Below are 60,948 nucleotides of genomic sequence, written 5' to 3' on the forward strand. Positions count from 1 at the left end.
CTGGCGTCCTGTTGGCGAGCGCCGTCCTGCTGGCGAGTGGCTTCGGCGAAGGTGCGAGCATTCCGGTTCGGCTCCGTAGTGGCTACGGCAGCCAGTCGAGCTGCGACGCGCACAGCTGCAGGAATGTCACTGGCAGAGTTCGCACCGTGCGCCGCGAACGCGCGAAGGCCTTCTGCTTCACGCTAGCAGTGTCTCTCGCCGGAGCAAAGCGAGGTTCGCCCGGCGACGTCGTTGCCTTTCTGCGCCTTTTAGCAGCAGCAGTTGTCTTAGGTGGTGCCATCGCAAGCGAAGCAGTAGGCGATGCACTGCTGCAGCACGTTGAAGCCGCACTCCGCAGTTGACGAGGCGCCACAGGCTAATCCGACGCTAACTTCTCACACGAGGCCGCAGAACCACATGGATTTGTCTGATCTTCGTGCTTGTGGATTTAGACGTTCTTGTGGCTTCGTTTATTGCGCTTCATGTGCCTTCATTGTCGTAAATTTCCGAGAAATGTATATTTTTCGAAGTGCAGAAGACGCTGCGAACACGCACACTCGCTACTAATTACAACGGTTCAGCTTGGCGAGGTGGCCAAATCGAAACGCGCCAAGTGTCTCAATGCACTGGCTTGCCCGTGATAAATTCATAAAGGCGTTTTATGACGCGTGTCGAGGCGTTCGTCCGTGGCGTATCAATGCAGAAAAAGAAAGTTCGTCCGTGGTGTAATGGTTTCAACATCGGGCTTCTCTGCCGGAGTTCCTGTGTTCGAATCCTGCCGTCGGACAACAACAACAACAACAATAATAATAATGTATTTTTATTGTATGATTGTTTATTGTATAATTATTGTATGCACGAGTCGATACTTGGTTGTTTATTCTATGGCTACACCGCGTTGGACCCTCCGCTGTGCTGTGACTACCGAGGCGCTCCCTGTCGGTGCTCGTTAGTGCCACAATGCAGTGCTTCACTTCCACGCTCCTAAAGGGTGACTATCACATCCGTTACACCCGTTGCCGGTAATCATTCGTGAAACCTGGGATAAAACACTTTCGTGTTAAAAAAACTGTGCTTGAGTTGTGATGAAGCGCACGACAATTATCAAAGTCTGACACTCGGCCCACATGTCCTCAAGAAGCACAACAACGCGTTCGACGCCTTGTCTGCTGAGAACGTTCTGGGCCAGTGTCTGAGTATTCTCTCTTCCATCAAAGGCCGACTGTCCGGGGAGTCTGTCTAATGTGGTTGGGAGTTCATTTCTTGGCGCACTGTATTGAGGACATTCGCAAGATACAGATGTCAAATCCTCTCCTCGCGTCCACAGTTGTTTCAATGCGTTCGTGCTTCATGCGTACAGGTCATTTATTAATACGGCGCCGCTTTCTTCTGGAATAGGCATGCTATAGGCGATCCTTCCAGGCAAACCTTTCAACCTTTCACTAACTTTTGTGTACCTTCTTGCATTCTTTTGTACGCTCGGTGGCTCGTATCCCCTTAACATTGGGTGCGCAAAATGTAAAACTCTCTGTGAACTACTTGTATGCTTATTACGAATCCTTCCTCTCTCGGTGTTTCAGTTCACAGCAAACACAGAGAGACACCAAAGCTCGTTTCATGGTTGTTTCATTTATCCTCTAGATATCAACGTGCACTACGGCGAAACATGCGGCAGATCTTAACTGTTACAAAGTTTGCGCCTGACCATCAGTTAATCGTTTCCCCACTCTTTTTGTGTCAAGAACGCAAGAATTGCGACACTGGCGGCAACATTTAGCCTGAGTGACGCGCCGTTAACAGCGAAGCTTTTGAAGCACACAACGGTATAAGAAGGAACGCTCCACATTTCAGATACCGGCGTTTAGGCGTAAACGATACGAAAGGCAAGAGGTGCACGCACCTGGCAAACGCCTCAGAAGACGGGCGCATGCTCATCAGTGAAACAGAAGCGCTGAGAGCTGTCAAACTATATATACGGATCCGCGGGATGCCACGAGTGAAGATGGTGTATGGAAGCGATGACAAGCCACTGCGGTCTGTGAGTTTCTTTTGCGCACTGACAGGCCAGCTTACGTGGAAACGATAAAGAAAAGCAACAGTTCCAACAGTAACAGAGCGGACAACAGAGACTAAGCCAAAGCGAAAGCCCAGAAGGAAAGTCTGAAGACAAGCGCCACGAGACAAGTATACGAACGACAACGCAGCCGAAGGAGACGACAGCTCAAGTTTTCGCCTTCCGGGCAGAACAAATGCGCGCGCCGATTGAGGCCAGCCGAAGGCCCTTTCTCGCTCGCTGTCTTTTTTTTCACTTTGGAGCTTTCTGCGCGAGCGTTCGATGCTTTCTCCGCTGTTGACGCGCGCGCGCGAGACTGCGGAAAAACGGCGCCATGCCATCGCCGGCGCGGTGACAGTTTTCCGTTCCGGCGCGCTGTCTTTCCATTTCCAGTGGAACAATGCCTCGACCGCCTATATGCTATACAGCATCGCGCTAAGTGTTAGCTCGCGTCGCTTCTTTCTTTTATACTTGCGGTGAGCCTCAGAGCGATGCGTCGCGATGGGTCTTCTATACCCAACGTGTATAGACCGACCCCGCGAGAAACACGCGGGAATCGATGCGTTCTCTTTGGTTCGCGAGGAAAAAATAAACTTGCCCCCCCCCCCCTACACGCGTTGCCGCAGGCACTTTTTCGTGGTCGTCTGGAACGCGCTAGGCACGCACGTATAAAGCGCAACGAGCACAACGCGAGGGCGTGTATGCGCGTGACAGGACGGGTGGCGTGATATTTCGGCACCGAGGAACCCGACTATGCTCGTCGGTTGTCCCACGACAACGCGGAACAAGCTCTCAAAAATAGATCGCTTCGTTGCTCGTGCGAAGAAAACCAGAGGATGTTGTTGTTGCTTTTTACGAGGATCTTGAGCACGACCAACAAGATAGTATATGCGACTGGAAACTTTAATTAGAGAGTAAACGAACGAATAGCAGCAGCAGGTGTCGTTTCGCTTATGAAGGCATCCTGTTGCAGAACGCAGTGTCCGGAGTCTGATTTTCCAGGTTGTGGCGGTCGCTTTTGGTTAACAAGATGCAAGAACGTTACTCTGGCCTAGACGCACGGTTAGAACCCTACTATCCTATACAGGACTGTTCCGCTCGATGCCCAAACATGCTCGGGATACCAAACTCCAAGTATACCTCAACTTGATATAGACCCGATTATGTGGAACTTCAGGACACTGAACTCTGTAGGCCTCAATGAAACGTAAGGCAGATTTTACATTGAGCCGAATATTTTACATCTTAGAATAGGGCTGACCCAACATAGAGCGCAGTTCAGTTTATGTGTGCTTTCAGAGCTTCAAGGTTCTCAACTAAGTTTCACTTGCAATGGCCAGAATGGGGAGCCTGCTTTTGAAAGCTGGAATATGAGACTGTTGCTGTTGACGGGCATTGAATAAAACTAATATTTATACTGATTCACCCATGATATTTCATCACACTCCTTAGAAGAATAGCCGGCAGTTCAATTTCGTTCAGAAATATATGCAGAGGTGAGCGTAAAACAGAACAAAAAACATTCTTAGGCCATCTATTCCTGTTTGTCGCAAAGCCGGCATCATTATTATTATATCAGGACCCGCTGCTGCATTCCATGTATTCATGTTTTTTTATAAACAGAGCGCTGACTTCAGACAAGCTTTCACTTTTTTACAACATCTCCCTTAAAATATCATTGTCGCGGGTAGCGTATAAGACTCTCGGGGAACAGCCAGGCAGACAGGCCTGTTCGTCAGTAACTGAAATAAATGACACGTTCTTCAACAGCTGTGCAGAGGTGGGTGTGTAATATTTGGCGCTGTACGCCGCATGCATCAAGGCTCGTGAATTATGGCCTTGCCGGCAGAGCGGCCATTTTCTGGGTTTAAAATTCCATTTTACCCGGCGCCCACCGCCTCATCTCTCACATTTACATGCGGGCTATGCCAGTGGGCCGTCGAGCCCGGCTGCGTGAGTTCGTTGACTGCAACGCTGAAAAACAAAGCATTATATTAAAAGAAAGTCAGACGGTGCTGCCAGCGTTAAGTACATAGGCGAGGCCTTCTTTAAGAAGCGGAGCTTGCTTCAGAAACGCTTTATTGCGATGATGAAGTCTGGCCTGCCTGGAACACGCCTTCGCGATGGCGTCAGCTGAAACTGTGAAAAGCGTAGTTTCTCCTTTATTATAATTATTTATTTTGCTTCGGGTTTCTCATATATAAAATATTTGCTGTTTTTTGCTGATGGTGCACGCTATATTGCTTCCGCAACTATGGCGCAGATATAGCGGTTCTCTTGTTTAAAATGTGCGTCAGGTGTACAGTATGAGGTAATACTGTAGACTGATCAACAAAAGATCAGCTAGATGGAAAAATTAGGAGCTGTGTGCAAATGCCGTGGATACGAGAGATGTCAAAGTCTTAAATTTGAGTGAGACACATCTGCCTCTCCTCTCATTGTCGCGTGGTCGCTTTGCTGCAAGACTGTGCGAAGAAATCGCCTTTTCCGAGTTTATACACTTGCACGCCGATTCGGAGATTGTGCTCGAGAACGAACGGCGGCACTTTTTGTTGAACTAGTTAGTGCATGGTACTGAAGTACTAAAGCGCCAGACGACACAAGAAGAGCCACGTACGAAGCGCTCGTCCGTGTCTCTTCTTGTGTCGTCTGTTTGGCGCTTTAGCACTTCAGTAACGAACAGGCGGCTATATCCAATTTGCAGTCTCCACTTTCCAGTCGCGAAGCCGGCTTCAGCGGCAGGATGAGCGTGGTATTTATTTATTTATTTATTTATTTATTTATTTATTTATTTATTTATTTATTTATTTATTTATTTATTTATTTATTTATTTATTTATTTATTTATTTATTTATTTATTTACTTACTTAGTATTCTTGCTACTAACCCTCACCTCCCTTCTTAGGTCACTGAGCCATTCCTGTGATGAAAGTTTGTTCTTCATTTCTTATTCCCTTTCGCCCGTCGCTCCTCGCTTTCCCTTTACTGCCAAGTGTACGCATGTTTTCAAATCAAATAATCGCCCTTCATCAATGGCTCGCGTGAAGCTATCTCAGGGACCGGCCATTGTGCTGAACGGACGGATGATAAGATGAACATCGGAGGAATTATAATCCTGGCAAAATACGGGTATGTGCTTTTAAAGACGCCGCGTTGCAGGACACTGGTTTAATTTTGACTATCTGTCGTTCCTCATACCGTGCGCCGCATTCCATTCTACCACTCGCGTTTCTTCCATTGCGCTCCATTGCACACGCGTCTCCTTGTACGCGCGTATCGTTTTTTTTTTCTTTCTGTTTCCTTTTCTCCTGTAGCCCTCGTGCACCGTTATGCGGATACCGCGGCCGGCAGTTCGAACCCGAGACCTCGCACGCAGGAGGCAGAGCGAGCGCCGTAACTTCCGAGCCGCGAAGCGGCGGGCGTACTGCAGCCGTTCTACATAGCGGTACTTTACAAAGACAGACCGCGTCTCTCTGTACGCTGCGTCACTGCCCGCGGTCTTCCTCTCCTCTCGCTCTTCTTTCTCGCTAAGGCCCGACAGTTGTCCTCCTTGAAGTGCGCCGGCGACGTCGATGGGAGTGCCTGATACGCGGTTAAATACGGCCTGCCCCCCTCCCACCTCCCTCGAGCGCAGTTTTCGCGGTTGCCCGCGGCGAATGAACCCTCGTGTACAGCGCGGGAGTTCGCGTATAGAGGGCGCTGGTTGTCGCGTAGCGCTAGGGAGCCTACAGGCAAAATGCTGTAGACTCCCTACCCGTAGCGCGACGCGCTCTTTCGGCTTGGAGTCGCGCGTCCGTGAAGCTACCGGCGGTCGGTCGACGCGACGCCGGCGCGGTATCTCTTGCTCGCTTGCTGTCTAGGCAGCGGGTAAACTGTCTCGGAGACGAGTTTTTGGGCATTGGGTTGCGGGATATGCCGTAGGAACCATTAAGGAACAACGGCGAGTCCTTGTGTGAGAGCGCACGTGGAATGCCGTCGTCGCCGGCGTGTATGTACGTGGGATTTTGGCGAGCAAAACAAAGAATATGACCGGGCCTTACGAAAGGGCTATATAGCAGCGGGGCGCCCCGTGCAGATGAGGTTCAAAATTACCCTCTCGTGTCATTACACGCTCCGCCTGGCGGTGGTTTCGTACCGCATTAGTCCGACGTTTTCAATTGAGCCAGGAGTGGCAGTGCCGCTTATTTCTATGCGTACACGTGCAAGAGCGCTGTTTCGCGCATATACGAGTAGATAGGGTACAAGGGGTAATATTGTCGACGAAAGCATAAGAAGAAAATACAAGCTCCACTTGCAAAAAAGCAGTGCGCCTTCCCTTCACCAGTGAAAGGGAGCTGAGCCAGTTGTTGGAGTCCGCTCAGAGCGTAAGTGATATAGCTCTGCTAATGCAAGAGCTAGGCTAATTGTAAAATAAAAGCTCGTTGTTTCAAGCTATAATATTACACTTGGCTGAGCGCTGAAATCACGATCTCTCATAAAACTTGTCGTAACATTCACGTTTCATCCTAAAGCCAGGGACCCAAAGATAGATCTGTACGAACAAATCAGCCGTCCTAAACATGCGGCGCTTGATGTCGTGGAAATGAACGAACCTAATTGGCTGGCGTGTCTACACAATTAAATGCGTAAACATTTCTATGCCTACCAACAACGAGAAACCTGCCCATCCGTCACGTAAGACGAATGAAATGGCTCATACCCCCGTAAGGCTGAGGCTACAAGAGCTCAGCAAAGTGAAGTGAACAGTGCGTACGTTCATTGTAATCACCCATACAACATACAGAATAGCATACGTTTCAATAAAGAACAAGCTCAAAACAAGCATCCGAACCATCAATAAAACATTTCATACCCCCCGGCTCGACAGTTGTAGTGGTGGTTTTGCAACAGCTTCGCTGGACATCCACTATCGCAGGTTGATAATGACCGATAAGGGTTGATAAGGATCGGATCGAGTCCTGTAAGGGTGATAACAACAGATAAGGCTTGATAAGGGTCGGATGTAGTCCGATAAGGTCGATAACGACCGATAAAGCTTGGTAAGTGTTTATGCTGGTCGGATCAAGTTTGATGAGATTAGTAATGACACCGCGCTGCGTGGAGATGAGCAATTGGCACGATGCCCATCATACTTAGACAACTCCAGTGTAGTTTCTGCGTGTATTTTTTTTTTTTTAGTTGGACAGTGGTACATACGGCCTTTTTTTTTAGGTTGTCACCGACTTTAATGCTAGTAAACATAATAATAAACATGATTGAGGGTTGCAATAACAACAAAGCACACCCTGGGCAACGTCGGTTTTCAACGTAATCAATAGACCCATAATCCAATCACCGATATTTACGTACTCATTCTGTTTTCACACGACTCAGGAAAGCTCTTCTTCCCTCAGCGCACTATCGCAGGTCATAGGTGTCTACGAAGGTCGATCTCTCTTCCTTAGTTGAATAAATTTACTTTCTCCTTTCTAACAGCATAAAGCGTACTGCACATTGCGAATCGCTTTATAAATCGAAGCATCTATTTCTTGCGTAAGTCTTTCAAAAGCTATCAAAGCTGCTCGAATTAGGCAGAGGACTATTACCTAATTGTTGTCGGGCCTATGGACGAAATTCAAACAAGACAAAAATTCACAGGAAGATAGAGACTTCAAGCGATTAAAAGTGGTCGAACAAGAACCACTGTTTATCACTGTGGATGATGACATATCACCGGATTTCCGCTAGCGGCGGTTCACATCAGAAGGGAATAACAAACAAACAAAGCAGGAGTCTTCTGTTTTCATAAGATACAGCTGCGGGCAGCTCATGGTTTACATGCTGAACGGCGTAAAGGTCATACATAATGTAATAAAAATAATTAATTTCTGCGGTTGTACGTGCCATAACTGCGATCTGATTGCTGGCACGCCATGGTATCTGGATTAATTTTGACCACCCAAGGTTTCTTGAGTTGCAGCTCAATCTAAGTGAACGTTTTAACACGAAAGTGTTTTATGCCGGGGTCCACCAAGACTTCACTGACGTATTTCCGTCACGGAAATACGTCATAGAATATAATACAAAGAAAGAAACCAGAAGAAAAAGTTCCACAAACATGCAAAATTTGGAAATCGAACCCACGACCTCTCGGTCCGCGACGATAGATCGCCGAGCGTTTAACCCATTGCGCCACAAACGCATTTGCAGAGAGCTACACAGACGCGCCTTATATATCTAACACTCCTCCGTGTACCCGCGCTCTTGCTCGGGGCGGTGCCGCCGCCTACGAGCAGAAAAGAGAAGTACTGCATTATGACACTAACGCGCACCGACAGTGAACGCTTCGGTGGTCTCAGCACTACGACGCCTCGATGCCAGCATTCGAAGGGACGCTGGCATCAAGAAGCACTACAAACGCCACCTAGGTGGCGTTCACCGTACTCAGCACAGCGGAGCGTGGCCTCCGCAATTAGCTCTGAAAATGTTTCTGAAGTTGATCGCGGAGGCTGCAATTACGACGCGCTGTACGCGCTGATTTGACTCGGTGACGATTCAGTTACGTGCTTTGTCTTGCGCGTTGTATTAGTGTGTCAGTTACGTGCTTCGTCTTTCGCGTTGTGCTAGCGTGTGCAGCGTAGTGCAGCTTCCATATGCACGACGGTTGCTCATGGTCATCGACGTTGGTAGTCGTGATGGAGGAGACGTGCCACCAGGCGTCAGCGTGGGTGCATCAACGCCTAAGGGCGCTTTAGCCACAAAACACCAATAGACATTATATATCAATGTGCAATAAACATTACACTACTTCTGTGAAGACACGTTTCACTTTCGTGTTCTATACCGATTCCTATATAAGAGGGATCAACCACATTTTTTGCATTCCGCCTCCATCGGGATGCAGCCGCCGCGGAAGGAACCGAACCCGGCCGCGGCCTCGGGCTCAGCAGCGAAATGGCATAGCCACTCATTCACTGCGGCGGCTCATATCCGACCGCACTTTTCCTCATCCGGGACTCTAGGGCACCTTGGGGAGCCTCGGTGATTGCTCTCTGCCTGACCTTCGCCCTCGTATTATGGCACTGCCGAGCAGCGACTCAGCTTTGCACCAAACGCGCGCATTCATCTAAAACCACTACGCCACTGCACTTATGCGGCTTGCGGAGAAGCAAATGATGTCCTTCTTTCTGGGGCACTATTAGCTGACACGTTTTCACTGCCTAATTGTGCCGTCATCAGGCTTGCCACTTAGCCACAATGTTCTCCCGAATCCCGTAATTTTCCTATCTAGCCATGATCATTTGCAAGATTAAGATTCTTTAAACTTAATACAGATGATGCTAAATCGGGAGATATGCTATAGCTTGGAGTAAGATTGTACAAATAATCATTCCTGACAAAGAAACTTAACGGGCTAAATGGAGAGCAAGGAAAAAATAACAAAGGAGAAAAGAAACGTTATATACGCCAAAACAATGCACAAATATGCGAACAGTCTTCCATTCACTGCGGACGCCAGCAGTGAAAGCAGCGGCAGTAGCAGTAGTAATACTTTCGTAGTGTGATAATGGAATATACCATCCGGGGGGATTGGCCAAGAATCAGGGTGCACAAATGCAATATATTAGAGTATGTTTAAATTTGAAACAAATGAAACACAAGTTGAGTATAAGTCGGTTCATATCCAAATAAAAAATAATAAAAAAAGTACGAGGGCATAAGGCCTTCTTATGAGTTGCGAATGCGAAAGCATTCACAACTCCAATTGAACGGCGTTGTTCCGTCGTTCGAGTTTTGCGCTGCGAGTAATGTACCATTGCGGTACGTGCTGCCCCAGCCAGCAAGCAGCAGCAGCAGCAGCCTGCGGTGCCAACGCCGCATGCCACCGACGCAGCTATGTCCTCTCCCCTCACGCAACACCGTGAGCGCTAGCAAAGCAGCAGGTGTTACCTTTCGACCGCTCTGCGAGGCGTTGGCTCTGCTCCGTCGAGGAGCAGTCGTGCATATATAGTGAGAACAATTGTGTCGTGGCGTCCCGGCGATGCCCTCTTTCCTCACGCCACACCTGGCGCGCTATCAGTACAGCCGGTGTACCCTTTCACCCGCTCTGCTTCGTCGAGGTGCAGCTCGTGACGTGGCGTCGCAGCCTATGACAATACGAGTTTTAAGTGCCATTTCCCTGCTACAGATGACAGACGCCGGCTTTCTCGCTCAATGGGCCATTTGAGGCTCTCGCATAGCAGCAGCAGCAACAACAACAACAACAACAACAACAACAACAACAACAACAACAACAACAACAACAACAACAACAACAACAACAACAACAACAACAACAACAACAACAACAACAACAAACCTTGTTGATTAAGTACGTAGAAAACAGTCACTGCAGGTTAATGCGCGCATTAAACTAAAGACAGAACACGTTTAAACTGCTGCTACGCCGTTCAGTGAGTGATAGCGCTGTCACTTTACCGTACCTGTTCACGCGCGCATATCACTATTTATTTGCCTGTGCTGACTACATACGTAGTTACTCGTTTATCTCTCGTTGTGATATGTTTTATTTAGCCGCGTTATATTATCGGCTCCTTTCTACTTTTCTTGGTTCTCCCCAAGAAAAGTAGAAAACTACCTATCGAGAAAGGGGTCAGGCAAGTCGACACAATCTCTCCAATGCTATTCACTGCATGCTTAGAAGTATTCAAGCTCTTAGACTGGCAAGGCTTAGGAGTGAGGATCAAAGGCCAGTATCTCAGCAACCTTCAATTTGCAGATGACATTGTCCTATTCAGCAACAACGGAGACGAATTACAGCAAATGATTGAGGACCTTAATCGAGAGAGTGTAAGAATTGGGTTGAAGATGAATATGCAGAAGACAAAGATAATGTTCAATAGCCTGGCAAGGGAACAAGAATTCAGCATCGCCAGTCAGCCTCTAGAGTCTGTAAAGGAGTACGTTTATCTAGGTCAATTACTCACAGGGGACCCTGATCGTGAGAAAGAAATTTACAGAAGAATAAAATTGGGTTGGCATGCATACGGCAGGCATTGCCAAATCCTGACTGGGAGCTTACCACTGTCGTTGAAAAGAAAAGCGTACAATCATTGCATTCTACCGGTGCTTAACATTAGGGCAGAAACTTGGAGGTTAACAAAGAAGCTCGAGAACAAGTCAAGGACCGCACAAAGTGCGATGGAACAAAAAATGTTCGGCCTATCGTTAAATCGAGACAGGAAGAGAGCGGTGTGGATCAGAGAACAAACGGGGATAGCCGATATTATAGTTGACATTGAGAGGAAAAAATGGAGCTGGGCAGGCCATGTAATGCGTAGGATGGATAACCGGTGTACCTTTAGAGTTACAGAATGGCTACCAAGAGAAGGGAAGCGCAGTCGAGGACGGCAGAAAACTAGGTGGGGTGATGAAGTTAGGAAATTTGCAGGCGTATGTTGGAATCAGCTGGCGTAAGACAGGGATAATTGGTGATCGCAGGGAGAGGCCTTCGTCCTGCAGGGGACATAAATATAGGCTGATGATGATGATGATGATGGTGGTGATGATGATTATATTTGCTGTACATAAAGATTGACCGGTGCCCTGTTCTTAAGGATAGCGCTTGTGTACGAACAGCTTTCGCAATACGGACTCTAAGTTAGGCGCATGAATGGCCCTCAAGTATAGCTTTGGCCTCAAAGTTGGAATCAGCTAGCGCAAGACAGGGGCATTTGAAGATCGCAGGGAGAAGCCTTCGTCCTGCAAAGGACATAAAAGAAATAGGCTGATGATGATGATATTATCGGCTCACGCGCTTCATGAGCACAGACAGATTGAATTAATTTCTGTCTTTTTCTTTTTTTTAAAGGAAATTATACAGTGGCCTTCTTATGGCACGAGGACAATGACTAGGGCGTCGGAGTTGCAGTCGACTAGGAGAAGGCGAAGATAATATGAAATATATTTCCCTTCGCGAGGTAGCCGATACATAAAACACCTCACTATCACCGTTGTCATCACTGTCAGGTGTGGTAGTTCTGCCTTTGTGTTCGTGCTGCAGACACTGTCAGGTGTGGTAGTTTGCCTTTGTGTTCGTGCTGCAGACAAGCATGGAACATTTGATAGTTTTCTGTTAGTTTGTCGCAGACTTTCCAATTTAAGAGGGATGATATTTAAAATACCGCCAAGTCCATGTGGTAATTGCATGAATGCACCCTTCTTGCCTTGCTCTTGTGCCTCGGTCTTGTCTTGATCACCGTAAAAGGAATATTTACAGCGAGATAAAACTTTTATTGTATAGATTGTATTGTATACATTGTATGCGTTTAATACATAAAGTATACTTTTGTTCCGTTCAGCTAGTTGCTTGCTCTATTTTATCCCGTCTTTTTCTGTCTCTGTCATTCTGCTCATACCAGTCTGACCTTCTCCAAAATAGTTTGCTTTATTAGTGGGTATGCGCCACAGTTTCTAAGCTCGTCATTATCGCCACGTGCAGGGCGTGATATCCCAAGCTCCGCGCGACCGCGCCGGATCTCCGCGTGGTATCGCTAGCCGTTCAGCTCTTCGCGATTATTCCTTCTGACGGCTCTGATCCGCGCTAAGAACCCGCAGCCTGCAAGCTACTGAGACTTCTTTCTCTTGACTCTGCGCATTCGGCTCCTTGTCTGAACAGGATGGACAAGATGAGCAGGTGGGTTTGCTTTGTATTTTCTCTCCCCCGCGACTTTGGGTGCCAACGTCTGCCTCTGTCTGCTGTTGGACGGCTAGAAACTTGCTTTCTACGGGATCTACTAAGGACCGCAGTGTACTGAAATGAGGCGGTCCGCTGAAGGAAATTTGATTGCTTCTCTTTTGTTTATGCGGTGGTCGTTTATTATAAGGCGCGAGGTTGAAAACCAGAACACGTTTGACTTGCACGTTTGTCTAGCTTCACAGCGTTGCACCTCTACAAGAAATATAAAATTCCTGTAGAGCCCAACTCACGGTGAATGTCGAACGTAATTGCGATTAGCGTTAAAGCATTGTAGCGACACGCCGTATATTGCCACCGCCGAAACGCGTCATACACGAGGCGTGTTGCAGCCGAGCTCCTTTCTCGCGCATCTCTTTGGACACGCTGCGACATCTAGTGGCACCTCCGCGAAGTCCACTCGTGGCGGGTGTCTGAATATATATTTTATTTTAATTTAATTTTATTTTATTTCTTTGTTTTACATTAACCTCAAGACCAAAGGGAAGTGGGTGAAGAACAAACACAGAGACAACAAAATAAAGCAGCAAGAGGTAATGATTAAGGTCAAGTGAAGCCGGGAGCGATGATCAATCAATGAATCAATCAATCAATCAAAGTTTATTTCACCAGAAAATTCTGGATGGGCTTCAGGGCTAAAAGCGGCTCTAGGCAGCTTCACTGAGTCCCTGAAGACCCTTACATCGGCAGCATACAACGTTCACAGCACATATATGCACATAGGATCACAATTGTAACATACCTACAAACGTACAGTATACAAAGTTTACGTAAGGATCACTTGAAGTTAACATACACAGTTAAAGTAGGATTTCCATCAAATGTTTCATACAGGATAAACATAATCGCATAAGAACTTTTGACTGCAAAAAAATCAAAATAAAATCCTTTTCATTTAACAGGTTTCACACAAAAAAATAGCACTGATAACCGACATCGCGCAACGATCACAAGACCAAAAACAAAAATGCAATAAGTACAGGATAGGCAAAAAACCACGCAAACAAGACACATGCACGCCATTCCAAAGATTAATATGTGACAGCTGTTTACAACATTGATGCGAAGAACTGACATAGCTGCCGGTGTGTAGCAGTAGTTAGTTCAGGAAATTCATTTAAAATGGATGGTAAATTGAAGTGGAGTGCCTGTAAGTTGTAGGTTGTCCGGTAACGAGGATGTCGGGTATGGCCATACAAAATTTTAAGTTGTGATCAATTGCAATAACCGCGCTGGGAAGTTGGTTCCATTCTTGAGAAGTCTTGGGATTAAAAAAACATCATGACATGCTCTGTGTGGCACTACAAAACTCCAACCTTATGGAGGTGAATTCCAACCTTATGGAGGTGAATTCCAACCTTATGGAGTAAGAATTGTCGAGGTATAACTTGTGAAACAGAGCAAGGTGAAAGCACTGACAGAGGGCAGAAAGAAAAGTAAGTTGCAAGAAGTTTTTCATAGAAGAGCCGCTTGGCCACTGCACGACTATAATTACTAAAAAAAATAAAAGGCGCGGCATTATTTTAGATTCGTTCAAGGAACTTGAACGAGACGGAATAGGGGTTTCAGAATGCTGATCCCAGATGGTTGAAAACGTATTACAGTTTACTTCTAGTTGACGTGTTGTATAAAATTAACTTTAAGGTTGAAGGAGCAGAAGGAGCAAGCTATGGCATATACCAGGTGTAGTTTCGGCGAACACTTTCAAATTAGAAAAAAAAATGCCTGTGGCAGATAGCACATCTCTTTTCCATAAGCTAGTCTACTCGAAGAGACAGACATTACTTGCGCGAAAAAATTGAAATTTACGATCGACTAATTCACTAATTAAGTTTTAACTAACTACCTTATGGCTCATATTGCAGTTCATAATTTCTAGCCGGGTAGTTCGCAAGGCGGATCACGACCGTCTTTTCATTTCGCCCCCATCGAAATACGGCCGCCGCGGCCGGGGTCGAAACCGCGGTCACGAGTTCGGCAGTGTGACGCTGTGGGTTACCACGGCGTGTTGCACATTTCGCAATGATTACGCATGTGTACAGAGGCTAACTGACTCTGGTATATTACAAAACCATCCATACAGAAAGATTAAACACTTGAATTAACGTCACAAGAACGGTTGAAGCTACAAGCACGAAGGTTGTAGGCAAATGCATACACTAACCATCATTCCCATCGTCGCTGAACAATCGTAGCACCAGAATTCTTTCTAGTAATTTTTGTAGAAAACCCTATGCCCGCGCGCAACGTTCTCTCGCACCGACAGAAAAGTGCGCCCCCTAGCCTTCAACGCTTGCGAATGACGTCACGTGCAGGCTCGTGTTTCCGGCGTGCGCGCTGTGCTGCCTGGTGTTCGCCGTGACGAGATGCGAAGCTCAGAGCATCGACTTCAAGCGCGAGGCTGCCGGCCGGCTGCTTTCCATCACAAACCACACGGTGGAGCTGATCGGGCCGTGGATCTACATCGCCCGCTACCTCATCTACCTCATGGCCAAAGAGCCCGTCAGACCGGGTAACAACCGCCTCTACGGCTAGATCTATGGCTTAAAGCTGCAACCACTTTGAACACGTTTACGACGTATTTTTTGTTGCGTACATTTCGCACATCGCGTGAATCATTGCATTGACATGAAAAATCGCATGCTACGGGACATCCACCTCTTATGGTAACTACAGGGTAGGTATGTAAGCCGGAATCACATCGTGGAGTTTGGACAGCATAACATGCGTCCGCACAAGCGGAAACAACACGCGCGGCGTGCCAACGTGAATATATACCGGCGCCTATTAGATGTGTTTTTTTTTTACACTGCGGCAGTCATGTAACACCTTCGATGTTTGTGCGTTTTCAACACTGCTATCAATGCGAAAGCCAGGATGAGTTAAACTAGGCAATACTTCCGCGGGGGGCATCACCACGTGACAAATTACGTAGCGTCTCATTAGTTTCTGCGATGGTTTCGCGGTGCGAAGCCAGGTTGCCAGAGCTCGCACTATGCTATGTATAACGAAATATTCTACATATACTAAAAAAAATGCATGTCTGGTGACAGGATGGCCTGGTTATAGGAAAAGATCGTCTTGAAACCCTGTCCGAAGGCAAGTTATGGGGCGAATAGATTTACATTGTAATGCCCAATATATCACACATGCTAGGCTAAGTTCGATACCTCAAAATGTCGGTTTAAACATGGGAAACAACGTAATGCCCATAGTTGCAGTTTTCATATGCTCGAGTCAGGTTTCAGCTGTGAATACTTCAACAAACCAATTGTTAATAAAGTACTACACTAGTTATGTTTTGACTCAAATCGCATTTCATTTTTTAAAAGAAATGTAACTTCTATGATCAGAAATAAAGATGAACAATTCGTTCCAATTTTGCTTGATGTGATATCTTGTTCGATCATTAAAGGGTTGCTCTGATGGGCGAGCTAAAGCGAGAGTGTCCTACTCATGTGATTGACGCACGAACTTGTCACATTTGTGGGAGAAAATGCTTTTACACCTACTCTTTGATTACAGGTCTGACTAAAAATAAGATGTTTGCAACTCTTCGTCATCCATTTCTCTTACTGACCATGTAGCTGTTCTGAAACCAACGGTTCAATGCTCATGATTTCCACGTGACCTGCGCTAAAACAAAAAGCGACCTTCATTCATCCGAACACGATTTCGTTGTCACATTTATTTATCGGGACTGCGTGTATTGCGACAGACCTGAAACATTTCGATTTGATGCAGTGCAGAAAGAACTTCAGATTGCTCTTATTTCAAGAGAATCAAACAAGGTGAAGCGGCGAGAGATTTTCTTAAGCGATTCTATTGGCTGTTGCTGCCAATAACGCGCACAAATGGTTCCAGAGACTTATTAGCGCTGTGAAGACCATGTGTAAGGTAACGGTACACGTGACCCGTGTTCCAGAAGGCATTGACGTTTACCCGGTTACGTCAAGGGCAGCGAAGCTGTTTGGCATGCAGTGCATATCGGCATTTCAAATTAAACGATATTCAGTGAGCGTTTTGTATTAAAAATACATGAAAGCGATAGCACTGAACAGCATTCTGGTTTCTATATTCCTTGACAGATTTCTTCTATGACTTCCTGGAACAAAGAACTGAACCTACATTTAAGAACCTGATCAACCAGGTGAGATTTATTAGCTCGCGCTCATGTCACGTTAAGTACGGCCATTTTTAGAAAGTGGAAGACAAGGTTATAGCAATCATGTCTTCCATAGCGCTAAATGTGGAAGATTTTTATTGAACGCACATGGATCCATGACAGCCGGACTACGCCTTCCGGGTAATTGCCGTGTTTTACTTTGCCCTCCAAAACCATATTTAATAAAATACGTATAAGAATATAGGCCTGCATTCGTACGGCTGTTGCACAGAACATCCATTACGCGCAAGTAAATGTAACAATGTTCAAAACGTTCTGTGCAGGGGGCCGTATTTCTAAAAAACGAAACACTGAACGCTCCCCCATATTGTCTCCTCTCGAAGCTTTGGCGCATTAAGACTGATCAACAGGAAAACACGGTGGCAGCTGAAATAACAGTCGTATTGATTATGCTGTAAATGTTTTGAAATCACCGTCACTAATTCGCTAAGTGTCATTGACATCGCTGCGTAGATACTTCGAAGGATGACACTTTCATAAGCATTATAAGCCTTCTGTTCAGTAAGCACCAGTACAAGAAATGGTTTTCTAGCAATAATGTTGCTGCATCTGTCCAGCCCTTGGTGGCTGCCGACGATTTATTATTGCGATAGCAATTATATGGACACTCCAAAGCGGATTTCTGCCGTTGCCGTCGCCGTCGCTGTGAGGTTCCGTATGACGTCAACGGCGATGAAATCGTCGCCGCGCTCCGGACACTGTATGTGCGAGTGAAAGGGGGCGAGGGACGCGTGCTTTCACAGGGATCGAACGCACGGCGGAGAACAAACGTGCGTTCTGCGCCGTGCTCCCTGAAGGGCTGCAGAATTAAGCGTCTCTTTCCTCCTTTACAATCACCATATATATATATATATATATATATATATATATATATATATATAGAGAGAGAGAGAGAGAGAGAGAGAGCAAACGCGACTTCTTCCGTCGCGCGAAAGGCCGTGGGGGGACGGGAGGCGAGGGGAGGCAACGTTTAGCTGCGGCACCAAATGCGTATTTATATAAAAACGTTGCGAGGTGAGAAGGTGGGTAAGATTTCCGACGCTGCTCGACGAGTGTCCTATACTGATCTCGTCGAAAACCTCCGAGCCGCCTCTAGAGGCACCGGCAACAGTCACCAACGCCGCGCGCGTTCGGTGCGAACGCGGGCAAAACGCCGACGGCGTCGACAACAGTTCTGCGCGTTGTTGGTGCTGCTGCATGTCCAAGTTTATACAGTTGATAAAACTACTATCCTTACTCCGCATAGCTCTGTACTAATTTTCTATCGCAATAGATGGTTCGCCTTTCGGGTGAAACTGCGACAAGGCATAAGGAGCATAGCACCTCGGGCGTTGGAACAAGCACTGGCTAGCGCTCGCCGCGTGAGCCACGCTCGTGCCCAAGCACCAGTTGAACTAGCGCGTGTACTTCATCGTTGGCATCTTCGGGGACGACACATTAGAAGTTTGAGCGCTTCGAGTTCTCAGTCAATTCGCCCTCGTGACGCCGTTACCTAGGCTCCTGGTTAGTTGAGTTGGCAAGGCGACAGCACAAGATGTGCGATGGTCCCAAATTTAATCCACCGAAGAAGACACATTTTTTTCTTTAACAACGATGCTCGTTTTCTGAGGAACGACTTGGTTACCCTAGAAATTCTTATAGGCTCTTCGAAACTCCCCATGAAGGAAACCACACACAAAAATATCTCTTGTTGGAGAAATGCCTCTATAGCTTCGAGCTTTATAGAGGCGACGATGCACAATTCTGTTATATTTTTCCAAAGGTAATGGCGATGAAACCAACGTTTAATAGTACAGACCGAATAAAATATCATCAGTAGTATACAGGTATAGGTTGGCAATGCAATCCTTTAAGCTGAAGTTACAAATATGGGTGTAGGACTGTAGCGTAGAGTATATATGTATTTTACGATTTAATTTCACCAGAAATACGGTTTTAAATAACGAGTTTTGCTATATGTGCCAATGGGCCACCGCCCATTCTCAAATGGGAATCACCATCATCACGTCCTGCCAAAGGGCATCCAACAATCGCCTTTGTGAGCTTTGTTGCACTATCAACCGCCTTATAAAAGCATGACCCACCTCTCCTGCATTGACGTTCATGTTTATTTTTGCTATCAACACTGGCTAGTCGAGTTCCTCTAGGCAATGACACCGCGAAGCGTTCGCTATGGTGAGCTGGCAGCGGCGGCGGCGGCAGCAGCAGCAGCAGCGTTAGTAATAGCTACTACTACAACCACAATAATTCCAACTACTTCTACTACTACAACTCCAACAACAACAACAACAACAACAACAACAACAACAACAACAACAACAACAACAACAACAACAACAACAACAACAACAACAACAACAACAACAACAACACAACAACAACTAACTACTACTACTACTACTACTACTACTACTACTACTACTACTACTACTACTACTACTACTACTACTTCCACTACTACTACTGCTGCTACTACTACTACTACTGCTACTACTACTACTACTACTACTACTACTAGCTGAAGTTGCAGTCGTAGTAGTAGTTGTAGTGGTTGGAGTAGTAGTTGTAGCTGTTATAAGATGAAGTAGTTGTAGTAGTTGTTAGTTGTTGTTGTAGTAGTTGTGGAAGTCGTAGCAGGCTGTTGGTCGCTGATTGCAGGTGCGCATCCACCAGCCGCACATCTACCAGTTGTTCCAGGTGATCCTGGTTTTGACCAATATCACCGCGGTCGTGGCATTCACGACATTCGCGCTCCGTTCCGCCGGCACCTGCGGTGCGTCCACCAGCCAGGACGTCACCATCAACTACCGCCTGCTCTTCCACACGTACACGGCGTCGGCCCTGATCATCTGCGGATCCGTGATGTATTACACGACGGCTCAACCTCCCTACTCGTTGCTGGACCAGCTGGTTCATACTCCGTACGGTGCAAGATACGCGAAACAAGGGACAGGACAAGAAATAGCGTCTGTGGAGGAACAACCGCACACAAAAGAGCGTGTTCCTTTTTTTTTCTTTTTTCTGTGGAGATGATTTCGTAGAATTGGCCACGAAGAACAGAAAGAGGGACCCACCGTAAGATAAATAGAAGAAAAATAGAAGAATAGATAAAAACGCTCTTTCTTGTCCGATCGTTTCATCGCATGGTATTGCGTCTTTTTCACCACAAGACGGCTTCTCCCTTGGGGCGTTCGCAGACCCCGTTTTTCGAGAGTTGTGACTACATTACATAAAGAAGAAGCTTTAGCGCGGCTGCTCTCATCTAAATACACGGGAAAAGCGAACTCATTTTTTTCTCTGCAACCACTGAACCAAATTTTATGACGTTTGTTGCATTTAAAAGAACAAGTTAAAAACTAGTGACCGTTTGGAGGCAATTTTTTATTTAGGCCGTCGATTTTTTAATGAAAATTGTTGAAAATCGCGAATTTTCCGAAAACGAATTCATCACGTTCTGTAACTCGGCAATTAAAAGCGATGTCACAATTTTGGAAAGTGCATCCAACAGTACATCTAAAGTGGACAAAATTGACTTAATGGTACGCCAGTACAGCACTAATATGTGAGTAGGACTTCTGCAATGACCTTGTAAGCATTGTAAGTAATTCATTTACGCTGCAAAAATGTCATTGTCCGCTTCGGATGTACCAACGAATGCAATTTACAGAACTGCGATATCTGTTCCTGGTGCCGAGTTACGTATTTGTAATCTTTCTGCTTTCTACTTTTTTCATACTTACCGATTTTTGTAAATTAGTAAGTTCTTGTTAAAAAAAGTTCAGGTTCTAAACAAAAATCTGCTTCCAACAGTCGCTATATAATCTACCTTTCTCACTTAAAGTGCAACACATTTCATTCAAATCGTTTCAGAGGTTGCCTTGATCATAAGAGCATTTCTGTGTTTTACATGTAATTGAATAAGTGGCATCGGACTTGGGCCCGATTCGCGGGATCGAATCCCGGCCGCGGCGGCCGCATTTCGATGGAGGCGAAATGCAAAAACGCCCGTGTGCTTGCGTTGTAGTGCACGTTGAAGAAATCCCAGGTGGTCAAAATTAATCCGGAGCCCTCCTTTAGGCGTGCCTCATAATAAGAACTGGTTTCGGCTTTGCATTACTTAGGACTAACATAAATAAGCGTAAACTGGTAGTTTACTCCGTTTGAACAGTTTCCCCGTTACCTTATCAATCATGTTTATTTCCTGTTTGTACCAAAACTTAAACGAAAAAAAAAGAAATTGACATTATTGTATAAATTCAAGGGCAACCACTGTTTTATTGATTTTTTTTTACCCGAGCCGCGGCACCGATGATGCTGCTGTGACGTCATGGATTTAATCTACCTTGAACTACTCTCAGCTTCTCTTTTGTGCTACAAACTACCGAATAACTGGCCGGCACGAGTGCTCACTTGCGAATGCAATGTAGTTCTTTTACTAATGATAGCCAATTAACCACACACGTGCGGACCTTGTAAGCTCAGTGGTTTTACAGGGATCTCGGGCGCGATTTTCAAGTTGCTTCCTGTTTTCGCCTTTAGTTTTCTCATTCCTTCCGGCCTGCTAATTGGACCACGAGAGGACTGTCCTATCTTTAATTTCACTCGTGTAATGTACCAACCTTACTCAAGTCTGAATTTCTTATTAGTGAATATTTAAACTAGAGTAGTTGAAAGTTTATTATTATTATTATTATTATTATTATTATTATTATTATTATTATTATTATTATTATTATTATTATTATTATTATTATTATTATTATTATTATTATTATTATTATTATTATACCTTTTGTCCTGTACATTAAGCATTCATTAACTCGATCAATGAATGAATGAATCAATCAATAGATCGATCGATCAATAAACGCTTAGGGACTCGCACTCTTCCGGATGTTACCCGTTGTTGTTGTTCTCGACATGTACGTGCCAAAATTAGCTACTGCACCGATGGCTGCCAGTGTTGCCACGTGACTTGCTTACAGAGGTGAAACAATTTACGCTTAGATGGATTCCGCTTCCCAATGCCACTAATGACTGATAGAAATATTGCTAAGATAAGTCACCGAGGGATTGCCAACTCTAATTTCGTCGCGCGTAATTATTCGCCATTGATAAAACCTGCGGTTTGCATTCCGCTAGAAGTCTAATTAGATGTAGTAAAATTAAAATAGCGCAAGAAAAGAAGACAGAACACCGAACTGTGTTCTTTTTTGTGCTCTTTTAATTTTGCTATATGCCATGAACCAACTAGCCCAGCACTAAGCATTACTAATCCAATTAGATTCCTTATCGTGTCAACCGCTGTACGGTCAAGCGGGAATAGTATTCGCTTTTTTCTTGATTGGTGCTAACTTTCGTTATCTTTTATATTTTCCTGAAGGGGAAAATGCGTGAGGTCAAATTATAATGTATAAGCGCTACATTGCCGCTTTTCCAGTGTCGGTGGCGTCTTCGTCATCACCTGTGACTACCGCATCAACACCGGCGTAGACCTTCTGGGCATCTTTGTGCATGGCTACAGAAACACCATCATGAAGTTTCTCCTGACGGACGTTGTCAACGTGAGTGCACAACAGCGAATTGCGAAATACGAGAGTCGCGTCGAAAGTAACCGGCAGCACCTTCTTGTCGATTTCTCGCGCTTCACGCTAGGAAGCGAAATTTTGCCAGCTATATTTTTCCGAATACTATATTTTCACGTCAACTTTTTAGTTTGTTTATATTGTCATTATAAACGTTTTTTTAAGTTTCCTTTATGCAACATATAGGCGCATACACATATGACTTAGGCGTATTTCACTTTCTGTGCCTGGTAATGTTCTTTGTATTGTATTTCTTTTGTAACTGATTACTGAACGTAATTATTCTCACCTGCTACATATTCTGGGACTCTTAGACAGTTTGTGGGGTCGCGAAAGTAAAATAATTCGTCGTCGATATCACATTGTTTTCCAATTCAGGGCGGAGGCCTCTTCCAACGATCTCCAATTACCCCTGTCTTGCGCCAGTTGGCCCCATCTGCAAATCTGCAGTTGCCCCCATGCCTGCAAATATCCCAATTTCATCACACCTTCTCGCTCCCTGCTGTCTTCGACATCGATTCCCTTCTCTGGGCACCCATTCTGTAACTCTAATAGAAAAACTGTTATCTGTCCTACGTATTGCATGGTCTGTACAACTCGATTTCTTCCTCTTAATGTCAACTAGAGTATCGGCTATCCTCGTTTGCACTCTAATTCACACTGCTGCCTTCCTGTATCTTAACGTTAAGCCCAATATCTTCCGTTCAATCGATTAGTGTGTGGTCCTTCTCGTGCTTCTATGTTAACATCCACGTTGCTGCCCCATAAGTATGTAAAGTATATTTGGTAATAATGTTAAGCTTTAAAGTTCAAAATCGCAATGCGTAGGTCTATATTGTTACTCATAGTTCGTGCTTTTTTTCGCCGAACTCATTTAGCCTTCAGAGAATTTGCCTATTACCTTCGCATTTCCGAATATATTGGCAAACTGTTGCCTCGATCGCCTCTGATATCGTTCGTGACGTACCACTCTGCACAAAACAGATGTCATGATCCAGTAGCTATATGGCGTTTCATCTGCAGAGATCGAGGAAGGGTGTCGAACCAAAGCGTTTTCTGCTTCGTTTCGGTTCAGGTTAAACTCCGGAGAAAAATTGTATTGCGTTTTAATTAGCCTTATTTCTTTCTTTGGTCCTTCTCGCACAAGACGTCCCGGTCATGCATTAAAGACTGGAACATGGAAAGCACACCTTGATTGTTATATATGTTCATTTTCCCCTTACAGTATTGAAAAATAGGATAAGTTAGATGGTTTGCTTAGAACCTTACCCGAGGTGTTGTTTGTTTAAGAAATGTTTAACCTTATTGACTGTTAGTCGCATGTTGGTGATTACCTATTATTAGTATTTTCTATAACCAAGCGATTTTGTATTTTCCTCCTGTGTGTACTGAATCCTGCTATGTTTCATTTATGAGATAGCAGTATATGTAAATACATATTGGTTCGAACCGGTTTCAACTCGTTCATACGGGTTCATAACAATTCGGAATTAAAGAGAATTAAAAAAAAATTGGAGAACGTTTTCCAGCCGCAGTCGCAAACTTATTGCAAGGCCGACTTCACGGTGAGCATTTCAATATCACCGTTGCAAAAGCAATGATCAGATAATAGTTCAGAGACATGTTTTTCATCAGTCGGGGAGCGCCTCCTCCGCGTTTCTATGTTTGGCATAAAACGAATTATACCCCAGTATGCACAAAAAATACTCCTGTAAAGGAGTACCTTTATCTAGGTCAATTACTCACAGGGGACCCTGATCATGAGAAGGAAGTTTACAGATGAATAAAATTGGGCTGGAGTGCATACGGCAGGCACTACCAAACCCTGATTAGGAGCTTACCACTGTCGTTGAAAAGAAAAGTGTACAATCATTGCATTCTGCCGGTACTAACATATGGGGCAGAAACTTAGAGGTGAACAAAGAATCCCGAGAACAAGTTAAGGACAGCACAAAGAGCGATGGAACGAGAAATGTTAGGCCTAACGTTAAGAGACAGGAAGAGAGCGGTGTGGATAAGAGAGCAAACGGGGATAGCCGATATTCCAGTTGACATTAAGATGAAAAAAAAAAATGAAGCTGGGCAGGTCATGTAATGCGTAGGATGGATAAACAGTGGAACATTAGTGTTACGGAATGGATACCAAGAGAAGGGAAGCGCAGTCGAGGACGGCAGAAAACTAGGTGGAGTGATGAAGTTAGGAAATTCGCAGGCGCAAGTTGGAATCAGCTAGCGCAAGACAAGGGTAATCGGAGATGGCAGGGAGAGGCCTTCGTCCTGCAGTGGACATAAATATAGGCTGATGATGATGATGCGCAAAACATAAGTATCGTGACGATACCATGTTTCGGTTAAACAGATGGAGGTCGAGATAGCAGTATATGAAAATGAATATTGGTTCGAACCGGTTTGAACTGGTTCATACGAGTTCATAACAATTGGGAACTAAAGAGAATTACAAGATTTAGAGAGCGCTTTCCAGCCTCAGTCGCAAATTTATTGCAGCGAAAGATAGTTGATTCATACGCTTCGTGGCGCGGTCCGATCGATGCACAAGCTCCCTCTCAAAAGTTCATGCTGCGAGTCAGGAAAAAGGCGGGAGATTCAAACAGGAACAAAAAAAAAGTACAGTTAATGGCAGCAGTGGCAGTGGCAGCAAGATTAGAAAAGATAAGAAACCAAGGGAACAAATAACGAAACAAACAAGCAAAAGAACAATCAGGAGCAAAGAAACAAAAGAACGAAAGATTTGGCGAGTTAGTAGGATATGCTGCCTAATCGCATGGCCGCAACTGAATGACAGCACTTGCTAGGCACATCCGCGCTGTGTTCCTGCGTGGCCGCGCTACAAATTGTTTAATGGTTCTAGGATACTCTAGCCGTGCTAAAGTAAAGTGCAGTGATTCGTGTATATGTTTTCCTCTTCTTGTGTGTTACGTGAATTCATCGCACTTTCCATTAGCAATTAAATCAAGCAAGCAATTTGCAATTTCTCTAACATACGTGCGAAAGGTCATCATTTTGACTACAAATCCAAGGTTTTCAAGAAAGGTTTGATTAGCGTTCAGTATATTATATAAAAGACTTATTCTCCACGCCAAGTTATCTCACATGTTTGCTTAAGCGGCAAGGTTTCAGCGTATTATGAATGCTATGTTGAAAATTATAATTCAGTAATGCTGTCCAAGGACGGTGGTTTTCTTGAGACAATATGTAGGCATGAGATGCAGTTACTTCGATGCAATTGCAATAGGCTTTTTTGTCGTGTCCTTTTGCGAGTGGTTGATCCGAAATGTTCAAGCAGTGAGTCTCGAAAGGACCCGGTTGTCCTCTGTAGTGGATGACAGCCTAATAATTTAGTACAAGCTGCACCCGCAAAAGCGCTGTGCACTTGCCCCTGACAATAATTGAGCAGAAACTCCAATGTAGTTGTCTAAGTATGCCTAAGCATTGTGTCACTTGCTCATCTACACGCAGTCCGGTGTCATTATCAATCTTATCAAACTTGATCTGACCAGTATAAACCCATCAAACCCATTAGGACCTGATCAAATTCCTAACGTTTTTTTAAAGCGATACACCGAGTGGTGCTCATTGTTTCTTTCAGATATCTATACTAAATCACTAGAATCTCACGGAGCACATTTGAACTACCCACCTAACGAAATTTGTGGAAGAAAATGACATTTTGGGTAAAAACCAGCATGGCTTTTGCCGAGGGTACTCGACAGTCACTATTCTCACTGAGGTTACACATGAAATCGGTTAATGTATTGATGGAAGGGGTCAAATAAATATAATCTTTATCGATTTCCGCAAAACATTTGATAGAATATCCCACAGAAAGCTGCATATGAAGCTGTCTCGTTTACTCGGTAATACTTAACTATTAAAATGGATAGAGGCATATTTGTCAGAAAGGGAATAATTTGTTTCATGAAATTCTGTTTGCAGTACCAATAAATCAGTTGCATCGGTTGTGCCGAAAGGATCTGTGATAGGCCCTTTACTTTTCACCATTTATATTATTGATATTGGCACAGGTTTTTCACCACAAATAGCCATCAAACATTATGCAGATGATATCATTGTGTATGCTAAAATATGCGCTTTTAATGATCAACAGAAAGCTAGTAACTATGTAGGAAAGCTCAGTCTCTGGTGTGACGAGTGGCAAATGGAGTTGACTGCATCAAAAACTGTTTATATGCCTATGACGTGTAAAAAAGATCCGTTAATTTTCTCCTGCAGTATCAACGGAGTAGAATTAGCTGAGGTTAAGAAATTTAAATACCTAGAAATTTAAATTCATCTCGCACATGACTTGAACTGGTCGGTACATGTTGAGAACATTAGTAATAAGGCCATGTGTAAACTTTGCTCATTACGACGAAAACTTAACGACCCCACCCCAGAGGTAAGAACATAAGAACAATGGCCTACAAAATGACTGTACTTCCCATACTAACTTATGCAAATCATGTTTGGGAGCCGTGCACTCAAGAAAACACACTAAAATGTGAGCGCGTACAAAACAAGGCCTTGAGGTTTATCTTTAACACATACGCTAGAACCCAGTCCTTCACGGAACTTAGAAACAGAGCTGGCTTCATGACTGTCAGGCAGAAAATACAGCTTAACAGGCTGATATTCTTCTTTCACGTAATAAGCGGAGACATTAAAGTAGACTTAGAAAAACATATCACATTACAGAATCCTGTTAAGCCCAGAACAAAGCATTCACAATATATTAAACCACTTAATTATAGAACAGAATTATTGAAACATTCGTTCTTGGTTCGAAGCCTAGACGATTGGAACAACTTGCCATAAGAGATAGTAGAATGTCCTGATTTACAAGTTTTTCAAAAAGGCTGTTACGAATGATTTGTAAACGGTTGAGAATACGTTTTGTTGTTAGCTGTTTGTCGGTTGCAGTTGTTTGGTGCATTACTTTTTTTTTCAATATTCCTCAATTATTTCCGTTCGCCTATTGTAACTCATGTGATTTATTGTTTCATGCTTATATGTTATGCCTTCCTGTCCCGATTCCTTCTTATTGAATTGTTTAAAAATGTACAATGTTTAGTTTGTACATCACAGCAATGTAATCGCTGCTCTAGTCTTGGCATGTGCTGACAGTAGGAATAAATAAAATAAAAATATCAACCCTTATCGATCGTTATCAATCTTATCGTACTAGATCTGACCCTTATCGCAATTTATCGGGTTCCTTATCAGCCCTTATCTGTCCTTACAACCTTATCGGACACGATTCGACCCTTATCAACCCTTATCGAACTTGTGCCGACCCTTATCAACCCTTTTCGGTCCTTATCAACCTTATCAGCATTGCGACGACCATTATAAGCTCTTACCGCTCTTTTGCAGTTGATCCATTCGGATGGAACCATTATAAACCGTGATGAGACTCATAACCCGTCATCACTCCTCATCACTCCTTATCGTCCTTATCAACTCACTGACTGCTTATCTGCGTTGCGCGTCGCGAAGCGCATGAGCCCTCAGAGGTCGTTGGCATTTCGGTCGGCGAAGGCACGCCCCAACGGAAGGCGCATCCCGCGACCACCGAAACGCAAACCGAAATTTTCCTGATGGGCTCTAAGTCGACTCTACGTGGGGTCCTAGAGATGACGTTTATCTTTCAACAAAGCGTTCATGTACACTGTTCACATTTGACATTTGTTTTGTACCGCCGGTACAACACATTCATATGGTTAAGATATATACACATTCTGCAAGCGTATGTGTTTAGCCCAGTCTGTAAGACACTCGGCTTCTGAGCGTGCGGTCGTATACGTTCGAAAGTCACCAGCGCTAACGTGTCGTTGATTTATATTTAATAATACAACGTTTTCTCTATGCAGTGAAATCGTTACGTGTCAGCGACGGTTTTCCTCAGTGAGTCGACATAGAAATGCTTACGTATTTAAAAGTGCTTAAATGAAAAGCATGTATCGCATACCTGATTAACGCAAGCAGGTTAGGTAACTATTTGTCACCTCCCCGTTTCAAAGGGGATGCCAATAGGTCATCATCATCACCACCGAAAACGTTTGCTCTCAGCTTAATGATCTTGTTCGGCTAACGTAAATGCCAGGCGAATTAGAAATGAAAGGCTCCTTTTTCAAGTTACAACATTACTTCTGGCTGAGAACTGATATTAGGATCATCCATAGAATTTGTCATGAGGTTCAGGTTTCATTCTGAAACCGCATGGACACAGACATATACACATATATACGGAGAAACACGCTTTGTAAACACGCAAAGCTGCTTGGCGTCACAGAAATACGCTAACCTAATTGACTGGCGCATCTATGCGAATTGTGTTTGAGTTGGACAGCGTACATATAATCTTTTATTCTTAGGTAATCACCTGCTATAGTATGTACAACAGCAGACTGCTGTATGAGAAGATAGAATTGTATAGGTGTATTTCTTGTGCAACTTATTTCCAGTCTTTGCTGAAATGGACATCGACAAACTGACGGAACAAAGTTTCAATATCGAATTTCTTACGAAACTTGGAAAGAATGGTGCCGAAATCTATCTAATGCCGCAAAAGGCCTATGGAGGGGATGCCCTCTAAAGGAAGGAATTACATTCAAAAGGATGCATGCAGCGTTTTCGGGAAGACCGTGAGCACCCTAAGGACGAGGCAAGATCAGGACGTCCTCCACCGTGAAGGCGGTGCGACGTCGCACAGTTTCTACGTAGCGTGAGCAGCTATACGAGGAAAGGACAGGGGAATGTGGGCTGATCCCGAAGAAAGGGTTTGCAATCTAACACAGCACGTGCCGCCACGAGTAAACATTGAGAGAAACTGACACACGCGCCAAACGTCTCGAAGTGCCGGTTGGCTTCGACACGAGAGAAGTTCGCGGGAAATGCTAGAGCACCTGGCTGCTGGGCTCGAAGACAAGAGGTTCGAACCCACCGATGGTGGGTTCGAACCTCTGTCCAGACTGCAGGACTACGGGAGGCTTTGAACCTTTGTCCAACGTTTCCCCTCCCACCTACCCTAACAGAGTGTCCACAGTGCCTTGCGAACCATTTGTCGAAACGATTCGAAAGGTGCCTCGACTAAGTTCCGTTTAAAATTTGGTTCCAAGATGGCGCAAAGTTAACTGTTCGGGTCAGTTCCGGTTCAGCTGCAAATAACGGTTTAGCTCCGCTTTTCGGTTCAGTTCCAATTCGGTTCGACAACCTGACTTAAGGTCGCGTGTTCGGTTTCCAGTGGCGACATTCCGATGGGGGCCGAATGCAAATGGTTGTGTCTGTGGTGACACAACAGCGTAGGTCAAATTGCCGTCAATTTTCACGAAAGCTTATGGCGAGAATATGACTAAACCACATCGACACAGTTCCGCGTTCATCCGACTTGTAACGTGCGCGAATATTTACTCAATATGTCCTAGCTAAATATGATAAGGACTGTACGCACTGTGCATCATAATATACTAGGGGATCGCACGGGAGTGACTACAATTTGTATTGAATTTGCTTAAGACGCTGATTGGTGTTTTTTTTTCTTTTCTCTCTCTCTCTCTCTCTGGCAGACTTCTCAAGTGACGTTTGCGCACATGGTTAAAGGGCTGCAACAACACCACGCAATCTTAAGTTCCTCAGGTGAGCTACAACTTGGTAATGTTCGCAAGAAATCATGGTGGAAGGCCTGTATTCAACAACGAGCTCTTGCGTTAAAACTGTTCGCAAGAGCAGGCATCTGCCAAAGCTGGACGTGGGACATGTAACAAAGGCGACCGGCTAATGACAGATCTTATGAACGAAAGTTCTTGTGAATAATTTGGCCCTCTGTGTGCATATTAAGAAACCTTTTCTTGATTAAGAGGGTGGTGTTCGGGCTCCTGCCGCTCATTTTATACATTGATCGCCGCAGTGACGAGAGGATAGGTTACGTTATGTTAGCGTAGGATAGGTTAGGCAATGGGGAAGGCCAGTCAGGCATGGCACGTAAAAAAGAAAAGTGTCGTGGGTACTGCCCAGGTGGGTGCCAAGTGTCAGAGATGCGGGTGACTAGTCATCGCTGTCATAATGGTCCCGTTATTCCACCGACGAAAAAGAACTGCTTAGGAGCCGAGTGTTTTGATGCAAATATAATCTTTACATTCTCTGCAGTCACATGATTTATTTTCTAACAGGAAATTTCACGAATAAATGAATTCTATTTAAACTTGGCGGTCTTTGCTGGGGCCTTAAAGATACGTTCCGTGGTAATGACATAATGACACAGCAGATACGCACTTCAAAAAAATAAAAATAAAAATAGCGATGAACTAGTGAACAATACGGTGGCGGAACGACTGCGGTGCCAGATATTCCTCTAGTGTTCTTGGTACGAGCCCACGTGCTTATTCATGCATGAAAGCCGATGGGCCAGTTTGTTAATCGGGTTACGTGCACGTATACAGTAGGTGACGTGTTTTTTTCAATTACCATTAAAAAATTAAAATAAAAAGACTACAATTCGGTTCAGTTCCTATATCCTCCTAAGACCCTTTGTACAACACATTGCACATTGCCTTCCACATTTTTAAAATAAATTCACTCGCAAGTGATTCCGCAAAATATTCCTTCTGGGTATGAAGTACGGTACACGTGTAACTGTAAAGAAGTGGTTTACTCATTTTCTTATCATCCGCTTTCGAGGAATTTGACACTAAATTGATCTGGACCTCTGTGTTGTCCCAGATGGCCGAAAGCAAACTTGAGGTGTGTTTCAACATCACTGAGATTGCGTGAAAATACCGGACGTGCCAGCAACATGGCAATGTACTAAACGTAGTTCCATCTTCATTTCTGCGTTTAAGATAGCAATGAAATGCAGTTTTTACCACAGCAAACATGAGGAGATGTTCCCGTACATGGAGACGCAGTTTTTGGCATCTAACCATGGTAATTAAATTTAAATAAATGTTATTCATGTTCATAACAAGTTCCAGACGCTGTACCCATTAGAGCATGGACTACACAGTAACAAAAGTTGGCAGGAAAACTGTTAGATATAAAGGCAGATAGCTCCCTGAAAGAGTGCGCGTAGTTCCCAAGGAATGCTAATCGCATTAAAGAGGATTTCGCGCTTATCACTGCTTCATTCTTGCTCAATGCGCGCAGCAAGATCGCATTTTATAGTTCGGATTGTTCAATATAAACAGAGTACTTCAATACTATAACACTTGGCACGGTTGCTTGCATGGTGTGTCAAGAAAATGCGAATATGCCGTCCTTTATGCCTCTGTTAATCTCCACATCCCTCCCTCCACTCCCCAGCGTTTATTTGAAACGAATCTTGAATACCAGGCCAGATCTCTCTTCAAACATATATGGAAGAGTTTAATCGAAGATTACAGTAAAAGCGCTGAAGCACTTTGGGTACCTGGCTCCACAGTAAGTTGCAACTCCGGCCTTTCGCCCGCTGGCAGATTCGGCCTTGGAACCACGTGGCTACGGCTTCATGGCCAGCAAGCAAGTCATGACGCGGATACGGGAGTGGAACGGCGGCACCGCTACGCTCTTCAACATGTCTGGCTACGAGAACCGTGAGCACGTGACACGTTTACCTGCTACCTTCGAACACAAAAAGCCGTTTTTTTTTTATTTTTGCACCCGGGTAGATGCTGCAGGCAGCATTTCTGCGTACAGTTGTGAGCAAAAGTAACGGACCCCTGCGAGTGCGTGCCGAAAAGCATGCCAGCGCCACCTGGCGCCACGCCGCTCAAGGTCGTGTGACGTCAATTCCGGCGCAGTACTCATGTGCGAATGCCATTTCGACGAATAATATAAAAGCGCACTGCGCACGAGCTTGCGCGCCTTGGCGCCAGGTGGCGCTGGTATGCTTTTCGACATGCTTTATGTTAGCATATTATGGCACACTTTATGTTAAGGTCATAGAAAGACAACTGGAAAACAGTCAATTAGGATTTGATTTATCATACACCCGTAATTGACAAATAGTGCAACAGAAGGTCATCGCACTGATGTATGCGGACGAAATAGTGCTACTATACTCGCGGACAACTTTCTGTGGCAATGAAAGGAAAGCTATACGGAGGCAAAGCGCACACAAGTGAGAGCGCTTCTGAAAGGAGTCCCGCGTTTTATTCCACGTTGGTTTAGGCTGGGGAACAGAAAACATAAACAGCTTATTAGCAACAGTTAAACAAGACAGAACACACCACTGAGTGTAAAAGTTTACTTATTTTGCGGCTTTTCCACACCGCGTCTGGGCAAACGCGAAACCGTCGCACGTGGAAGCTGCGTCGATTCAGCGTCTGTTCCGAGCAACCAAAAGTACTGTCAAACGCTGCCGGACTACTTGGCGCGGTAACACATGCGCAGCATCCACGCGCCCGTAGCTTTCCCTTCATTGCCACGGAAAGTTGTCCGCGAGTATAGCGGACACCGCAAGATTTGCAGACACTGGCCAATGTGTGTGGTAACGCAACGACAAATCTAGGCCCTAAATTTAGAACAGAGAAATCGGCAATTATGATATTCAATGAAGATACGAGTAACTACGTTGTGTCGATTCAACAGCAAGTCATGTCCATAGTCAAGCAATATAAATACCTGGGCGTATAAAGAAACGAAGGAAAGACTTACTCAAGCACCCACGAAGATAATCTGAAAATAAAAGGGAAGCGGAATGTAGCAATAATGAAACATAACGGCACTTTGGGGGCACAATAAATATGAGGTGGTGCGTATAGAATCTGGAAAGGAGTCTATGTACCAGCACTGACGTCCGCAAATGCCACTCTGTACCTAAAATCGGATATATTGTAGGGGTTGGAAGTTAACCAAAGATCGGTGGGTCGCTTGGCTTGGGAGCCATCGACAAAACTACAAATGAGGCAGTGCAAGGGGACAAGAGTTGGGCCTCTTTTGAAGTCAGAGAAGCGCAGAGCAAAATTAGCCTTGAAAAAAAGACAGAGGAACATGGATCAAAATAAATAGGCAGCTAAAGCGTGGACACAAAAGAGGCCGAGAAAGTTGGCAACCAAGTACAGGGCAATTGAAAGTGTAGATAGACAACCAGGAGTAATGAGAAAGAAAGAAATTGAGAGAAATAGAGACAGCGAATTGGATGCAAGAAATGGATATGAAAGAGACCATGGAGATTTCCAAGAATGAGAAAAAAAAAGAAGTTAGAAGTGAAAAGCTGTACACGATAACAGGAAGGGAAGTACGTTGCTTTTTGAGGCTCGAGCTGGTTGCCTAAGCACAAAAACATACCGGAGCAAATATTCGATGAGGTATGTGTAGGCTGCAGCAAAAATCCGGAGACCACTTAGCCCATCCTAATGAAATGCGAAGGGATTCACCCAGCGAGACCTGTACGTAACGTAAAATTTCCGGAAGAGCTTGGATTTAAATAGGCAGCGGTACAAGGTAGATAGAGAAGATTAAAGAGATGTATACAAGAATGCTAGAAGGAAAATCATTGATAGCATACCTGAGTAACTCAGGCAGTCTAGGTTATGATTCGTCCCTGCCCGTTTCAAAGGAGATGCCAATAAATCGTCATCATCATCATCATCAAGATGCACTCGCAGGGTTTCATCACTTTTACTCACGACTGTACGTGGTGAAAGTAACCGCCTCTTTGTGTTTCTTGTCGCAAAATACGTTTCTCTTGGTCTAAAAACTGAGATAAAAGTACAGCGATAAAGATGAAGCAAATGCAAATGCTAGGTTAGCATGTTGATGCTGCATCACGATCGCAATGTCAACTCGTGATTTTCGAAACGCGCTTGATGGGAGCTTTCCGTCGTCCTTGGTGACGCCTATAGGCTTTAGTTAAACGCAGTATACGAAGTCAACACACACACAGTAGTCAGGGGCCGGATGCACGAAAGAAAAAAACTGTGGCCCCAATCCACGTTGTGAAGGTGGTTGGACAGCGAAGCTGTAAACGACCCGCACAACGATTACCCATTGTGCCGCCACTTGAATTCACACACGTAGCTTTACAAAGCGTAAAACCTGAGACAATTGAAATGGACTTAACCACACCCTTTATTACTTCATAACGACAATATATTCACGCTGTTATTCTGGCGTCCTTACTTTCAGTGGTCTCCCCCATGGTATCCTGGAATGAACTGAATGAGTTGCTAGACCGTGGTGACGTCACTACATGGTTTCTATGCTGTTGGGTACTTTTCCACTCGGAGTAGTTTACGCAACCGTAATCTTTACCGGGGAACACACGCGGGAGAAGGAACGTGCTTCGCATTATTCGCAGACGTCATTAGCATACGATTTGCACTTCGCACGAGGGTTTTCAATGACGTCAACCCCTTTTGAAGCAGCTGCAAAACTAATCTTTACCGGAACGCGTCGGAGGGTATTCCCATTGTTCACACGCGCCTTATCATCCTTCATGTGGTTCTGATGCTTGTTTAGTGGTTTTTCTTTTGGAAACGAGTGCTGAGCTGTATGATGTATGCCTGATTTCAAAGGAGATACGCTGTTTGTATTCATTTTTTTCCTGGCGTTTATTGCTTACGCCAGCGACACGAAAATTTCTTTGGCTGGTAGACGTATACAGCTTCGCTGTAAAAGTGAACTGACGTTTATTTGAAGTGTATATAGAAAACCGTTAGCGCGCATGGCCGGAAACTGTGGCATGCGCCAAGAAAAGTGCTTGGCCTCGTTGATGAGCATCGGGATTTGTCGGCTACGAGCTACGCATGTCATGTGCCTCCGTTGACTGAAATCTGCTAAACCTGGGTTACGGCACGACGGAACGGATCACCTGATCAGTGCGCAGACGAGTGTGAAGTGGCTGAGCTACGATTAATGGTGCTGGAGGCAACTCGTCAGCGGCTTCCTTGTGCGCTTCGTGATTTGCTGGCACTGAACCGCGTCATGCTCGTCCGCAGACTGAACTGGTGATCTGTCCCGTTGTGTTAGTCCAGCTTAATCAAATCGTCGTGTGAATTTGTAGCCACTGTCAAGCAAGTGACTAATCTGTCAAGCCGCGAGTTATTTCCTTGATTTATCTGTTGATTTTCTTCTTCAGTGTTCAACGCGACCGTTCAGAACCAAGCGGTAAGAAAACGTTTCTTGCTCTGTATACCTGTCGTGTCTTTCCCCGGTGACTCGAGCGCACTGAGTATCCACCGATACCATGGACCAATGCCCTCCGCAAACCTTATTGTGACCCCGTTCTGTGAGATCGAGCGGTAGAGGCAATTAAGCTCGATTCAGATGGTCTTTAGTTCCAATGGTCATTCAGTATGCGCGTGTGACCGGGGTAATAGGCCGCTGAACATAATTAACCATCGCGATTTGGTGTCTTTTCGCGAACAGTACGCCCCGGCAGTGCAGCAAGGCATTCCTAGGGCTCGGGCACTTGCAGTGAGGATGGACAACGAAGTATGTGCACTTTACTATTTCAAACATTCAACCTGCACCTTGAAATTGACAGGCAAACGTCTTGTTATGGTCCGCAACACGTTCACGGGATCCATTGGAACGAGTCTCGCCCCCGTATTCTAGAACATTCATTTGCTCGACACTCCACATTGACTTTATATGACTATCCGCATGCTTCCTATGCGGGTATATGACACAACGAGGGGCACGCCCGCCGTCGGATCTTGAAGGGCGTGCAACGGGCATAGGTTTCTGCAGAACATTATTAGAGGGAATTTAGGCGCTGCTATCGTTCAGATACCGTGGGAGTGATAGTTGGCTCATGTATGTGTCTAATCTTTGTTGGGGCACCCTTGACAAACGAAAAACAGTCCGTGCGCACTCAGTAGTTGGAATGATTGCGGAATGATTCCGCATTTTCAAACACATGGAACGAAATGGGAATGGAATGGGAGTTCGAGATTCCAGGTCCTTGAGTGCTAAATGTTGATTCTAAGTGAGAATGCGAAACCACTAAATTTGCCAATTATACTGAACTACCGCATTTTTCGAACTGTAATCCGCACCTGCTGTATTGCTCGCATGAGCTAACTTGAGCTTGCAAAAAAAAAAAAAAAAATGTGAATAGTCCGCACCCACTGTATATTCCACAAGGCCGAACGTCGACTAAAATAGTAAAATAGGTCTCTCTGTTCACCTCACACTCATTACACTGAGCTTGAACGATACCATGAACGATGCCATTTTTTCGGCGCCATCACAACTGTTCCATCACAAATCATGTATAGTCATGATTTGTCAATCATGTATGCCCCATGAAATTTTAACTTTAAAACCTGTATAGTCCGGGGACTGTAGTCCAGAGAATATGGTAAATTCTACAGTTCAATAAACAAACATTTGTTTGTTAGCAGGCCGCCAAGGCCTTGCAAGAGACCATGCGGAAACGAGTTCGCTAGTGTATGGGATGACTCTATTTATAATCTCAACTCAGGTGGACCCCCTCTTCAAGTGTTCTTGGCTTTCTCCATTCGCAGTGTAAGAAATGCAGTGAGCTGTTATTGCAAGGGGACCCTTCGTACCGGGAGAGAAGAGTTACAGCATTTCAAATGTCGTCCCAGAGGCGTTTCGTAAGAAAGTAATGTTTAAAACGACACTAAAGCAAAACACCAAATCAGTTTACACGTATAAAGAGTTCTTCGAAAACTCTGCTGTCGTTAAATTCGAAATAATAGCTTGATTATTAAAGAGAGAGAGAGAAAAAGGTCTAAGTTACAGTTCTTGAATTTCGCGCCGGATCTCCAGCGCCGTTACGTCACTGTGACGTCACAGATTTCAAAGTATTTTTTTTTTTCATATTTAGGCCGCGTTGGCCCAGAAAAAGTTGCCGAAGCTCGCCATGTTCAATATTTGGCTCCTAAGGAATGCAATGTATAGTCTATCTTTACTGCTAAGTAATGAACTAGGCCTTGTCGAAATCTGTGATGTCTCAGCGAGCTGGTGCGAGAACTTCAAGGAGGCGTCGCCACCTGTCTCTTGTTATTTCGTTTTTTCTGGCTTACCAAGCGTCTTATCGTGGTAAGAGTGGTGTTTTTGATCGAATAGAAGGGTAAGTTACTGATACAGAATAAATCATTTTTCTATTTGGTGTGCCTTTGAGGGAACCGGAGGGGCTGAAAATATTCGGCGCAACAATGAAATCGAGACAGTAGGAGAAGAAATTTCCCTTTACTAGTCCAAACATACAAGCGGCGACGACGTGACGCCATTCAGCTTGTGGAAGTCAAACGCGCCTCTTTGCCGTCAATCGCAAGTTTAAATTTTATGCTCGTCTATTTCTACTGGAACTCCTATGCAACCTTTCTTTAGTTTTAGTAAAGCCGTGGTATTCCACACACCAACACCTTACTCCCCTTTTCTGCACTGCCTATGTACTTCTGGTACTGTAGGCATCGTTTACCTTTTCTAATTTTGGACGCGGATGATGAAATGAAACCTTGACTACATGCTGCAATCTCTTCTAAATAATGTTTCTATAGTGGTCTTGATAACAATGCATTATAGAAGTTCATATGGCTTTCACATCTCTTGTCTATGACCTAATTCGTCAGATGGTTTGTGTGTGTCTTAGTTCGTGTTTGCTTTTAGACATTTCTTTGCCTAGTACTATTATTCGTGTCGTCTTGCATACTTATCTTATATATGTGTTAGTGAAATAAAGTTCTTATAGCATGGGCGTTGTATTGACAACGCATGTACTCTGCCATCCCGAGTGTTCGCGCAATGCTTATTTAAAGAGCTAATGCTTAAGATCTCACCGTGCATAAGCAGATTATTTTTTGCCGAAACCTTAGTTGACGAACTGCTTCTTTTAAAAATAATGGATACTAGAGAGATTAGGGGCAGCAACGCGTAACATAATTTACGTAACAATTTTTTAAACTTTGTTAAGACTTCAAAAATGTTTTTCGGTACTACGCACGCAAAACCAATTAGTAAACAATTATAGTGAAAGCGTCTCATTTAATGGAATTGGAGCAATGAAATACATCAGCTCAGCCACTCGATGGAGTGGGAATGGTTCAATTCTCACCATTCCGAAGAGTTAAAAGGAGTGGAATTACAGGGTCTCCAATATCCGGAATGGAGTGGGAATGAAATGGAAGGTCCCACTCCGCAATACGTGTTTAAAGATACAAATCGCTCATTAAAAATAACGCAGGGGAGCTACTGCGAGTTCCAGCTTGCTCGCATGTGTTGCTTAATGCGAGACGAGACGAATTAGTGAAATTAGTGACAGCAAGTAAAAAAAAATATGGTTGAGCCCTTTTTCATAGGAATCGGTGTAGAACACGAACGTTAAACGTGTCTTTACAAAAGCTGTTGCATGTTTGCTTCGTGAACTCACGGTCCGCTGCAACGAAATGCGCACGATTTGCGGGCCGGCGACCGTGTTGCAGGTTTGCTTGGCGCGTGGCGTCCTGCTGCCGAGTCGGTTCGGCGAAGGTGCGAGCATTTTGGTCCGGCTCCGTAGTGTCTTTGGACAGCCAGTTGAGTTGCGACGCTCTCAGCTTCAGGAATGCGAGTGGCAGAGTTCGCAGCGTGCGCCGCGAACGCGCGAAGGCGTTCTGCTTCACGCGGCCGTGTCTCTCGCCGGACCAAAGCGAGATTCGCCCGTCGACACCGTTGCCTTTCTGCGCCGCTTAGCGCAGCAGTTTTCTTTGTTGGTGCCATCGCAAGCGAAGCAGTAGGCGGTGTGTAAGCACTGCTGATGCGTGTTGAAGCTGCACTCCGTAGGCGACGAGGCGTCACAGGCTAATCGGACGCGAAAGACAAACCATGTGTGAAAACTGCGTCGGCACCACAGCAGAAGGCCTACACCGCCTACACTAGGCTACACCGCGTTGGAGCCTCTGCTGCGCTGTGGCTGCCGAAGCACTCCCTGGTGGCGCTCGTCAGTGTTATGATGCAGTACTTCGCTTCACTGCTCCTAGATAGCGGCACCATCCCTGTCAAGAAAAACATTTTACTCGTTGTCGACGAACGTCACATCCGTTACAGGAAGTTCATCGTGGACCCCGGCGTAAAACACTTTCGGGTTAAAAAACAGAAAACGTGGTCAGGTCAACCGCTTTTTCGGGTACTACTTTAGGTGGCCCTCTACCATTATTTACCTCTTACTTTAAACATTCTTTAAAACCTAGCTATAGTCTGCTCGTCGAGCGTTCGTAGCCATTCGTATCTATTCTATGAAAAAATGAACCATTACCAGCACTCGCACAACTGCTGTGGCACGTTATTAAGCTAAATATATGCCTCCACGAGTCACTTGGTGAATAATATACCTGCATATTGTTCCCAGTAACTGTGCGCGAAAATCGTGATTGTACATACGTGTTTTTCTTGTCGCCAATGGTGAGGAGCGTGCTTTAACGGCATATGCACATGTTAATTAAAGATTTCTGCTTTGTTTTGTCTGAAAGTCGTTGAGGATGAAGCTCGCCGTCATCCAAGCCCTCGAAGACTCGACGATGTTCCAACGTAGAGGTTGGTAAACTTACTGTGGTACTAATTGTCCGCGAGTTGACGCAATGCCTAACGCAAAGCTGTTATCACTCCTCACGCTCGATGTGTTTTTTGTGGCACTGCATACGCGTACAGCACGACACACGCGAACGAAAGCGGTATTGAAATGGCGAAAAAGCAGACGTTCTCTTCGTTAACCCAATGCAACATTGGAGTGTTTTAGCATAGCGCTCCCGTCTTGCCGTTACCGCCTGCCGCCAACTGCGCATGCATTATTGGGACAAAGCGGTGCGGTAACGGTAACGACGACTCACACGTACGAGGGGAGCGGCAGTAATTAGATTATTTTAGCAGATAAAATAATGTGATTACTGCCGTTCCCCTCGTACGTGTGAGTCGCCGTATTATACATATGCCCTCGTGATATAAAGGTTATAAACAGAAATAAGGTGCCTCAGAAGGTGCCCTTTATATCATGTGTGCTACTCCATCTGTCAGCCCCCTTTTATGATTATACATATGCCCTGTCATTTTCACGCGAATGTAACCTAACCTAACATAATCTAAGTTTTGAGTAATAGAAATTTTGTTAGATTCCCAGCAGTCAAAGCTTGTAGCTTGTCCTCTTAATTTTCCACAGGTCTCGTACTCCGCGATAAAGTATTTTTGTGCTACTTGTTCCATAACAGTGAGCGCACTAGGGTGGGGGACAACATCACTAGAAAAGGTAGTTATATATGGAATACCAAATTATTCCCGCAAAAGGTGTTGCCGTCGCTTTCTTTGTTTTTAAAGCTTCCAGATGTAAACGCGGGTTATTTCAAGTGACACATTCTGTATCCATTGAATAAAGAATTCTGGGATTTTGCGTGGCAAAACCACGATATGATTATGATGCACGCCGTAGTGGGGGACTCCTGAATAATTTTGACCACCTGTGGTTCTTTAACGTGCATCCAATGCGCGGTACACAGGCGTTCCTGCATTCGAAATGAGGCCGTGTGGCCGGAATTTGATACCACGCCCTCGGGCATTGCAGCGCATCGCCAAAACCACTACACCACCTCGGCGGGTTCTGTGCATTGAAAAAACATCCTACTGGAGACAAAGTTGGATGACAAAGTTCGTGTATTTAAATGAAGAAGAGCCATTGGCCTCAGACGCTCACTGTCTCAAAGCAATATCGTGTGCTTGCTCTCTGCGTACTACCTCATAATGTTCTTTATTATCTGTTTAAAACACAAACCAACTTGAATCCTAAACATGTGACCGTCTCTGAGATGTGCCTGGGAAACGGTGTCAGGTTAGGTCTTCACCGATTTTCGGCTAATATGTTGTTGTACAATGATCAATAGCTGTCGAACGAGGGATGGCTGTGGTTAGAGCCAACGTTTCGACGATGGAATTGTCTTCGTTAGGGTCCTTGGTTCTTCGTGAAAAGCCTTTGTCGAAAAGGTCCACGACAAGTCTTTTGCCGAGGGGATTTGACGAGGTACCCTGTCTTCGTTAGGAACATTGAACTTTCGTCAATACACCTTGTAAAAACGTCCCACGACGAGGAGCTTGCCGTGTCCTATCAGAATCATTCGAGCATTAAGTACACATGTTGAAACGTTCTAGGATAAGGATTTTGCTCGACGAAAGGACCCTGTCCTCGTCAGGATCATCGGACTTTCGTCAAGCTCCCTTGTCGAAACACTACCTCCAGCCTTAAACCTCCTGCCTGTTAGACGTTGACCACTTCCAGTTCTCTATGTTACTGTCAACCTCTCATTTGTTTTCAACTTCGAATATAGTTTTATTTAGCAAGAAGAAATACTTTGGCGTGTATTCTTTTCTAACTTCGAGATTTGCCACGAAATCATCAGTAGCAAAGAATGAAAAGGCAATAAAATTGCGAGATCAGTTCAGATACAACTCTTGTTATACGTGACCTTTAAAAAAATATAATTATCTCTGCTGTTAGCGTTGGGCATCAGTAGATCCGCAGACGATGGCAGCTCGTTCGACTTATCCTTTTTGATATCTCCGTTTGCAGCGCTAATGTTGGAGATCTCTGATCTCATCAGCAAAGTCAGTGGGCAGCTATACATCTTCACGCACGAAGTTGAGAACGTAAGTATATATGTAGCCTTCTTCCGCGAAAGTATAGGGTGTTCATTTTTAAGTTTTACGGAATTTTCACAAATCGCCTGTGTCAGATAGCACAATTCTTATCATTGAGCTGGGTTGCTCGATGAAGCGGACATTTTTAGCACGAGAAATTGAAACACATATTCAACTAATTTACAAAAATTGACTAATTAATTCTTAGTTACTTACTTTACGACTCATTTTGCAATTTACGAATTGTAGTTGGTGAGCTTGTCAGGCGTACGCACATGGAATGAATTTCCAGAATGAGACCAGTTTGGAGATATGCGCCATTGAACTCGCAGTAAAAATGCACTGTTGTTTCACTTACTTTTTCACCAAAATGCTGTTTTATACATTGAAGCACAAAAGTAACTGGAAAGCCCGTGTATTTCGTCCCACACTTTGGGAAATATCTCAAAACTGGTCTCATCCTGGAAATTCATTTCAATTGGATGCGTCTTGCAAATTCACCTGCTACAATTCGTAAATTGTAATATGTGTTATAAAGTAATTAACTAAAACGTTCATTAGTCGGATTTTGTTAATTAGTTGAATATGTGTTTCGATTTCTCGTGCTTTTAATGTCCGCCTCTTCGAATAACCCAGCTCAGCGAAAAGAATTATGCTACCTGCCACAGGCGATTCTTAAAAATTCCGTAAAGCTTAATTTTGAACACCCGGTATAACGCTTCGCACCACGATAGTTCATCTTAAGGGAGTTCCGGCCGCATCTTTTAATAGCCGTTTTTTGAGCGTTATTAGTGTTTGTTATCGTTTCTATGTATTTGTTCGTGTGTGTTTTCTTAGTGGGCTTGACGGGCGCAGTAATTATTTTTACAAGAACAGTTAGCTCAATCTCACTGATGTCTGTCCTGTTATCTTGGCAGATCAAGGCTGGCGTGGAAAACATGACCAGCATATTGCTTACCCAAGGAAATAACCTGCCTGTACATTCCGAGCCTACAAAGTGTCGTGTGAGTATCTGCTATCGTTAACCACTCTTGCTTCCCGTGCGCATATAATTCCGTTGGTTACGACGACTTTGTTCATTTCTTCACCTCGGTCACTTGTCTGCTTCTGGTTACGTCCATTGCGGTCTTGCTGGCATAACGCGACGAGTTCCTTCCTGTTCTTGTAAGAGCTGAACACCTGGACCCGCATTCACAAAAAGCTCTTCCGCTAGAATTGTTCGTCAGGAAAAAAAATGCATCAAGCCAATATTGATGCTGGAGATATTATTAGCTAATGGCAAATAACGCTTATGAACCTTTTTGAATTAGGCCCCCGATCTAATCAGCCGTGAACATATTGCTTGCCTGTTGTCTGTAAAGTTGTGATCGCATAGAACGTCGGTGAACAACAAAGAAACGCAGGTAGCTGAAAATTTGAATACTGGACATGAAAGCTCTTTATTATTGCGATATCAATTATATGGACACTCCAAAGCGGATTTCTGCCGTCGCCGTCGCCGTGAGGTTCCGTATGACGTCAACGGCGATGACATCGTCGCCGCGCTCCGGACGCTGTGTGTGCGAGGGAAAGGGCGCGAGGGACGCGCGCTTTCATGGGGAGCGAACGCACGTCGGAGAGCCAAAAGCGCGTTCTGTGCCGTGCTCCTTGAAGGGCTGCAGAATTAGGCGTCTCTTTCCTTCTTTACAATCACCATATATAGAGAGCAAACACTTCTTCCATCGCGCGAAAGGCCGTGGGGGACGGGAGGGAGGGAGGGGATGGCGACGTTTAGCTGCGGCACCAAGTTCGTATTTATATAATAACGTTGCGAGGCGAGAAGGTGCTCGACGAGTGTCCCATTCTGATCTCGTCGAATACCTCCGAGCCGCCCCCAGAGGCATCGGCAACAGTCACCAACGCCGCGCGCGTTCGGTGCGAACGCGGGCAAAACGCCGACGACATCGACAACAGTTCTGCGCGTTGCTGGTGCAGCTGCATGTCCAAGTTTATACAACTGAGAAAACTACTATCCTTATCCCGTTTAGCTATCTACTAATTTGCTATCGCAATTGATGCCTCGCCTTTCGGGTGAAACTGCGACAATATTTTTGTCTTGTCGTTGCGTTAAATGAAGGTTCAGGCTCTTAGTCTAAACACTAGAAAAATATTTGCAAGTGTCAGAGCATTCTAAGTAATTGAATATAATGCTTGTTGCACCGAATTCACGAAACTTTCCTTTCGTAAGTGCTCTTAGCCATTGGCTGGTTGCATTCGCTAATAATATGCCCAGAATTAGGATTGACTGGAATTTTCTCGTGCGAAGATATACCCGCCGTTTTGGTGTAGTGGCTTCGGTGTCTGGCTGCTAATCCCGAGGTTGCGGCGTCGAATCCTGGCCGCGGCGGCCGCATATCGATGGGGGGCGAAATGCAACAACACCCGCGTAGCGTGGATTGGGTGCCCGCTAAGGAATTCCAGGTGGTCAGAAATTAAACCGGAGTCCCCCACTATGCCGTGCCTCATAATTCCCCACTATCCCGTAACTCGTAATCATATCGTGGTTTTAGCACGTAAAACCCCCGCATTAAATTGCGAAGATTTCTTGCTTAAGAGCTTTTTTTGCGAATACGGGCTTTCAGCTTCGGTATATACTCAGGAGGTGCGCATGCGCCGTGACCCACATTCTCGCTCAGCTCCTGCCACGCGCGTGTGCGCACAGAAGAAACGCGCGCAGCGCTTTTCCATTTATTTTTTATTATTTTTTTGCCAATGAGCAACGGTATTGCACCTAGCCTTATCGCTGCGCGATTTCAGAAAAATTACCGCCGTGTCATGACTTCACGATAAGGTCGATGGCGCGAGGTGCGAGATTTTTAAGAACGCTTTAGTATCAAATGAAAATTACTTAGGAAGTGTTTTCAAGCCTTCGTATTTGCTTACCCTCTATTTAGTATAATACAGCTCGACGTACCTGCCTCTTTAGTGTCCATTTAATACGGGGCGCGCTCAGAAGGTTAAGCTTCCTCGTAATAAGGCTTGTATACGATTATCTATTTAGTCCTAAATACCAAATAGCCAGTTGTGTTGCGAAGTGAGTCACGCTCTCTGCGTCACGGTGTTGTGCAGCACTTGGTCCATCATGAGCTTCATGGTGTTCCTGTGCCTAAGCATGGGCGGCATGATGACGGGCTTCATTCTGGGCTACGCCAACCACAACGACCGCGCCTCTCCCATGGACCGCAACAGGCTTTCCAACATCGGGGGCCATTTTCTTGTACTGTACGTTGGCACGTCTGTGTCTCTGCGGGGATGCACACGCGAACCGCACGTTAGCCCCAGTGTCTGGCTCTTGTGACTACCTCTCCTATACGGTAACACTTCAGGGAGAAACATTGGTAATGACAATGCATATTTTGGGTGAAGCAGCTAGAACATTTGTCTGTAGTTAGAAACGTATTAAACGTTGCTACATGTGGGCAGTAGTTTCATGTTATCCGCATATTTTTATGCCATCCTTATAAAATTCATATCTATTTTGCTCGAAATTTTGTAATATTACCACAAGAACAATACTGAAAACGTATGATCTTATGGGATCTTGTGCTGGACGTTTCAGTCTAGTGGTTATGATTGAATAATAATAATAATAATAATAATAATAATAATAATAATAATAATAATAATAATAATAATAATAATAATAATAATAATAATAATAATAATAATAATAATAATAATAATTTATTAATCCACACCCAAAATCAATACAAAAAAACAGGCCTGTCTAAGTCCATGAGGACTTGTGTGACTAGGCCCGGCAGAGTCGGTACAGCGATGTGGTTACATATTTACATATTAACTCATTTTTTAACATCTTCAGACGAATATTTGGTAGTAATTACATGTTAACAGACAATGACATTACAAAGAAAGATACAAAAGCAATAATAATTGAAATAATGAATGGGAACAATAATTCAACATTTCGTCAATAATTTCTTCAACCTGTTTTTTTTGTTTTTGAAGTTGCAGAAAAGAATTCATCAGACAAATCATTAAATATTTTTGGGATGTATACTATTCTTCTCGATTTTCCATACTTAGTAGCAGAATAGGGTACTTTAAAACGTTTTTTTTTCTCTTAACAATCGAGGAGCAACGTATGCCTCTTTAAATTCATCACTCCAATTATTTCGAATAATGACCGTCCATGACTCGTCGAAGATTCCAGCGTAATCGCTGGTGTTCGCGTGCCTTCCGGAATGTACTATCGACCAAAAACGTTTACGGACCACGGGATCTCAGACACCGCTAAATATTCGAGCAGCCTGTAAAAGTAGCCAGTGAAACCGTACGATCACAATGTTGTTCGTATATACCAGTAGATGCTGGAAATGGGAATACCAGGCTGCGTTTTGAGGCTGCAGAGATATTCAGTTTTCAGATGCGATGCAGCTTATGGTCGGGGCTATGTCACTCTCTCCCTCCCTTCCTCCATCCATCCACCGTAGGGCGTCCACACCCGCACTGCGCATGCGCATCCTCCCCCCTTCCTCCTCTCCTTGTCTCATCTCCTCTCCTCTCGGCATTCCTCCTCTCCTCTCCGACGCTCCTCTCCTTTCCGGATTGCGCAACGAATGGCAATACCTGCGGCTCCGCGCGCGATAATGTGAAGCAGCTTAGGTTAGAGGCGCGGCGGTAGGTGCTGCATACTCCGCTGGGGGGCGCCACTGCGGGAAGTTGAGTCGACCCCATGGCTGCTTCGCGTACTACTCAGGGTTCCCCTACGGAAAGATGTTTGTCAAATCCCTCGGTCCGTAAACTTTTTTTGGTCGATAGTACAATGGCTACTCGCGTCGCGCATGGAATTGATTACACGATGTTCGGCGACAACATAGACAGCAGATATAATCGGCGACAACAATGTTCCGGTACATGCGGGCGTGCCTTGCGCAGAGCGATAACTATAACCGTCGTTAGCAGGTGAAAGAGCGGTCACCAGAAAAATGATAAAAGTGTACGCATGTTAATATTGCGCGCAGATGCATATTCAAAGAAAGGAATGAGTAAATGTTCTACAGCAACAATGTCGGTTTCACATTAAGAATACGTATGTTCGAAAGCAAACCGTGAATCAAAACAGTGATTAAGGACAGTAGTGCACTCTTACCTACCGCATAATTATCCTTTCTTTTAATGACAATCGTTACGTTTATCAGCTTTCTGCAAAAAGAAAACAAAATAAGTAAATGAAAACAGATGTTTGACGCTTTCTTAGCATTCCTAAAGCTACATTGGTGAGTTGCTCTGAAATGAAGTTACGTGTTTATGCCACTTAATCATGACGCGTCCTCGTATCATAGTTTGCGTAAATTATCGCTGTAGCATACCATTCTGTCTGTCTGAGTGTTATAACTTTCATAGCTGTTTCTTTTTTTTTCTCTCTTTTTTTTCATAATACGCCGTCGTAATACCTTAAACGAAGGATAACATAAAACATAACATAATAGTATTTTGAAGTTCATTCACCATGATTTGTTGGGTGTAAGCCGACAAACCAGTTGAGTAGCAGTGGCCGAAATGTGCGATCGCACGCTTTTAAGACTATAGCAGTTAATCGACAACGAGCGCTGCGTGTTTCGCCATACGCAGCACGAGCTACTGCATGCTGTTCGGCGTCACGGGCATGCTGTTCTTCTCGGGCGTGTTCATGCTCTTGGGCAGCATCGGAGACCTGTACCTGTGCCGTGCCACACGAGGATACGAGCGCTCTAGCGAGGGCCAGCTCAAGGACCTGGTATGTCGCCAGCACTTGCAAGACAACCTGCGTATAGTTTCGTGTGCCACCTGGCTTTTATTTCACGGAGTCAACATCAACTTGAAAAACAAACAACAATAATAAACGCAGATCCAACGCGATGTTGGATCTGCGTTATTATTATACAATAGCATCATTATACAATGTTTTCAAAGAGCGTATTCAGGTTATACAGAAAAGTTTCGCACTTTGACATGGATGCGATTTGGTCCGCAAGACTGCTCCAGTGTGCAATGGCGTGAGGCAGTGATGGTTAGTTAAATGCGTGCGTTTGACGAGCGTGTTCAAATTGAGATGAAATTTAGTGACGCGCGCAAAGGTGCATCAGTCGGCAGACCGGTGAGGTTTATTGACATAAATGTACCTGTGAAACAGACATGGAAGAGCGATCACGCGGCGAGTTTTCTATGACTGAAGTGAAATGTCCTTTATTCGGGTATTACTAGAAAGATGGTCGTACTAGGCGAGATAAATTTGGCTGCTCTAAACTGAACAGCTTCTAACATGCTGATAAGGTACTCCTGATATGGTGACCATGTGGATGAAGGGAATTCTACTTGCCATAGAAAATAGGTTAGTTATGCCAATTTCATTGTTCTATGTGCACAGCCACGTCGACTGTTGCTGTTTACTGTCTGTGTCGTGAAGACGAAGTGGATGTACGAGTGCCTTGTCCTGTCGTTTCATTGTTTCTCGCGTTTTTTTTTTTTGTTTTTTTGTTTCACTTTAAATGTTCCGACTATCTGTTATGCTTGTCAAGCGAAGAATAATGGTGATATGTATATGCACCGAGACGTACGACGGAGCGCTACTACGAGGAAGATGACGAATCTTTGATGTCTGTCATTTATCTGTTCTTATCCGCGCTGCTTGCTTGCACGTATTCCTCGACGTCGCTATACTCGTATTATTGAGGGCGTCTGCGCGCGCCATCTAGTACTCCATAGACACGTTGTTTATTTCTTGTAATTGCACGTTTACTTGTAATTTTTTATTCATTTTAGCACGATTAAAACTATACACTGACAGGCTCTGTGCGAGCCGAACCAACTGCATGTTGTTTGTGAGTTAATTTGTGTACTCTGGACGCTATATATTGTGCATAATTAACAGATTGTTTGATCTAACCGGTCAACTTGCTTTTTTTTTTGCTGTGTTTTTTAGTGAACTATCACTTGCGTTTCTATTTTTTAGCACGAGAAAAAGAAGACGGATTATGATCTAATGGAATTGTCATCCCTGTCCTTACAAGTCCAACTTCTCCAGAGAAGACACAGGATAAAAAGAATCTACCTGCTCTTTTGTCCAGCTGTAGTGTTGACAGGCTATAAAACGGCTGCCATATTAGCGATGTTTACTATTTAGCGAAATGTAGTATTAAATCTCGTGTCGTTTTCTTCTTCTTCTTTTTTTTTTTGCTTTCAGGCTGTCTCCCTTGTGATGAATGCCACCGTCAACCGCTACCACGTCCTCAAGCTGCTAAGATACAGCACAATAGAGAAGTGGGTTCCGTTTGTTCTCCATATATATGTGCCGCTTTCTGAGGTTTCATCTGTAGAATTCTGACAAAATAGAATTGTCTAGATTCGGGTCTTCTATATCACTTTCCGACAAGCATAGCAATAATTTTGTTTTCTAAACAATTTATGGCGGATATAAAATAGTTCTAGACTCAGTTCGCGTCATTTCCGTGAGAATAATACTGAAAAAGTATCGAAGTATTTCACTGCACATGGAACATCTTATAGTGCGGTTTGGCTGCTCTCCTATTGACATATCGCGGCGTGTGCATGCGAAGTGCGTGTTCATTGACCGAGGGAGCGGAAAGTTTATATGACGAAAATAATGGCACACCTGTCGTCATCTTTATTTTCGCGTCGGACACTTGGAAGAGTGCGCACATCACTGACACATCGCGGTGATGTGTAATGTAACGAAGCTGATTGCTTCCGCCGTATCGGTATCTCTTTTGTGGACACGGTTTCGTTTCCTCTCCTTTTCCTTTTTCTTTTCCATCTTTCCTTCTTTTTTTTCTTTGTTCCCCTAACTAAAGTACATATTAATATCCCTCGCAGGCATTGTGTGGAACACCAGGGCATAGCCGGTCTGGCTGGCATTCACCCATCGGCTCTCAAGACGGCCTTCGACGTAGGTTGAAGCCTTTCTTTGTGTCTGGTGTTCAAAACTGGCGTTCTTACACGAAATTCTTCTGCTTGCTTTTATCCTGTACCGATCGCTAAGCCTAAACGAATCATGGGGAAAATCCACCTAGTTCGTAAGAACCGTTCTCACAGGCTGAACGCGTTCGTCAGCATTTTGACTCTCTCGATCGACCAGCGACTTTCAGTGCCCGGTCTAGATTGCAAACTGCATTATGCATATAGTCAAGCTTTCAGAGCGTGACGTCTCAAAGATTCGACAGCGTTGCCCGTTGCATTCCGTACGAACAAAAATAAACAGTTTGACTAGTGCTTGTGAGATTTTGCTCAGAAGGCAAGGTTATTAGATATGACCAAATGTTAAAAGTTGTTTCTTTTTCGTCGTCGTCGTCATCGTCGTCATCATCATAATCAACATTTTATTTTGCTCTCGAGAGCCCCTGTCGAGGTACCACACAGGGTGGGAGGGTGGATAGTATACAGTGAACAACGAAAAGAACAAAGTCATTGTTAGAACTCTCTTACAATAGCTAAGACTGCGGATTTCTTCCAAAACATAACTAATAAACACACTAAGCAGTAAAGTTGCAATTAAGAAACACGTACGACAAAAATGCAAAGTCAGGTAACGTGTCGGGTCAGGTTCTAAGATGAACGGTAAGCAGTTGTTTAAACTTTATGGTTTTCCGCTTTTTGACAACTATGTCTGGTAAATTGTTCCACTCTGCGATGGCGCAATGTAAGATATATATAATAAAGACGTTAAACGATACAAGCACTGGATGCTGCAACTTCAGAGTTAAAAGAATACGGAAGATGGAAATTGAAGTGATCAACCATGGCTGAGCAAAAGAAGCCTCAGCCTGGAACCAAGATTTCGACAAGTGCACTTATCAAAACGTTCTACTCCCATGCCTAAAGTTTGGTGCCAAGCTGAAGTTTCCATTGTTTGGCCATTGTTCATCACTTCGGCTAGGGGTGTTGTTTCAAGGAGGTGAACAAACATGCATGTTGTCTATACGTGTCTGGATCCTCTTGGAGAAATTATAGGAGATAACGCATGTCGCAGAAATATAGACTCCCGTTCACCGCAAAGACCTGCCCGAGAAACTTACCAGCCGGTACTTCGGACCATACGAAGTGTTGCGGCGTGTGAGTGACCATCTGTTATGAAGTTCTTGACGGAAGCCAACCGCCTTGACGTTGACAACCACGATCCGAGGCTGTGCACGTTGTGGGATCAAAACCATGATTAACTCTATAACAGCCTTAGTTTTTGAGCAATATCCGTTTGTTATTTTTGGTGGTGGTGGTGGTGGTGGTGGTGGTGGTGGTGGTGTCACTTCGCGCCCCAGTTGACTCTATGGTTCACGAGTATGTATCGGCATGAGTACGCGTCAATATAAGCGCTGTATGTGCTTATGCTTCGGTTAGCATCGAGTGAATGCTGGTTTGAGAGAATGGATAATTGCCATGTGCTTGAGCATACCCATGACTACGAAAGAAACAGGCGACGACTATTCTCACCACGCGCCAGCGCTTAAGATTTGTGCGGTGCTGACGGTTGATAACTCGTACTCAACGCCTACATTAACTGAAGGTCGGCTGTCGTTCTAGAACGTGACAATATCGTTCGCATGCTGTAATGCTGTAGTAATCTACACGTTATGTATGCCTGAAAAGCATTCTGATCGTGCGTTTTGTTCGCCTTCTTCCAGAACATTGTGCTCACCCAGTACGACCTGGCGAACCACTTCTCGATAAATGTAGATATGCTGATAGACGAAATGAATCATCGCATGATAGTTCTGGGGGAGTTTGACAACATCACTACGATCTTGAAGTCGGTAAGTTATTAGCCGGATTAAGTTAATTTTTCAACTTCTTATGCTTTGCATGCCAAAACCACGAAATGATTAGCAAATAGAAAAGGCCAGCGGTAAACGCAAAAACAAGACGAAGAAGACAACGGGACAAGCTAGAACTATCAACTATTTGCTGACATGTAGCAAATGGCCCTGCTCACCACTTTGTTACATGAAATGATTATGAGGCACGCCGCAGCGGGGGACTGCGGAATAATTTAGAACATCTAGCGTTCGTTAACGTGCGCCTAAATCTACGCACATGAGCTCTTCTTGCATTTAGCCCCCATCGGAATGCGGCTGGTGCGGCCGGGGTTGAACCCGCAACATCGAGCTCAGCAGTTCAACGCCGTAGCCTGTAATCTACCGCGGTTTGCACAGGCTGGGTTCCACGGCTTGTAACAGTTCTGTCCCGTACAGTGGGTTAAGGTCGAGCTAGACAAACAATAGAAAAGTTGTACGGAGGCAACTCGCTCTGTACAAGCTTGAGAGCTTGACAAAACAATTGTATCAACTCGTTAACGCAATGATTGATATTACTTGAATTGTTTTTTTTTAACCTCTGTCACCTTTTCTTTAATATTTATTGTTAAAGGGCACTAAAGAGCAAAACGAAATCACTGTTAACTAGTAAAGGGTTCTTTCACATCTATACTTATTCATTTGGCAGAAAACGGTTGATCACCAGGGTATTAAATAGCGTTCTCAATGCTGATTGTTCTTATGAACTTCTTTTAGTACGAATTGCGCCGCGAATGAATGGTCCTTTTTTGTTCACTAAGACAAGTAAAGTAATATATATTCCATTTTCTCATTGAAATTTCAGGTAGACAACGAGGCCCAGTATGATAATTTGAAGGTTTGTTTTTATCTTGTTGCTCGTCTGGTCAGCTCCTATCAACGTTCGCGCGAGATTTGCACTTTATTAAATAGCGAAAAGCTGTCACACACGTCAATTTTCTAATGAAATAAGCAAGAACAACAGGGACATCAATAAACAGCACACAGGCAGTTCACATGAATATTTAATTGTCCAGCGTCCTAAAAATTGCCTGTTATATAGACCACTGTCAGCAAAGACTGCCTATATACTACTGTACTAATCTGTCAAGAATCTTTTTCGTTGAACAGATGCTTGATGAAGTCGTCTACGCCTTGGCACACGTTAATTGTGGATTGTTAAATTTGTGATTAGTTGTGTGCTAGATAGTAACAAAACCAACGTTCAAAACGTCGCCATAACAGCGTATATAACAACAGCGATCAGGTAATACTCAACGTAATCAGTCTGTCAATCTCCGTATGACTCGGCACTTTTCACATCAAGCGTGGACAACTGCCACTGTAACAGTGTTTGCAAATTTAGGTCAGCGGAGAAACCATAAGGCGCACAGACATGGTTCTAAATTTGTGCCTTAATGAAAATTTTCTCGGCCTGATACAACTGAGAACAGAAAGAAAGAACGGCATTTTAATTTCACACTGCTCTTTTTGAAGAGGTTAATACAGAAGATATGTTTTTGTGCACCCTTAAAATCAATGCGTCGTGGTAAGACGCTGTCGAATCTTGAAACCTCTTACACAGCCGACTAAGTTGGTGTAAAATGAAAAATTTTGCTTCTTTGGAGTCTTCCCATGTCTTTGTGGCTTTTCCAGCCACTTCCTACGACAATCTCCCGCATATTGGCTCACATTTCACAAAACCCAAGATGGCAAAATGTTGAGGAAAAAAAATGCTCTGGTGGCCGATAAGCGTTTCCCGGTCGGCTACTTTATTACAATTCCTTTACAATATATGTTTATTCGGTGAAATCAAGATTATCACGCTGTTTTAGTTGACTGGTGTATGCGTATCTTAATAATGACGCTTATCCTTCATTATCACGTTTCAGAAAGCCATCAAAGAGGAACTTGACTTTGGAGCCAAGCTTGCGAGCGATACAGTAGGCTTCAAGAAAATGGTTCACAAGGTAAGCTGCAGAGCGACTATCACGGCTGTACCTTTTTTTCCCCATAAGTGTCGGGATATTTCTCTTCTAAAATTTCCGCTAAAAGAGAAATAAAACGCGCTGGTATCTCGTAAATATTTCTGTGAATCCGCTAAAGACACCGCTATGAAGACTTTCCACGAGAAAGATGGACCATGGTATAGTGTAAAGAGTCAATTTTATTGCGATAGCAATTATATGGACACTTCAACCGGATTTCTGCCGTCGCCGTCGCCGTGAGGTTCCGTATAGGTTCCAAGGGCGATAAAATCGTCGCCGCGCGCCGACAACGCACGAGGGACGCGCGCTATCACGGAGAGCGAACGCACGGCGGAAAGCAAACGCGACCGTCGCGCGAAAGGCCGTGGGGGTATGGGAGAAAGGGAGGGAGGGAGGCGGGGCGACGCTTTGCTGCTTCACCAAATGCTTACCTTGCAACCGGGAGCAAGGGGACCTGGCCACTCAATCTCCCACGCGAAAGCAAGAAAGCGCGAAGGCAGCGCGGAAGGGAGGGGGGGGGGGAAGCTACTCCTCTGCCAACAACTTCTCCTGTGCACAACTCCTCTGCACTTTGCCCAGCGGTGGCCGTTGCCAGCACCATCTCTTATCTCTACACGGCTCTGCCCGTTGTATGGGCTGTGTATTCGCTGCTCAGTTTCCGTTGAAGCGATAGACCACGCGACCCTGCGCTTGCTGCCAGCGTTTTGACAGTCGTCGTCTGCGGTCATTCAGTGTGATCTACACATTGCTTGTGCGCGCTGACACCATGATTGTTAATTCAGTTAGCAAGCGAATGTATCCAAGTTTATGCAGCCGATAAAACTACTATCCCTACTCCGAATAGCTCTCTACTAATTTGCTATCGCAATCGATGCTCCGCCTTTCGGGCGAAACTGCGAAATTTTTTAAAGCATGCTAGCATCAGTTTATATGGGAATGGCACTGAAAAAAACTGGAAAAGCGCATGTAATTAGGATACTAGTTGCTGTTACAGCAAAACGCTAATTGACTGCATTTCAAATACACAGATCATTTTTTCAGAGAAAACAGGATGGGTCGTTATAGTTCTAGGTATAATGTACATTAACAAAGATCGGCGCAGGGAATCACTGTTGCCAGCCCGCTTAAGCCATTCCGCTTACTATAGCAAACGAACAAAGAGAGAGAGAGAGAGAGAGAGAGAGAGTGAAATTGCGCGCAATACATTTACAAGCGGTTCAGAGGACACTATCGCCGTCGGCAACGTTGCAGGTGGCCGAACTCAAACCGCTTACAGAAAGAAGAGAAGCAGCATGTCTGAAAATTTTCTGATTAGCAATTTTTAGGGAGGCAAAGAAACAGAAGCTGGAACAATGTCCGTGCTCCGTATTTTCCTCGTACTAAAGAAGTCCTCATGATGTTAACCAAAAAGTACTCATGAATGTCAACCATCCAGCCCATTTGTGTACCTCGCTGCATTTCTTAGCCGCACTGGATTTTTACAAACTTTCGGTAAAGCCACAGGCTTTCGCACTCAAGTATATGCCGGTCGAGCATGACGCCAAGAACATAGTCATCACATGACACTTGTGCCAGTACAAACAATTAAAATATTCGTGCTTGGTGAGAACAGTTTATGAGTGGAATGCATTACCGAGAACATAACCTCCTTTACTTGCAGCTATAATAGTTTTAATTTTTGTTTTTTCGTACGCTCTCTTCTACTTTGGCCTACTGTCCACAGCGTTGTAAGCAAAGTTCGAACTACGCTGGAATCCGAAAAATGTTCTCTTCAATCCCCTAACGTTGAACTAGTAGTAGTAAACTTTGTTTATCAAAAGAGCGGGTGACGTCGTACGATATTGGGTACGCATATACCATGAAATTGTTATTGAGAGCATATACCATGATTCGCGAAAAGCTGTTATCTGGTCAAAGCATAGTGCTGCCGCTAAAAATATAAAAAGAGAGAGAGAGAGAGAGAAGAACCTTCGCATCAAGCAAAAAGTCTGCTACAAGCTCGACTTCAAACTATATTCTAAAGAACTTTACATGCAGGGAAACCCATTCTGCGAACCGAATATGCATCTTTTCTGCATTTGTGCAGCGCATTCTCTTTGTTTTTTTTTTCTTGTTTCAGGCCTTTCAAGACTATTCTTTGGTAAAATGCGACGATATTAAGAATGACCTACTCAGTTACATAGACATGGTGAGCACATTGCTTATGCGCCTTAATTGTTCTATTCGCTCCAGGTACGTGAACATCTTGATTTTTTTTTTCAGTTTGACAACATAGGAAATTGCCGAAACATATTGGGCGTATTCGAAGAATCGTTTCGAATCCTTTGCAACGGAATGCTGGACTATGTCGTAAGTCCAATTTTTCGTATCGTGTTCGATTGCGGTGGGAAAACGCTGGCGGAAGGGTAGTCTTGCCGCAAACAGTGCTCAGAAATCTTGTAGGAAAGAAGGAAGAATTAGGAGGGAGCGTCACGGGCAGACATTTTGAAGCCTAGTCATAAAAGATGTAAAGAAAAGGGTCATGCGAAGCAGGCCCTCACCACGTGACAGCGCAGCGGTAATTTCCAGCCGCCGAGCGCGCGGAGAGTATGGGGGAAAGCAGAGCAGGGAGCGGGTGGCAAGGGCCAACAGTGACGAGGGCGTCGCCAAAAAGCTACCACGAACCAAACAATCCCTTGAAAGGTCCGGCAACCTTGGAAGGTCTGTATTTCCCAAGAGTCAGCGCTCAGCTAGACTCCGAAGGGGCTGCGTCAGAAGAAGTTGGCTTGCCAAGGCTAGTTGCCTGACGTCGTGCTGCCATCGTATAATAGTCTTTTTTTTTTTTGCAACGATGCTGTTTACCTCTAAACGTATACACTCGCGGGCTACTTTCTACGAAATGAAGGGATGGCTACAGTGGCGCAGCTTCTGCGCAAGTGTTACTGCGCAAAGTAGTCCGCCATAGTCCGTCAGCGCTTACTGTTGCGGTATGTTGGGGTACATGCTTAATCGTCGCAGCTTGCTATACTCGCGACGGTTTCGCATTTGCCAAAACGCGGAAGAGTAAAGCGAAAAAAAAAATCAAACTTAGCACGGTGTGGTGTAATTTATGTCGCCTTTAATTTAAGTGACGTAGTAAATACGATTCTCGTGTTTTCTGTTTCTGCGCTTAAACGAACGTAAATGAGAGTTTGGGACTATCTTCAGTCGCGCCGTCACCCGTGCACGTGTGCACACTTTCCCTCCGTAGCTTTGCCTTCATAGCCACAGAAGGTTGTCGGGGAGTATAAGGACTTAGATAACCACTGCTGGAATAATACTCACCAGTCATTCCACTTTTCCTAAGGAGTCTAAAATAGCTGATCAAGATACGCTGTGCGAGACACGCCGGGGTGAAGAGTTCTTTAGAGTAGCTTCCATCACGCACTAAAACTTGGAGTAGTACGCTTAAGCTTTACCTTTAAGAGTGGAACGCGATAGCGTTATTGTACGCCGTTGACACCGACACCGACATCGTATTTTCTGCGACATGGCGCCTGATCAAAATTTAGGAAGGCTTGGTCTTCAACATTTCCCTCAACGTTGCCTCAAACCAAAGTACAGCGAAACACCATCAAAATTGGAGGACGCTTAACCTTCGCCTTTAAGAGTGGAACGCGATAGCATTCAAAGATCCCTGGCTGCTTATCAGGGTTTTTTTTTTCTCTTTTTTTTTCTTTTTTTTCTTTTTTTTTCTTTTTCTTTTTTTCACATTACAATCCGACGCTGTCGCGTCTGTAGGTTGTGGTTAAGTCGTACTTTTGCGATTTTTCTGACGGATTTCACTTTGAGAAATTCAATTTTTTGTTCACTAACGCCTTGCGCCACGCCAAGGGCCCCGCCCTGTCGGGGTGGTTCGGGATGATGTGGTTCGGCATGATTATTTCCGCCAGACGCCGATGCTGACGCCGATGCCGACACCGACGCCGGATTTTCTGCGACATGGGGCACGTAACGCTATCGCGTTAAAAATCATTTCTGACCTGCACCGAAATGTCCCCTCGCGCGCGTCCCTTAACTGCGCCCCTTACCATTACGCTCTTGCAAATCGAACCCGCTACCTCGCGCTACGCAGCGGCATAGCACACCCACTGAGCCTCGGAGGAGGTTGCGCCAGTTCAGACTTCTGAACAAAGAGACACGAAGAGAACAAAGAGAGAATAAAGAACAAAGAGACAGACGCTTTCAAAGATGTGCTCTCCGTGTACGAATGATTTCCGAGTGTGCGTTGTGCGGGCTCTGGTTTGCAGAACGGCTTCTGGCTGGCGATGCTGATTCTGGTGGGCGTGTTCGACTACGCCATCTACATCTCCCTGGTGGCCTCCAAGTACCTGTTCACCATGACCACCTATACGTACGAGGGCGAGCCCGTGCCTCCAGGGTGCGTGAACGCTATGAAATATTGACTAACCTGGGCCGGGTAAACATAACAATTCTATTCCTATGCCATTCCTTTGCACGCATCTTCATTGATCCGAATGGTGTTCCGCCTACGCTAGTATAGTTACATTAAATTTTGGTGTTTACGTTACGGAGGCACACCGTAGTGGGGGACTCCGAATTAACTTTGACCACCTGGGGTTCTTTAACGTGCACCTAAATTTGAGTACAAGAACGTTTTCGAATTTTGGCTCTATCGAAATGCGGCCGCCGCGGTCGGAATCAAACCCGCGATCTTGAGCTCCCACCTACGCCATCGATCACCGGGATCGGCTGGTCACGTGCGGTGAACAAGAAAGGAGTAGGACCGAGCGAAGTGGTTCCTTACGTTATCCCGTATACCCGTATTCATAAAACATTTCGCGCAGAGGAGCGCTCAGCTCGCAAAATAAGGCGCCGGTAAGTCATAACTGCAAATCTGTCATAAGTGAAGGCTATACGTGTTATGTTTCTAATAACATGATGACCGACACTCTCCTCAGCCCCCACCCACTCTCTCTTCGTTGTGTTACCTATAAGCTAAGTGTTTAAATTTTGCTTCATTGATGTTACCTTCAGATCTGTAGAAAAATAACCTGAATATCGAAACCAGGGCGGCATTAACGTAAAAATTCATTTCGCTTTATCCTAATTTCTTATCGCCTGCCACCCACGACCAGCCGATCATGCCGTTATCGTAAGCGGAGTACCACCCGGGCCCCTGACGAAGCTTGAGAAGGAAAAGAAATAAAATAGAAAAGCCACAGTATCCCGGCCAAGCGTACGTGGCCGTCACTATTGTTTAAGGTAGCAGTAAGATAACGTTTGTGAAAAGTTTTGCCAATGTGATGCATGTAGCATTATACTCAGCGTAAAATTTAAGACCGTTTCACGAACCAGCTATTAGCTCTGAGGTAGAGATCGCTTTCTGTGTCACCTATCAACTTCGGTCTAATTTTACTTAAGATTACTTCGCTTCTCTTTCATCGCAGGACGAATTTTGAGGATCTGTAAGCATAGAATCCTTAGCATGCGTGCACGAATCGTATGCGACACACAGCTCAAACTGAACCACCCGTGTTTTCCTTTTGTGTCTTATTTTTCAGCCAAACACACCGCAAGCAGAGGCCAAGAAGGAGGTAAAGTGAATTTTTGTGAAAAAAAAATAATTGAAGAAAACCTGCTACCGTTTTCAAAACATAATTTGAATTCCTTAACGAACGTTTTCAGGAAACAAGCTGAGCCGTAAGTAATAGCGTCTTTCTCCCTTTCTCTCTTTAAGTATGCAAGCGCTTGTAGAGAACGCTTGAAGACAGATGTGTCGTAGACATATATAGCGGCTGTAGCCCTTCATGTGCTGTGATTGGTCGTGATGTCTGTGTCGCTTTTCTCCGCCGCTTCGGCTGACGTTTGCGGGGCGCTTTCCTCGCCGAACTCTGCTGCGCGCCTATTGTCGAGACTAGCCATTTCGTCTTGCCGGCTTCACCACAGCTTTGTTTGACTGGCTCACCACAGTGCGTGGTATCTGCATTATATTAAAGCTTATGATAAGAGAAGTATGCGACCTCTCTATAGTAAACGAGCGGAGAGGGAAGCGTAGATGCGTAACCGTTGTTATGACATCATCGCCCCGCTGTGTGGCCATTACGTTGGCTTCGTGCCGCCGTCGCCGCGGCGTCGTTGTCACGCTGTCGTGATTCCCTCGGTGCCATCGTCATCTCCACGTCGTTCGTCTCATCATTTCCGTCGTGCGCCGTCGTAACGCTGTCATGCTATCTACCAACACATGTCGACGATAATTTGTGCTACCGTCACCAAACGCCATTATCCACGTCAGCAGCATACTTCGAAAGTATTGCTAGTCCGTCCATCTTCCTTTTGCGGTCCGACGTTTACCTAATCGCTTGCTTTGACAATCATCTTCGGTAGTTTGTGCACTAAGCTTATTTTTCTCCTCGGAGGGCTAATGTATAGATATGAACTTACAAGATATTCCCTCTTCTTCCAGGTCATCGGCTGCGACTGCCGACCAGAAGCTCAGGATGGAAACGGCCGAGTGAGTGCAATATTTCACGACGCTGCGCGGATAGAAAATGAACTTCGCTATCGCTCGTTAGTTAACCAGTCGGCTTTGAATTGTGCCGGACGTCTGAAAGCGCGAGAAGGCCAGGGACAAATCTGCAGTGAGGAGGCAACCAGCACGGACGGCCTTTTCATTTGGTTAAAAGTAGGTTCAGGTGACGGGAAGACTCGCCGATTCCGTCAGCGGACAAGCATGACATCACTCACTGCAGCGCCCATTCATGCCGCCCATAAATGCTGGTAACATTTTTGACAAAGTCCCCAGGTCGCGGCCCAAAGCACTCCATTCTAGTGAAAACTTGCTAATCGATGATGATGATGATGACGACTTCGTCGGAATTGTGTTATGTTGTAATTGGTCCTATAGGCGTCTTCCTTATTACAACTATAGCTTTAAATTAAGCTGTCTCCTGCGGTGGTGAGTCAACGGTGGGAATGTGAAAAGGGAAAACAAACCTCGATATTTTGAAACGGTTTCGTCAACATTTTGCTTTGTCTAGTAAAGCAGCATTGCATAG

The 60,948-nt window shown here is 44.7% G+C and overlaps 2 protein-coding genes and 1 long non-coding RNA gene across 3 annotated transcripts; all 3 read left to right on the forward strand.

The window, feature by feature from the left end:
* Positions 1–12,518: 12,518 nt before the first annotated feature.
* On the forward strand, positions 12,519–20,836 carry LOC125947649 (uncharacterized). The gene is made up of 5 exons (XM_049672829.1): positions 12,519–12,708; positions 15,084–15,280; positions 16,857–16,918; positions 19,613–19,864; positions 20,825–20,836. The coding sequence occupies exons 1-5, from the start codon at positions 12,692–12,694 to the stop codon at positions 20,834–20,836; spliced, it is 540 nt and encodes a 179-aa protein (XP_049528786.1). The 5' UTR covers positions 12,519–12,691.
* An 11,191-nt stretch (positions 20,837–32,027) lies between these two features.
* Positions 32,028–52,242, forward strand: LOC125947650 (uncharacterized). The gene is made up of 13 exons (XM_049672830.1): positions 32,028–32,123; positions 35,612–35,640; positions 35,902–35,967; positions 39,951–40,014; positions 42,032–42,108; positions 43,017–43,103; positions 44,721–44,740; positions 45,208–45,360; positions 47,734–47,878; positions 49,325–49,401; positions 49,975–50,047; positions 51,777–51,905; positions 52,207–52,242. Exons 1-13 carry the CDS (start codon positions 32,039–32,041, stop codon positions 52,240–52,242), a joined length of 1,041 nt encoding a protein of 346 aa, XP_049528787.1. The 5' UTR covers positions 32,028–32,038.
* Positions 52,243–53,826: 1,584 nt separating this feature from the next.
* On the forward strand, positions 53,827–56,246 carry LOC119462642 (uncharacterized). Its single transcript, XR_005194130.2, has 3 exons — positions 53,827–53,893; positions 56,031–56,099; positions 56,174–56,246. It is a non-coding gene; the product is annotated as an uncharacterized LOC119462642 (long non-coding RNA).
* Positions 56,247–60,948: the final 4,702 nt, after the last annotated feature.

The sequence above is a fragment of the Dermacentor silvarum genome, chromosome 8 (assembly GCF_013339745.2).
Source record: "Dermacentor silvarum isolate Dsil-2018 chromosome 8, BIME_Dsil_1.4, whole genome shotgun sequence".
In the NCBI taxonomy this organism is placed as follows: domain Eukaryota; kingdom Metazoa; phylum Arthropoda; class Arachnida; order Ixodida; family Ixodidae; genus Dermacentor; species Dermacentor silvarum.

Bases quoted from the DNA above. Each gene is read 5' to 3' on its own strand.
- LOC125947649 (XM_049672829.1), top strand. The intron at 15,281-16,856 runs GTAACAACCGCC...ATTCCTTGACAG, and splicing joins CAAAGAGCCCGTCAGACCGG to ATTTCTTCTATGACTTCCTG. The intron at 16,919-19,612 runs GTGAGATTTATT...CGCTGATTGCAG, and splicing joins TTAAGAACCTGATCAACCAG to GTGCGCATCCACCAGCCGCA.
- LOC125947650 (XM_049672830.1), top strand. From the start codon at position 32,039: ATGGCCAGCAAGCAAGTCATGACGCGGATACGGGAGTGGAACGGCGGC. The intron at 35,641-35,901 runs GTAAGAAAACGT...TTTCGCGAACAG, and splicing joins CGACCGTTCAGAACCAAGCG to TACGCCCCGGCAGTGCAGCA. The intron at 51,906-52,206 runs GTAAGTTATTAG...TCTTGCATTTAG, and splicing joins TCACTACGATCTTGAAGTCG to CCCCCATCGGAATGCGGCTG.